The sequence below is a fragment of the Amphibalanus amphitrite genome, unplaced genomic scaffold, assembly GCF_019059575.1.
Source record: "Amphibalanus amphitrite isolate SeventyFive unplaced genomic scaffold, NRLGWU_Aamphi_draft 001529F_arrow, whole genome shotgun sequence".
NCBI classification, from domain to species: domain Eukaryota; kingdom Metazoa; phylum Arthropoda; class Thecostraca; order Balanomorpha; family Balanidae; genus Amphibalanus; species Amphibalanus amphitrite.
In genome coordinates, this window is record NW_024883022.1 from 50,204 (window position 1) to 121,212 (window position 71,009).

Sequence of the window (71,009 nt, forward strand, 5' to 3'; positions counted from 1 at the left end):
ATCATGCTGAAGACCCAACTTTCAATCCGTATGATTCGGACAGCATGTCGCTTCCTGAAGCGGTAAAATCAACGTCCTTTGTGGACGACTGGTCGGATTCCGACTGCGACATGCAAGATCAACCTCCGGTCGGAGCCCGAGTCGCAACGCGACGCATGATGCAGGAGGGGCTACCGGGCCGTAGCACGGACGTGTGGGTGGAAGTGGGTACTGCCGCCGCTTCCCGCGCGCCCGCCGCCTCCACCTCAGGCGCGCCCACCGCCGCCGCCGCCTCAGGTGCGCCCGCCGCCGCGTTCGCGCCCGCCGCCGCCGCCGCCTCCGCATTCGCGCCCGCCGCCGCCGCCGCCGCCTCCGCATTCGCGCCCGCCGCCGCCGCCGCCGCCGCCTCACTCGCGCCCGCTGCCGCCACCTCACACGCGCCCGCCGCCGCCACCTCACGCGCGCCCGCCGCCGCCGCCTCACGTGCGCCTGCAGTGGACAGCTTCCGGCCTGCAGACGGCTGGACCAAGGCAGTGGCACTGTGGTGCCCTGTCGTCGCCCGGGTAGTTCAGCGCGACCACCGCGCCGGCGGAAACATGTCGCCCAGTGCCCTGGCGGCCAGGACTGCCCACTGGCCGGGGAGATGAGGACTATCAAGGACATCGAAGTGTGGTCCGCGCCGACCTCCAACACGGAACGGACGTGTTCCTGCGGAGAAGTGATTGGAAGCGGAGGATACGGGCTGAGAAAGTGCCTGAGCCGGCACCTCAAACGCAACAAGGTTCATGCAGGGGATGACCAGGGAGAAGTGCTCATCAAGGTACTCAACACTGGGCACCGACTGGTGGCCAGGACGTGGGCCTGCGCCCAGGCCACTGGCCTCCCTCTGCTAAACGGCCCAGAAGTTCCGAAGCCCCCTGGCCCAACTCAAGACGGTGAGACTGCCGGTTCGTCTGAAGCAGCTCCAACACGCTATGTGACACAGCGGGAAGATCTGCATCGCTTGTCTGTGGAGCGGGTGGGGCCCTTCAGACCCGAATGGAGCGTCATGAACATTCCGTTCAAGAACGTGCACACCAAAAGGCAGTACACGCAGCACCTGACGCGCCTGCTACGTGGATCGAACATCCTGGATCACGACAAGCCTCTGGAGAGCCTCGACCTTCGGGTCTTGATGGCGGACACATCCTCACAAGAAGCGTTGCGCAACGCCCTGTCGGATTTCTTGAGAGAAAAGTATCCGACCGGGTATATGATGTGTATGTCGCTCAAGTGGGTGACCAAGATGATCGCGGGCCGGATCGTCGTGGTTCCCGATGACCTGGAGCTGCGCTGGCAGGGGTACCTCGAGGCGTTCAACAAGCTCGTTGATTATGAGCTTACGATGGCGGCCCTCCGCGGAGATGAGCAGCCCGTTTGCGGCGGGTGCGCCGTGCCTCTCACCGTCGCCCACGTGCTTTTATCTTGTCGACGCTTGGAACCGGACCGGACTCGCTACCTGGGCCGCATCGCTCCGGATATCACCGTCCGCCACTTGCTGGGTGACGAGTCACCCTGGGTTTTATCTGGCAACATCTTTTCCTTTATCCGTTCAATCAAATTCCAAGTAATCTACTCGATCTGATACCAAACCAACTAGTCCATACGTCTATTCTAATCTAGTCCTTACGCCTAGTCAGCTGTCTTTTACGATACGCTTGGAGTATTTTACCCTTCTTTGCTCTTTTTAACCAGCTTTTAGGCTTTTTTAAGCCTTTTATTACGTCGGTTTTCTTGTGACACACTTGCTTTACTTGTATATAGTTATGGGCGCAAAATGACTTGTAGTCGGCGCGCCCTTAAGCCCCAATAAACAAACAAACAAACAAACAAAAGACTCCAGAAAAGAAGCGCAGCGCGCCCGACGGGACCGGAAGGTGCAATCCTACCAGAGCGACCCCGGCAAGGAGGGTCGCGCCAAGGTCCGAGAGCGGGGTCTACACTGGCTCCGAGAGACACAAGAAAACTGGTTCACGGCGAGCCAAGAAGATCTGGAGCCAGTGGCGCGACTTTTCGCCCAGGTGCTCTACATACTATCCAACTTGTTCCAAGGCCAACGGACACAGGTGTTCTCGGAAGTAACAGTGGACGAGTTCCACCGAGGCGAAGACACGGAGCTAGGACGCTTCGTGGAGCACATGGGCGGGAAGACGAAGGACCAACACGGAAGCGCGGTTGCGTTCTTCCTAAAGGCGGAAGCAGATCTGACGGCGTTCTACCTCAAGTATATGAGGAAGCACCTCCGAGACGCACCAAAACCGCAAGTCTTCCCCATCCAACGGTACCCCGCCCATACGGCAGTCTCCCAACTCAGCTGTCGCAGCTGTCTCCCGCCCCCTTTGCCCGATCTGTTAAAGCCGCGATAGTGGACGGGGCATCAACTGATCGTCGCTGACCAACAGTGAGTTGTACCTGTGGTACACTCGGGGGCAGATTGGTGTTCCACCACTCCGTACCCATCGGGCGATCCCATGGCTCAGCACTGGCTGCTGCCAGTGTTGCCTGCCCTCAGCACTGCTCAGCACTGCCTGCCAGTGCCAGTGCTGCCAGTGCTGCCACTGGCAGCAGCCAGTGCTGAACCATGGGAGCCCGATGGGTGGGGAGTGGTGGAACATAAATCTGCCCCCGAGTGTAGGGGAAGCCGGGGGAAGCCCGGGCGCGGGGGAAGCCCGGCCACCCCGTTTCCGGCTAAATTGTTCACATTAAAATGCTCAACTGTTTTTCCTTTTAGCGTGGCAGCTAAGGTAACGCCAGCAAAAAAGTTAAGGCTAACAAAAATTGTATATTGTTAAAGTTATAGAGCAAAAATGATATTTTAAGGGTTTTTAGCTAAAAAGTGAGATATGTTGCACTGTTAATGTTATACCATACAGTACTAATATTTATACGAATGTTATGTACAGGGTGTAACGAAATTATCCGGACATCTATTTTTTCGCGATATCTGCTCGCACAGTTTATTTTTTAATGTTAGAAGCTTGGAAATTGGATGAATGCATACCTCTGGTATCTGCACTCAACTCAGCAGTGACCTGACCTTGCGAAATGACTCTTGCTCTGAGTAAGAGTCGAGTCGCCAACGGGTTCATTTGATAGTTTCCGTTTAAGGCAGTGGAGAGAAAGGGAGTACAGTCTTTCGTTTCTTAGTAAGGCTGCGTGTTGGTGGCATGGTGGCATGAGCCAGAAGCTGGTCTGTCAGCAGCTGGACATCAGCAGCAGCCAGTAGCACATCTGCCTGAGGCGTAATAAGCTTGGGCTTGGTGGCAGACTCAGCCCGGCCTCGATCGCAAAGGGCGCCCTTTGCCAAGTGGTGAGGAGAGTTGTCAGGATAGCGACAAGGAAACGGCACCAATTAATCCGCAAACTGACTCGAATTCTTACCAAGGCAGATAATAAGAGGTCCCACATCATGATTCACCATTACCCGCCCTTTAGCTTGGCTTTACTGCTCTTCAAACTGAAAAAGGCAATGAAATTGACGGGAAAACAACCAGTCCACCACCTTTGGCCTCACTCCAAAGCACGTCCACTGGTCGAAGGAAGACATGAATGAGGTGGCATGGTCGGATGGGAAGCTGTTCGAGCTGCGATGCCCGTTGAACCGTCAAATCGACCATGTGTGGGCTGCCAGCAGCTCGAACATGTCGGCCGTCGCCGGCGTCAAACATCCGGCCAAAATCCAGACCTGGAGCATGTTCAGCTGCTGTGCAATATTCAAGCTGTTCATGACGCCACAGAAAACCACTATCAGTGACGAGTATTACCGGCGCAACATCTTGGCTAACGATTGGTTGGAGCCACTCGACCAGACGGCACAGGAGGGCTCGGTTTCTGAACGCGTACTGATGCCTGATTCAAGCCGCGCAGTCTTCATGCGGGGCGGCGCACCACCTTCAAGTCCCTAGCAGAATGAGAAGTGATGCCGAGAAGACCTATTGTTCTTCTGGGCTAACGGGCTATGGCTTGGAAATAGTTCCCATCCCAATTCCATCGATATCTTATGGACTATTGTCCAGCAGGAGATGAATGAAGGGACACCCGCCACTGCGCCGCCCAACTGCGGGCACAGGTTAGTAAGGCGCTGCTCTACATGAAACCCACTGTGCTGGAAAACCCAGTGGCTGGAATGCTCCAGAAATTTGTACCTGCGCTCTTATGAAAGGTGGCTATATAATAATTCAAAAGAGAAAATATCAGATTGTCTTGCTTCTTAATTACAGCGCGAAGAAAGATGTCCGGATAATTTCGTTACACCCTGTAAGGATCGTTTAAGTGTTTGTAGTGAGGGGTGACGAGGCAGGCTGGCTTAAGTATGACATTTTTTTTCGAACATCGCTGTTCTAAAATAAAAATTAGCACATTGGGGTAACCCCGGGCGAGTGGCCAAGCTTACCCCCAACCGAGAGCAATGCCACTAAACCACTGTTTTCCATGAGATAATAGTTACTGAGCAGGTTTGGTTTACACCTAGATCAAAGATAAATTTCGAAAATAAACATGTTATCATAGACAAAGCCAGTCATGTCACTTAAGGTCAACTAGGGTCAAACTACGTTTTTGCAGATAACGCGACAGACAATGAAGCTAGAGCTTCAAAAATGGTGTCGTTGTGTTCTTCTTCATCAGCCGAGTCGAATGATATGCAATATGATGCATTAAGGTAAAAAGAAAAATAAATTTTAAGGAATTTTGAAATACACATTTTTTGTCAATTTTGCATCACGATTTTCATCGACCTGTACTGTATATGTGGTAGACGCTAGCTAAAATACCAGTAGTGACATAAACTCTAAGACGTCCAGAGCTAATCCGTAACTTAATATTTCACTTTCCGTTAATATTTGGAAGACACATAATGGTTTCATCAACTCGTTGTAAAGCGCTGGGGAGGTGGCCGGCGTTACCCCTATGCCGGGCTTACCCCAGAAAAATCAACACTTTTTTAAAACTCGATTTTCTCAACCTTATACTTATTCCACGAAACCGAATTTTTGGGAAGACACGGCCAATGAACTTAGCTAGCTAACAGGATATCAACATTTTATACAGCACGTATGGTATGTAATAAAAATGAAAAAGAGCTTACTATGCCGGGCTTCCCCCGGCTTCCCCTACTACGAAAGTGTCTCTGTCCGTGCTTTGACGTGAGTGAATGTGTGAATGCTGTGAATGTTTAGATTAGTAACCGCGGATACGGATTCTGAGCAGTAATCGCCACGCACTTTCAGAATGTGGATCGCTCATGATTGTTCAATACAATACAATACAATACAACTGGGCCATATTAATGACACAGCCTACAGCTACAGCATACGGCATACTAGAGCTAGAGTATGTGCATTGTGCATTGCTTATTACATGCTGTGCCTACCCTAGGTACCCAAGTACCTATATATGATCTCACCTCTTGCGCTACGGACGACGTTGTTGACAAACTTCCTCCTGAACCCTGTCCCCGTTGGTGTACCCCGATAACCTCGCCTCTCTGAGGACCTCCAGCCAGGCCGCCTTGCGCTGCTGCCGCTGATGGAGTCTTCAGTCTTCCTTTAAGAAGCCTGAAAATGGAGTTCGATGGCCGCCGCTGATTGCGGCACATCGGCCTTCAGCCCTCCAAACACTTTCTCTCCCACAATCCAATTCAGATTCGCCATGTTTTGGGGGTTTTGAGGTTGAAAATCCAGAAGGCGGCCTGCCACAGCAGGAAGGCTTTGTCTGGTGGCGCCGCCACCACCTCCTGGGTCTCGACGAACACGGCGTCCTCCCCGCCCGGCGCTCCTTTTACGATGGTGGGATGGATTTGCGGGCCGCCTTCCTCCGTTTCTTGGGGGATGCGCTGGAGGTTCTCCAGCTCCTCCCCTGCAAAATGTTCATTGAAGAAAGAAGCGAGGAAAGATGGAAGGAAGAAGAAATGAGGGAGGAGAGTTAAGGAGTACATTTTTGTCTCGGTGCACGCATTTGTTATCAATGGACAATGATTATTAAATAAACCCTTTTTTAAAATAAAAATCATAAACGCTGACTAAAAATTATACCAGATAGTATCTGGGTAGCATAATAGGACCTAATTAACTCGTGGGGCACGGGGGGTGAAGCCGTGAAGGGCTGTCGCGGGCTCTTAGTCCTTGGTGGCGAATCCTGCTAATCGCTTGGACGAGTCCCGCACAAACTCTACGATCCGTCCAAGCTCGTGGAGAGCATCCCACAGCTCTCGCACCTCGGTCAGAGAGAGAGTCCTGGACGACCAGATTCAGACGATGGCCAGCGCAATGGACAATGACTTTCGGCTGCTGCTGCTGCTTGATCAGGGCCTGTACACCTTTAAACGTACCGGACATATTTGCTGCTCCGTCGAATCACTGAGCGCGCAGCTTACCCATGTCGAGCCGGCAGTGTGTCAGCACGTCACTGATGACAGAGTACAAGGTGGCTCCAGTGCAGGGGGATAGTCAGGATTTCCTCCAGGAGGGGGCCAAACTTACAGGGGTCCAACTCCAAGGTTAACCCCCTCAAAATCCAAAAAGTAATGCGATTTCATTTACAACGTTTTTAGGAGGTCCAAGTAAATTGAAAATATTTACTTAAGAAATGAAAAGTCGATAGAGGACCTCCTCAGGTAGGGAAAAAAACCGCTCCAGTTGATAGAGACGAGCAAAGGGCTCCTCAGGCCGACGAAAGGCCTTCTCGGTCCAAAATGGGCCCCTTACGCAAATAGTGGTCCCTTTAGACTGACAGAGGGTCCTTTAGATCTTCTACAATAAAATATGCATATTATCTGCACCTTGAGTTTGTGTACACACCGCTGGACCCATCCCATTCGGCACCTGGGCCCCCTGGTTTCAATAGGGCCCCAAGGCTCTAAAATTGGGACTCCCTTGGCCAAATTATGGCTACGCATCTGCGTCAATGAATCTGTCGCATAGGTCTTTGGTCGCCAAGGGCCCACTGTCAGTCTGGGGCCCCTAAGGAATAGGGACCCCTGGCCTGGCGCGATGGGGCCCTTTTTGGGCTCCAGGTGGTCATAGCCCCTTTGCCCCCCCCCCCCGGCTACGCCCCTGCTCCAGTGGTGTCGGGCAGCTCATATAGACCCATGAATAACTCGTGGACAATGACATCCATGCTCTCTGATACATAGAGGAAACATAAAGATGCCTGCTCCCGCTGGGAGATGTCAGCTGCCTCGTCCATGATTGTGGCGAGGAAGTCGGCTACTTTAACCTCCTCCAGTATGCTGGTTTTCAGTTGGGAGGCAAAGAGACGCAGAATATCTGTCTTTATGTGGTAAGAAGTGTAGTTTTGACTCTGTGAGTGAAGTCAAGTTTTTAACTCGTGCACACGGTTCTCCATGAGTCTCAGAAGCTGACGGAGGCTGCCTGTCTCTTCTTCGCGCCTCCTGAAGGCTATGCCCTGTGCTTTGACGCATCCCACCGCTTCTGTGATGCATGTCAGTGCGGTGCGCGCGACTTGCATCGGCTTCCGAGCGGCCTCACTCAGCAGCCTCAGAGGCTCTGGTTCCTTCTGACGGTCAGCTGGGCTCTGGCGGCTGCAGTGGCATTGGTTGCAGAGCTTTCATGGGCCCGGAAGTGCTGTGGTGTATTCTTCTATTGTAAAAAAATCGCGTTTCCACAAATCAGGGTTCCTTCCGACGCTCGAACACGAACAGATAACGTTCTGCTGTATTTAGGGCCTTGCTGCTGCCTTTCTGAATATCTGACAAAACACGAGGTTACGAACACTGTCGTATTCTATCCATTGCTACAACTTCTACCACTCTTCTTAAAAAAAAAATCGACTAGCACCAGAACTGTACGGACACCAGATTTCTGCGGCCGTGACCTGTCACCGGTCACGGCCGCAGCTCCGGAGGTGGACGGGCCACATTCACAGCCATAGCTCATAACGCAGATGCCAAAATAGAAGGACCCCAACTTCGGCAGTGCGGTAGCGCGCTAAGTCTTCCCCCTCCACAGACACCTTCCCGTCAGCAATGCCGATGTCTTGTCTAGCTCAAAGCCAGCACCTGTCGGTGGCTGCGCCATGTTACGTTAATGTATGTTAAATGATGACGATATTTGGTTCGCCCCCTGCAGCACGCACCGCACACGACCGCGTCTCCGTCTCGACTGTATTTGCCTCGTCAGCACACGGGGATTCCAACTGAAGGGAAACTTTCACGTTGAAGGGAAACCCTTACGACACAGTGGTCGGGTGACCCCAAGCTGTTTAGTGTTTAAGGCATCCCCAGGTAGTCTCGAATCGCTGACAATATCTCCTCCCCTGGGTAGTCTCGGATCGCTGACAATGTCTCCTCTCCGGAGACAAGAGTGGTGTCGTGAACTTGAACCCGCCATCGATAAAACGACCACCCAGGTAGCGTTCCTTAAATGATGAACTTGAAATGATTAGCTTGCACAGACCAGGAAAGGTCACCACAACTAACAAAATATCCAGCTCTTATCTGATCCATCCTCGGGGAACTACTGATTTTTAATATCGTCATCCACGTGTGCCGTATATTCGACTGGCCGAAAACGGGCTTTAAGTAATTCAACTAGCCAGCAAAGTGCATGGATTTAAGCTGGAAAATGTCCACTCGGGCTTTTGAGTCGAAGTCCGTACGGTATCTGTGGCTCCGACTCTCGACTACGAGTTTTTTGGAGTGGTATTTTGCACCGTTAACGAGCTAACGGCCAATTAACATTTTAACGAGAAACGGCGGGGTCTTTCGATTATATAGGGCCTCCTCGATGCGCTGATTCCGAAAATGTACCTCTTTGAGTACGACCACGACTCCGAATCCCGTCTTCGACCTCGGCAGTCATTAACCCTCGCCCGCACATGGGGGGGTGGTTGCCCCCGCAGGGGGCTGACCGTGGTCAGAGCTGCTGCTTAACCGGGGTCATCTGGCCCCGGCTTTGCGGCGGCTGTGACTTCGGCCAGTAAGGGGAGTAGCGCCCCCTCGGCCCCAGCTTGACGCGCGTTTGACCTGGACTTGCCTTGCTTACTGGATGGATTGTCTGCAGGATTGGCCCCGCAGGGGGTTGGCAGCGGCCTGGGTTGCTGTTGGACTGGGTTCCTTGGGCCCTTGCCCCGCGGCGGCCCTGGCCTCGGCCAGCAAGGGGAGTAGCGCCCCCTCGGCCCCAGCTTGACCCATGCTTGCTTGCGACTTGCTTTGATTGCTGGATGGACAGATGGTACGGTCCGACTTTTCTTGGTTTCCGTGGTTTTGTTTCTCTTGAGCACCTTTTGTTTGCTTTTGCTTTGCTTCTCACCGGATGTCCGCGTTTCGTTCGATCACAGCTTTCTGATTTCTTTCCCCCTTTTTCGTTGTTTTTTGCACCCGCAGGAACACAGCCGAGTTGGGCTAGTGTAAGGGGAGTGGCGTCCCCTCGGGTACCAGCCGGTTTTACTAGGCTAGGCGAGCCGACCCGTACCCCAGGACAACGGGATCCTGGAGGTTGAGCCCCCCACCGTGCGGAGCCAGTCGCGGTGGCTGGGCAACACGCCTCTTTGGCCCTGAGTTCTGTAAGGGCGGGACACTCAGTGGGGCGCCGCACTTGAGGAGCCATTCCCAGTCGTGACGCCGCCGGGGGTGGTGTCGGAGAGGTGTCGCCGGCGGGGTTCGGGCACTTGTGCTCGTCCTCCGTCGGTGGGACTGATCTGTCGCTGCCCCTGGCGGTGACTCGGCTAGGCGTCAAGGGAGGAGGCGGTATCCGACCGTGGGGGGTGGTGAGTCTCTCTCTCCCCCGCGGAAGGTGCCGCCAAGTCCCGTACAGTCAGCTCGGCCGTCCTAGGCCTTGTAGCGGCGCCGTTGCGGAGCGTCGGCGGCCGAGCTGGCGGAGACCAACTCTTTCACATGGATAACTTGACCGATCCCCCTTCCCCCCAGTCCAATCCCTCGGCCTCGGCCGATCCTCGCCCGTTGGCCTCGGCCGACAGGCGAACGGTGCTCGACAAAGGTCCACGATCTCCTAAGATCCTTATCTTCCGGAGCGCAGACAGGGAGCTGAGCTCTCTGTCGCCCTTCCAGCGGAAGGATGGCTGCGACCGGTTTGGTTCAATCGTTCGTTGTGACCGGATGCGTGATGGCGCGCTGGAGGTCGAGTTCAGGAAAAGCGAGGAGGCGGCGAAAGCGTTGGACGCTACTCGCTTCGTGTTCTCCGAGGGACGGGCATCCGGCCGGAGGCTCGTCTCCATCCCGCTTACAGTGGAACCTCACCGATCTAAGAACTCCTCACGAGGGGTCATTAACTGTTTCGATCTGAGGGGAGTGAGCGACGAGGACATTGCGGACGGGCTCGCCGATTTCGGCGTGACAGCGGCTCGCCGCATCATGACGAAGAGAGGCACGGTCTCGACCAACAACATCATTCTGACGTTTGACTCGACTGACTTGCCGAGTGAGATTCGTGTGGGCTACGTGAAGGTTCGCGTGCGGCCTTTCGTCCCAGCGCCCATGCGCTGCTTCCGCTGCCAACGTTTCGGCCACACAAAGGACAACTGCCGAGGAAGACCCACGTGCTCCAAGTGTGCTTCGCAGGACCACACTGACGAAACCTGTGACTCGGAGACCCCCCGATGCGTCAACTGCGGAGAGGGGCAGACGCCGCACTCCGCGTATGATAGGTCTTGCCCTGCATACGTCAAGGAGAAAGAGATCATGACCATCAAGGCTACCAGAAATTTGTCTTTCAAAGAGGCCCGGGAGGTGTACAACCAGAGTCACCCGAAGACCTCGTATGCCCAGAAGGTGAGAGTCACAAACTCTACCGATGCCTCCCAGATGAGTGTAGCACAGCTCGTGCAGCTTCTCAAACGATTCGGCCTCACCGTCGTAGCCACTGGTGACTCAGCGGACACCACGGCGCCTCGTGCGCCGCCGAGCAACACAGAGCAGGCTGCTCTAGAGTCAGTGTGGGGTCCACCCAGTCCCGCTCCAGCCGCGAACGGTGATGGAGACGGCTGGGCCGTCGTCCAGCGCCGACAGGGTGGTCGGCGCCCCCCGGCGCAGGGTAAGGCGCCACCCACCCCGCCCCGCCCCCGACCGCCCACGGCGGTGCATGAGGCGCTGCGGCGGGGGGAGGAGGAGAGGAAGGCACGCGAGGCGAGGAGGGCTCGCCTCGTCCAGAAGGCCCTCGAGGCTAAGGAAGCCTCGTCTGCCGACTCCGCCTCCGGGAGTGCCAAAGCGGCTGTTGCCGCTGACACCCCGGAGACACCCGAGGCGGGGACTCGGCCCATCATGGGTCCCCCGCCGCCTCCTCCACCTCCGCAGCGGCGGCCACCACCGCCGCTGCCAGAGACGCCTGTGTCGAGGACACAGGCCGCCGCCTCGACATCCCCGTCGGGGCGGCAACAGACCTCCGCGGCTCCAGGGCGCCTCGCCAAGCGGCAGACGCCCCCGAGCTGGTCACCCTCGGAGGGTGACGCCCCCCGGGCGAAAAAGCCCCAGCAGGGCTCGAGCCACGCCCGATCTGCCTCTGCTGAAGGGAGGCTACACCGAGAGGGCTCGGGGCATCCCCGTATCCGTTACGGGGGGAGCGCCTCCTCGGAGTTAGAGGACCTAGTCTAGTCTTTCAGTCTAGTCATTTCCTCTTTTATCCTTTTATCTTTTTCGCGCTATTGCGCTTTTTTATCAGGTGCATTTCTCTCGGTGCTTTTTACCTTTTTTGTGGTCAGTCAGGTATCTGTGTGCGCCTTTGCCTCATGTTATACGCGCCCTTTTTGCGCCTTTTTAACCACGCCTTTTATTCTACAGTGGAACTGTAGAGGCCTCCGGGCCAACTACCAGGACCTACAGTCTCTTATCCGTTGGCGCACACCCCTTGTTTTAGGTCTCCAGGAGACCAAGCTAGCGCCAAACGTTACCTTTGCCATCAAGGGCTACTCTGTTTTTAGAAGAGACATGGACACCCCTACCATTGCCCATGGAGGTGTGCTTCTGGCGGTTCACCACAGCGTACCTGCTCGCCAGGTGCCGCTGCAGACTCCCCTGCAGGCGGTGGCCGCCAGAGTTGATTTCAACCACCGGGAACTGACAGTGTGCTCTTTATACCTACCACCAGGTATAGCGCTCCCGGTGGTCGAGCTGCATCGACTTGTCGATGAGCTTCCACCTCCGGTCCTGGTAGTCGGCGATTTTAATGCCCATAGCATGGCGTGGGGATGCGACACGACTGGCACTCGTGGTCGACTTTTAGAATCTTTTATCCGCGATGAGGCGCTGTGTATTTTAAATACAGGACAGCGCACTCATTTTACAACACCCTCCGGTCAAACATCGGCTCTGGACCTGAGCTTAGTCAGTCCGCGGCTAGCTCAGCTTTTTACCTGGTCCGTCCATGACGACCCACTCGGGAGCGACCACTTCCCAGTGTGGCTGGAGCACCAGGAGTCCCCAGTGTCAGGCAACCGTCCACCTAGGTGGAATGTTCGGAAAGCCGACTGGGGCGAATTCCAGGCCGCTGTAGAGGCCTCTGTTTTATCCAGAGCCGACCCCTCTGTGATGTCTACAGAGGATTTTACATGTTTACTCATTGACTCCGCAAACGGGTGCATACCCAAGACGTCGAGTCAGCCTCGTCGTCCTCCGGTCCCGTGGTGGACCAAGGAATGCGGAGATGCGATTCGTGCCAGGAAGCGCGCTTTTAGAAAGTTTGACCGGAGTAGTACTACTGAGAACCTCATCGCTTTTAAGAGAGCGCGGGCTTTTGCCCGACGCGTTTTAAAGGAGGCAAAGGCTGTTTCATGGCGCACTTACGTAAGTTCCTTAAACCGTTTTACTCCTACGACCCAGATATGGGCACGCATGAAGCGCATTGAAGGCCGGTTCAGCTCTGTTCCGCTTCCGGTTTTAAGAGTGAACAACACGGACATATCTCACCCTTCAGACGTCGCAGAGACGATAGGCCGTGCACTCTATCAGCGCTGCCGAGGAGAGCCGTCCTCACGACCTGCACCAGCCGCCGTGGACTTCAGCACAGCTGAAAATTTGGTGTACAACGAGCCTTTCTCTATGGCTGAACTCACGTCTGCCATCAGCTCGTTGCGCAGCGTCTCAGAAGGTCCGGATGCAGTCCACAACGACATGCTCCGTCATCTACCCACAGTTGCCCTCGAGGCGCTGCTAGCAACCTTCAATTCGCTTTGGGAGACTGGCACCTTCCCTGAGACCTGGCGGGAAGCCATTATCATTCCTATCTTGAAGGCTGGCAAGTCGGGACATGACCCTCTCCATTATCGGCCCATCTCTCTCACATCATCGCTTTCAAAGCTGATGGAGAAGATGGTCAATGTGCGTTTTAGCTGGTTTCTGGAACATCACGGTGTTTTTACAAACGCCCAGTGCGGTTTTAGAAAGCACCGCAGCCCTGTTGACCACATTTTAGCCCTTGACACCGAGATACGCACCTGTTTTACTGAAAAGAAGCACCTTGGAGCACTGTTCTTTGATATTGAGGCGGCCTATGATACAGTCTTACGACACAGCATACTTTCCAAAGTATATAAGTACGGCATACGCGGCCGGATGGGCCTCTTTATCAAGAATTTTTTATCGGGTCGTCGGTTTAAAGTCCGAGTTGGCAGTGATTTCTCGAGCAGTTTTACCCAGGAGAACGGAGTTCCCCAGGGTGGGGTGCTTAGTGTGGCGTTGTTCGCGGTGGCAATCAATGACATCGTCGACGACCTCCCGGTTTCCATCGGGAGATCGCTTTTTGTCGACGATTTTGCCATCTGGTTTGCTGCTTCAAGCGCTCGACACGCGGCTAGACAGCTGCAGCTCGCCGTAACACGTTTGGAGAGGTGGAGCGGTAAGAATGGTCTTCGTTTTTCCACAGCGAAGACCGTGGCAATGCACTTTTGCCGCCGACGTTGTGACGACCTAGCTTTGGGAATCAAGCTCTACGGACAGGTGATTCCCACTCGGCCGGTGGCGAAGTTTCTTGGGATTTATTTTGACAGTCGCTTGACGTATAAGGAACATTTTAGAACGCTTCGGGAACGGTGTTTTAAATCCCTGAACGTTTTAAAATGTGTTGCTCGCACATCTTATGGGGCGGACCGCAGGACCCTTCTTCTCCTGTACCGATCGATAGTTCGGTCGAAGCTGGATTACGCTTCTTTTGTGTACGATTCAGCGAGCCAATCCAGCAAAAAGGTCCTCGACGCAGTCCATCATGCTGCAATCCGTGTCGCCACCGGAGCATTCCGCACCTCGCCCAGCAGCAGCCTTCTTGCTGAGGCGCACGAGCCGCCTCTATCCCTACGCCGCCAGATGCTTGGGGTGCGCTATGCGCTGAAACTGCGTCAGTTCCCGACGCATCCGACGTATCCGTACGTCTTCTCCACCTACTACACTCGACTTGACAGAGCGCGACAATCGCTCTGCTTTGGAGCGCGCATGAGAGGTCTCTTCTCCGCAGCCAACATAGGTTTACGTGTCGTACGACGTAGCTGGGGTACGTCCTCTCCGCCTTGGAAACACGCAAAACCTCAAGTAGATCTCTCACTCTCCGAAGTTAAGAAGGATGACTTGCTGCCTTGTGAGGCGCGAGTCAGGGCCTTGCAACACATCGTCTCGTACGATGGTTTCAACACCGTTTTTACAGACGGATCAAAAACACCTGAGGGAGTGGGATGTGCTTTTATCGCAGGTCGCGATACCCGCTCATTCTCTCTACCTTCTTTTGCCTCGGTGTTTTCATCTGAGCTAGTCGCCATCGAGAAGGCTCTGTGTTTTATCGAGGTGTCGGACGGCCTTTCTTACTTGATTTTATCGGACTCCCTAAGTAGCCTTTTGGCGTTACGGAGTTTTAATCCAGTTGACCCGATCGTTCAAGACATTTTAGCTCGACTTCAGTCAGTGGAACAATCGGGAAAATTTGTTCAGTTCTGCTGGATTCCCAGCCACGTCGGCATACACGGCAACGAGCTGGCAGATGCGGCCGCGAGGCGCGCGGCCGCAGCCTCCTGCACTCGACGTCTGCCATTGCCGGCGCGTGACCTTTATTCGGCTGTGCGATCTTTCATTCTCTCTGAGTGGCAGGCAGAGTGGAGCCTACGTGGAGGCGGAAAGCTCCGTGAGGTGAAGCCGACTTTGGAGCCATGGAGATCTTGCTTGCAAGACAACCGGTCCAACGAGGTGATCTTGTGCAGGCTCCGAATCGGCCATACATATGCCACGCATGGCCACCTCCTCCGCGGAGACGAGCAGGCCATTTGCAACGGTTGTTCCGCGCCTCTTACCGTCGCTCACGTGCTCTTATCTTGTCCACTTCTAGAACCAGACCGGACGCGCTACCTCGGCCGCATCGCTCCGGCTACCACTGTCCGCCACCTGCTGGGTGACGAGTCACCCTGGGTCTTATCTGGCAACATCTTTTCCTTTATCCGCGCAGTCAAATTCAAAGCGATTTACTCGACCTGACCCAAATCCTCTCTAGTCTCCTTGTCTAGTCAGTTGTCTATTACGACGCTCTTGCGTTGTTTTATTTTACCCTGTCTTTTTTTATAAAGTCTTTTACTTTCTAGTCTTGATATCTAGAAAGTTTCTTCTTTTGAAACACTTGATTTACTAGCGCGACGTTATGGGCGCAAAATGACCTTTGCAGTCGACGCGCCCTAAAGCCCCAATCAACAACAACAAGGGGGTGGTTGCCACCCCCCCAGGCAGTCTTTCTGCTCTGCACTCAACATTTTTAGAGCTAGAAGGCTGATTTTTCGTATAGCTGCTCGTCTATCCTTTCTTGATGTCCACTGAAAATTTCAAGTTTCTGTAATTTTTGGTTTCGGAGATATGACCTTGTTTTTCAGGTCATGTCATGACCCAAATGGCCAATTCTCAACATCTTGCGTTTGCCATGGGCCTTGTGAGCTTTTGACACCCTGATTTCGGCCTTTTTTGCCAGTCTTACCTCCCACCTATCATGGAACATGTTGTTCGACGATGTACAGTCCTCAGCAGACTGCGTGGTAGGTATTCTTTTTCCGATAAAACCGATAATAACTCAAAGGCTATGTTATCAGTCGGTCGGAACTCACTGCAAATAGATGCGCCATGCTCCACTCCTTCGATTAGGTCTATCACTAATCGAAGTATACGCCTTGTGTGGCAACAAAATCCAAAAGTTTGTTTTGGGGGCAAAGCTAAACTTTTGGGTTTTGTTGCCAAACTGGGTGGAAAAGGTATACGATGATAATGCCAATCTAGGGTGGGGAGTCTCGCGCATCTTGCTGCTACGATTTCCGAGTGACCGATAGCATAGTATTCGCGTTATTCTCGGTTTTGTCGAAAAAAGAATACCTACCACGCAGTTTGCAGAGGGCTGTACAGGGGTCAAGGTCAGGGTCAAGGTCAACCTAGGTCATCTAAGATAATTGCGTTTTAGGCAAGCTGAATTTACTTTTTGTGAAGTTTTTTGACTGCATTTTTGGTAAAAGCTTCTCAGATCATGATTTCATGTGATATGGACCCAAAAACAATCGGTGCACACATCAGTATACACACAGACACACACAGACATACAAACACATATAATTGACCTTGACCTAACTTGACCTGAAATGACCTCAGCAGCAAAATTCTGGTCGGATAGTGTGACAAAGAGGTTCTAGCTGGCTTGGCACCAGAAAACAGCATCGTCATCGGTATTTGATAAGCAGTGCACTTGATATCCAACGGTGACCCAAAACAGCAACATTTTTTAGTTTGACCTGACCTGGAAGGTCAATGACTGACCTGAGAAGGTAAAACTGGGTATCATTGGATTTGTCTCTTCCCAAAGAATCTTTTTGGTCTTTACTGCTAAGCTCTATCTCCAACAGGAACGAAATGGCGCGGGGGGGGTGGCAACCCCCCCCCCATGTGCGTTCTAGGATGGGAAAATGGCATGTGCGGGCGAGGGTTAAGGCACACTACACAAGGTTTGAAACTTCTAGGAAATAAACTGTATCGTTGACAGGGCCACGCATGTTTTTAGAGACAGGGCTACTTGATTCGGTGACTTGACTTTAGGTGTGGAGGCATCAAACTTCAAACTTGTAACAGTTTTCATCAGGGATGCGGAGCCGTGGAAATTTCAGACGGCTCCGGCTCCGGCTCCGGCTCCGGAGAAAAAAGAATCGGCTCCGGCTCCGGCTCCGGGTGAAATGTCATGGTGGCTCCGGCTCCGGCTCCGAGTAAAATGATCCGGCTCCGGCGGCTCCGGCTCCGGCTTCTACGCAGTACATCCCCTATGCGATCAATTAAATACGGGTGGAAGAAAAAAGGCGATGGGATTGGTAGGGTAGCCTGGGGCAAGACGCCCCAGATAATTTATTTTGCTACATAACTTTTGTCCCACATCACCTGGAAGGCCAAATTTGTGCTCAATGCGTTCTTTGGACAAATTCCACCCCTCAAATTCATTCACTTATGATCGGACTCCCAGCTAGGAAGTGATTTGTGAAGCAACTGCAAATAGGGCGTTTTGCCCCAACCCCAGGGCAAAACGCCCCACGGCCTGGGCAAGAAGCCCCATACTCTAGATTAAAGATTAAACATGCTAGTTGACTAAATCTTATATGAGAGGTCCGTTAGACCTTGGGAGGCACGGCACTGAAGTTAGCACCTTCCATCCTATCAGGTGTTCAGCTACGACACTATTGTGTGAGCAGTTTTTTCACCTGCCTCAGAAGGCCAAATAATAAGTTATTGCAATGCAAATGTTAACAAAATACTTCCTTTGCCATCCAGTTGCTGAGAAAAGTACATATAAATGCATAGAAACATGCCGTTCGCCAGCTACCGAGCATTAGGAAGTGGGTAGTCCGAACAACACAAGAGGTAAAACGCCCCATGGGGCTTTTTGCCCCGCGACCTACTGGGGCATTTTACCCCATCACGTAGTACGGTCAGAGAACAACGCCTTGCACTCCAGGAAGACATAATTTAACCCTATTAGTGGCAGGGGGGGGTTGTTTTTATCCACCCCTCAGGTTTTTCGGGAATATCTCCGAAACCGCTGAAGCTACGATGCTGAAATTTTCTGACTTTTCCTAAAACTAAATTGGGCACATTCCCTGAAAATTTCAAGTTCATAACTTTACCAGGGGCGGCTCCAGAGCACTGGGAATTGGGGGTCCTATTCGTGAAGCGAGTCATTTGGGCGAAGATCACGATGCTGCACCAGTTTTACGAACAGTGAATGAAAGGTATCATGTGATAACATATACAGAGTTATTGTGCATCCTCTTTTGACACTTTTTTGCTATAATAGGCGGATCCAGGCGTCCAAAAAGGGGGGTTATTTTTTACCTCCCAACATAGGTGCTCTGACACCGCCTATGCATGACCAATACAATTTTAGTCGTTCTCTCATAAGAAAATTGTAACATAACAAGACCATTGCCACCCTTTTTAGAAACGGTACCAACAAAAACCTTATTTACTATACTTTTTGTGTACCCCCAATCTCAATGATCTGTATCCGCCTATGATTTTTGAAAATGCATATTTTTAGGATCCATGTGAATTCCTGGTTCATTCTCTATCGATCGGCAAAAGTTGCGTTAAGATTGGTTCAGAAACCTGGCCGTGATAAACAGTCTAAAATGTATCTGTAATTTGCCCGTTTTTACCCCCCTCTACCCCCCTATTGACATTTTTTAATTTTACTTTTTTTAGAAATGTAGATCTCGTTGAGCCAAATCGAATGCCGTTTGAATTTTGAAAATCGGCCGGTTAGATCTCGAGATATCAAGGGGGGGTCGTAAACAGCCCCCCCCCCTGCCACTAATATGGGGTAGCCAGGAGCCTGCCACTAATAGGGTTAACACGAACCAACCCGGCATTATAAGCGTTAGACAATAGTCGTTCAAAATACATAAAAGTCGTTAACCTGATGTGGACGATAAAAGAACGCCATGATGCATAATCTGACATCAAAACATAAAAATCACTCCAAAAACACATTTTTGGCTATATCTCCCTAAAGCGTCATCACAATTTCTTTCCAGTCTGCTCATATAATGATCGTATAGTGAACGTTTTATAGAAGAGAGGATGTTTCCCCAGAACCTTGCCAGTTCCGAGAAACATCGGTGAGGCGTTTTACCTCGGCGGGGCGACTTGCCCCGGTCTACCCTACACGTTGCTTCTGTAGGGGAGAGTGGGGTAATTTGGCCGCTTTTTTTAGAAAACGATGTAACTTGAAACTGACGACACATTTCTGCATTTTCTCAACGCTGACAGGTGTCGCATTCATTTTACTTTACTGGACAGTGACCTTGAAATGATAGAGTAATTACTTATATTGAAATTGTGACGTATTACAAAGGTCTGCAAGGCGGCCAAATTGCCCCACTAGCAGGGTTATTTGGCCGGGGGTGTGGGGCAATTTGGCCGGTGTTAGTTTGCGGTCGGGATTTTCTGTTATATTGCGAGTCAGCTTCAGATTCAGCAATGACGTGTGTCCTATGACGCATTTACCACATTTTGGAGGTTGACTCATGGGGTCACAGGGGTCAAAATAGCCAAATTAGCGGCTCTAGATGCGAAGACAGTTTTTTTTACAATAACTTTTGAAATAATCAAGCTAGGCCAAAACTTCGAGTACCATCGTAATGCTCGCGTCATTCCGCATCGAAACATATATGTGTTGACCTCGAGAAGTCAAGCTCAAAGGTTGACCTCAGGTCACGTTACCTCAGGTCGCTTGACCTCAAGGTCACGTGATTTCAAGGTCATCATGCATATCATTCGATGCGCCTTGGCGAGCTGAACAGAATGAGACCATTTGTGCGGCTGTACCATTTTTATGTAAGGATTTATTAGCAAAAAACGTTTGGTAACCTTTGATGACGTCACATGCTCTTACAGTTGACCAATCGGAAGTAAGGCATCAAAGTAGTCAAAGTTGGTCATGAATCATGTCATTTATGGTACAATTGACCATGAAAACTCGGCCGTCCCAGCATAGTGACCATGAGCGCACCGGCCAAGTTGCCCCGCTAGTCCCGGCCAAATTACCCCATATTGCCATTCTAAAAATTTTTGTGTATAAAGTCATCACGGCTGTACGGAATTAGATGAAATTGCTCTTGGAACCGCGGAACACTCCCAAGAGTGGCGCTATAATGTCTGAATTCGTTTTGAGCCCAAATACTACATGTTATACAACTTTGTAAACAGAAGTAAAATTTACCATTTTCTAATGAAGTTAACGTTTTATTAATTTTGAATAAAACTACGAGGGGTAAAGTTTTGACATTTGTCCTCCAGTTATTTCTACCCATGACAAATGAATTGAGACTAGAGTTATTTAACTCACTTTTATTAGACATCGTACAGGTGGGGGCGGCCAATTTACACCACCGGCCAAATTACCCCACTCTCCCCTATTTGTATAACAAGGCTAGTTTGAATACCACATTGTTTTACGCCTTGTACTGTCAAACCGAACTAGGTAAATAATTGTTTCCTCTTAATTGAAATAATTGAAAAGGAGCCGGAGTCTCCCCCTTTTTTGACGGCTCCGGCTCCGGCTCCGGGCTATATTGTTTCACGGCTCCGGCTCCGGCCAAAATATGCCGGCTCCGGCGGCTCCGGCTCCGGCACCGGCTCCGGCTCCGCATCCCTGGTTTTCATGAGTTTATGGAACTGTTTTGCAAAGTGTTTTTGCCAATTTTGCGGCGCTGCGCGCTGCCGATTCATAACCCAATAAAAGTAGGCATTGTTATTAATAACGTTCCTTCCCCACGCGGGCAGAAACATGTATGTATATTGTATAGTATATTGCATAATGTATATGCATTATCTTATTTGTGGCATTCTTCAATAATTATGCCTTGATAGATCAGAGGCTTTGGCTTTGACCGTCTCAAAATAAATTGGACTTCAAATTGTTGTGTCTGTAGGTAAGTACATAGTCCATTGCCATTGTAGAGGTAATCGGCTATAAGAAGTACGATAACAATACCTACTTTTGGAGATTTTGATCGGCTAATCCGTCCCCCGGTCAAAAATATGTGGCGACGCCCCTGATGTTGACTATCCTTTTTGCTTAGCAGATGAGGTGGAGGAAGCTCGTACGAGGTGAGATTCACGTCGCACGCGTGCGAAGATGGACAGATCAACTTGCAGATGAATCCACGGGTATCTAACTGTTCCCTGATGATAGCAGTGGAACATGCAAAGGCTCCGCTGAAATTCACGCAATCGTCATGCTCCCGGTGTGGTGTGTGAGACAGCTATAGGGTGTGAGATGTCGAATGTTTTGTGGATCTTTGGACGTTGCCGTGAGATGTCAAATTTATAATAATCGCATGTTTTTCGTGTTTTTGCAGATAGGCGTTTCGCGAGCGGTGTTAATTACAAAAGCTATTTTGCAGGTGGTCGGTCAAGGTGAATATTGCCCTCATTGGAGTCTGGAGACCCTAAATACTATAGAGGATGTTACTTATACACACCTGATCAAAGAACATGTCCCCAGATCCTGGCGAGACTGGAGCCAGAGGATAACCGAGTGCTGGCGCGTCTGATCGCGGTCTGGTCAGTGCCGACAATCCCGGGCTCTCCAACTCGACGACTGGCTGCCTGACCAGTGACCAGAGCTCAGCGCGGCGCCCAGCGAGGATCCGGCCAGCGGTGGTGGGCGGTCAGCTAGACCCGGCGAGCGGCGCTCCGAACGGCCGGCACCTGTAAAAGGCTGACGACGTTGACCAAACATAATTCTACATAATCGGCGTGAGGGTACATCGTGACCAAATAAGGTGTCACAATACTACATAAAGTCGCTACAGGCGTGTCGCGCCTATCGTATGTTTCAATCATCACTCGTAGAAGCTTGTTAACCTGCTTGGGTGTAAAAGTAGAAGACGGGCTCGTCTTACTGATCTTACTGGTCTTACTGATTGTCCAAGCGTAAAGCAACTTGACGCCTTCGTGCATTGGATAGCTGGTACTCAAGATTACTGTTGAATTTTTAGATATCATGAATCATCTGGAACTATGTTGAAAATATATGCACGTTATTTATTATCTACATCTTTTAGAGAATATGACGGGTAGATGGGATTAGGGAGAGTGTAAGAAACGACACTTTCGCTAGCTCGCTGTCGTGCGACGTTAAACGTGATATGAACCATCACGTTTCCAAGTCGAGTCTTTAGACTCGTGAGAGGCTCGTGTGCAAACTTTTGAACAAGTTAGGCCTACGTTGTACTTTGAGAAGCCGGATTTAGATCTTGAAAAACGCTGTGAAGCTGTTGAGGGGGGATGTCATGGGGTCATCATCGAGGTCAGTGCAGGCACCGTGTCGACATGGCAACCTCAGAGCCAGCATGAGGTCTCATATCTGCATCGGACGCACAGATGTCATGCGTGTTGGACCCGTGAAAGCCAAGGTTGAGGTAGGGTATCCCACTCCCAGCATGGGCCCCGAGATCGGTATAAATACTCTCTTGAGCTGCCAATAGCCTTGCTTGCATCCGGGGGCCAATTGGAGCTCTCCGACTCCGAGAACTTTGGGGTGGGGCGCATGTATACCAGCTTGAAGCATGGAAAGTCTTATTACGCCGTTTGAAGGGTTTGGGGCTCGGTCACCAGGGAAAGATCAGTTTGAACCTGGGGCGGACCTTTTAGAGGATTCACTATTTTTGAAATGTTGGGGCCTGGTCTGCCGCTAGAGAGACTTTAGAGGGTGCTCACTGGTACCCCGTATAAGAGGTGCTCTCCATGCCGTTCTTTATATACCGTGGTGCTCCCCTTGAACGCAAAGTAATCTTGCTTGAACGACTGAGGACCCTCTGAAAACGTCACCGCCTTTCGGCCAATTAGCATCATGCTGCCGCGAGCGCCGATTGGTCGATTTTTTGTTCAATTAGATCGATTGGGTTGTCGGTACTGCTCATGAACAGGCGATTTGAACACATATTGCCGACAGTCATCCATAATTGTCTCAATTAATTGGTGTGGATCGTGCGTTGCGTGCACTGTTGCGTGTGTTGGATTGTTTTGGTATGGGATGGTTTGGGAGGTATTTAAACTTCTACTTATTTCGTCAGATATTATACCTAATGAGAATTTTGCGCTCATTTATCTCAACATTTGTAGATTATTCAGTATTCACATATTTGTTATCTCTGCTCATACGTTCAGGGCCACACAATGTTTTGTTTCTTTTTTTATTCAAGGCAAGGGTAAAATGAAATTATCAAATGTTTTTTATGAGTAGAACATGCTGTGTCTTGTTAATGGTTTATTTCTAGAATCAAACAGCAGCGTCATCATTGCTTCAAATCAGAGGTCTGAGGCTCGTTTGATGTGAGATCAAGGTGTGATTCTAATTGTAATGTTCTTTTGGTGAAAGCTATTAGGCCTAGGCACTGTTCCATGGCAGCGCCCTATGTGTAGCGGTGTGTTGGTATTCCATGGAAACATTGGTAAAAGTATACATTGAGTCCGAGTGACTGTTAAAAGATAGTTTTCATATTCTTACATTATTTGACATCCTGAATCCAAAAATGATACTTATATGTCTTGGAAATAAAAGAAAAAACATAATCAAACCTGGGCGGTGTTTCACGGGCTGCTGCTACCATGCTGCTATCAAATTGCGCGAGCTGACGTCACACTTTTTTTTTCTAAATAGTCCGTCACCCATGAACAGATGACCAGGAGTGCCCCCACCGCAGTCCCAGCGACTCACAGAACCTTACGTTAACACCAGACAAAACATAAGAGTATGTACTAGTCGCGGCACTCCCTGCTAAGAAGGTGAAATAAACAAAAGGCAAAATTACTATCTAGCATGCAAAAGAGAGAAGTAGTCACGCCAAATCCAGCAAATGACTGTCCGCTATACCGATACTACAAGTACCCCATAGTATGATAAAGCACCATGCAGAACAGAATCGGATGCAGGAAGAAGGCAGGGAGAGGAGCATGCAGTTTAACATGCAAACATACAAGACCATACTCAGTTCATGCAAACAAACACGCAACACCCACACCCACACCCACTCACAGACACTCACACACTCATGCTGGGCAGAGGCAAGGGCTGGTCAGGTTCGTGCATAGTCAGTCTGCCGTCATCCGGTGCTCATCCACTAAGCAGAGCTTGTTGTGGAATGGGCACCAGAAGACGGCATGTTGCGGGTGAGATTGGTAACATCACGGTACATAGAGAACTGTAACATACAATCTAGGTTAAGTACAGGTCTAAGGCAGTGATAATAAGATCTTGATCGAACGTTGTAGGATAGTAAACTTTTATATGTAGAGACAAATAATATCAATGACAGTTATAGGGGTGTATGCAGGAAGTAATGCTTTGTAAACTTTTTCAAATTGTCTTTGGACAATTCACAGGCAGAATCAAGAGTAAAATCAGGAGCAATTATAGCATTCCAGATTCTTGGCCCAATCCACTTACTTACACGAGTCCGGTAAAGTTTTTCAGAGAAAGGTTCAAAAAAGTGATTTCTGCTTCTGGTTGTTATGCTGGGCGAATTTATAAAGATGAAGAGATCTTCAAATTTCTCAGGTAAATTACACAAGAGTTTCTTATGCATGAACACAAGCAGCTGTTGTTTCGCTATGGCGTCTACCTTTAAAATTTTTAGGTTTTTAAAGAGATGTTCTGTGTGAGCCAACCGATGTTGTTGTGCAACGATGCGCACAGCTCTTTTTTGCAGGAGTTCGATCTTCCTCAAGTAGGTAGGAAAAGTGAATTCCCATACGAGGCAACAGTAATTGAGATAGGGCAGGATGAGTGTATTGTATAGAAGTTTCAGTGAATTAGTGTCAAGGAAAAATTTGGACCTATTTAGCATGCCAATGTTACGACTGATGATGGAACTCAAGTGATTTATATGATAACTCCAATTTAGGTGAGGGTCAATAATCACACCAAGATATTTTACTTTTTCTTCAGCAGGAATATCATCATTGTTCAAAGTAACATTTATTTTGGCATTGGTATGTGATTTGCTATAAAGTTGATAAACGGTTTTCTTTGTATTTAATGAGAGTTTGTTTGCTTTCAACCACTCACATAAGGTGGGAAGTTGTGCGTCAAGGTCATTTTGTAGGTTTGCAGTATTTGTATTATCAAATATCACAACCGTGTCATCAGCAAACAGAAGAAATTTGGCGTTATTACAGACATTTGGCAAATCATTAATATAAAGTAAAAACAAAAGCGGTCCAAGTACCGAGCCTTGAGGAACTCCCATTTCGATTGGCATAAATTCTGAACTTACTCCATCGTACTCTACTTGTTGCTGTCGACCAGTGAGATAAGAATGTATAAGTTTTAAAGCAACATCTTGAATACCATACAGTTTTAATTTAGCTATTAGTATGTCGGGATCAACAGTATCAAACGCTTTTTTGAAGTCTAAATAGATGGCTATTGCAATTTTCCCTTGTTCAAATACATTGGTTATGTGCTCTTGTAAAAGCAACAAAGGCATATAAGTGGCCAGCCCTTTTTGAAACCCAAACTGACTGCTGTTGAGGATTTTGTTTTGTGTAAGAAAGTGCATAATCCTTTTGTGTAAGATTTTTTCCAGTATTTTTGAAATATATGGTAATATACTAATGGGTCTATAATTGTTCATATGACATTTCTTCCCACCTTTGTGAATAGGTTTAATAATTGCACATTTCATATTGTACGGAAATATTCCTTTAGTCAAACACAGGTTAACAAGGTGTACTAAGTGATTTAGTATTGGTAAATAGCTTTTCTTGAAGATGCTAGCATTTATATTGTCCAAGCCAGCTCCAACATTTTTTGTTTCTTTTATTATTTGATTCAGCTCATCCGTGTTAGTAAGAGGTTCCCAAGACTTCATGGTTCTGGTTACATTAGCTTTAACATTACCACATGGATTCACATTATTTTTTGGAATAGCATTTTGCAAATCCCTTCCAATAGATGTAAAGAACTGATTAAATGTTTCTACAATGTCTTTTTTGTCATGCAAAATGTTACCACTTTCATCTACAAACTGTTTTTGAATGTTAGTTTTATGTAATCTGCCTTTGGTTAGTTCATGGAGAAGGTTCCAAGTTTTCTTCGAGTCATCTTTGTTTAATCTTAGTTGCTCTTGTACATATTTCTTTTTGGCTATTCTAATAAGAAGATTTAAGTAGTTCCTGTGCCTGGAATATGCAGTCCTATTTTGTTGTGTTGGGTTCCTCAGTTTAGCTCTAAATAGGGCATTGCGAGTATTTATTGATGTTAGTATTGCTGCAGAGATCCATGGCTTTATCGATCTTGTCTTTCTTGTACATTGTATGTTTTTGCTATATTTTTCAATGCCAGATTTGAAAGCATTAATTAAAGTGTTCGAGGCCTGAGTCGCATCATCTATGTAGAAAAAATCATGAAGCTGATCTTGGAGATATTCTTTAAATTCATCTATTTTTTGGTAGTCAAATATTTTCCTCATCCCATGTGAGCAGTCATTGTTGAGCTGCAGTGAGCAGGAAACAAATACTGGGAAGTGATCTGAGAGGTCATGTAGTATTAGACCTGTATTTGAAATAATGTTCAGATTGTTGCAGAAGATGTTATCAAGTAGAGACATTTTTTGTTCTGACATTCTAGTAGGTTTACAGATTGTTGGCCAAAATCCATATGATGCAAAGGTATTGAAAAAGTCCAAAGTTGCATTGTCATTGTCAATTCCAAAAAGATCAAAGTTGAAATCTCCTGTTATGAATGTAGATTTATTCATGCTATTTACTTTATCAAGAAAACTGCCAAGTTCATCAATGAAAACTTGGCTATCAAGATCCGGCGGTCTGTAAATTAGACCCACCACACATTCAATAGAGTTAGATATTTCACAATCAATTAGTAGTGATTGGGTACATTTCATTTTTATGTCACATTCAGATGATTTTTTACTCGTTTCTCATTTACATAAATCGCAACACCGCCACCTATATTGGTATTTCTATTCTGGAAGAATGCAGTATACCCAAGAATCTCTCGCCTCTCAGGCAGGTTGTCAGAAAGCCAGGTTTCAGATACACATACTATATGCCAGGCACAGTTACTATGAGTAAGGAAAAGCTGAAATTCTTCAAAGCGCTCATTTGATCGAATAGACCTTGCATTTACATGAAGAATGTTTAGATTAGTACTCCAATCTGAGGTCAAATTTTGATCCAATTTAGCACGTGGCATGGTAAAATACCTGCAAGAGTCCCTGATTTCTTCAAATCTTTCATGGAGAGTTGAAGACTGTTGTGCTGCAATGTTTATAAATGGGTCGAATTTTCTGTCCATGAGCTGCTTTGGTGCATTATCAGTTTCAATAAGGTTCATAGAGAAAAAAAAGAGAAGAAATGAGACAAATAAGAGGTAGAAAACTTAAAGTAAGATGGATTTCACACACTGTCCACACTAGGCCCTAAGCAATGCCGATAGTGGGATCAACAGTAAGCACACTTGGCTGGGGAATCTAAAGAGAAGAAAAAAAACTTTTATTTACGTATTATACATACTAGATACATAGACAAGTACCATGTATCAGAGATGACTATTTAATTATTTTTTTCAATATGACACAAGAAACATCATGGCTTTTGTGAGACAGACATTTAACTGATAGGTAAGGAAAGATAATGGTTTACGTCACATCAGCAACATAAACCAGATACCACAGACATAGACATTTTGATTTGTAAGGTAAGGATCATTTGTTAGGTATTTGCAAGATATTTGTAGGTTGTATGTAACTATGTTCACATGTTTGAGATTGTGTTTGCATAGTGTATTACATATCATGCATTTAAATGTAGTTTTATTAGATACTTATTATACTTGTATTATGATGCTGATATTTGTATTGTATTGAGACAACTTGTAGCAACTAGTTGGAAACTTTTGGTGAGTTGTGCCCCCCCCCCCATGGGTATCACAAAGGGGGGGGGGGGTAATGGCACAGTTGCATACATGTGTATACCTACATACATATTAATTGCTGCATTTGAGTTTTATTTGTAGATTAACTTTGGTGAAACCCAATGATTTAAGGGTGATGTTGAGGGTTGAAATTATTGCCTGAAAGGCCAGGCAGTGATTTAAATTTCAAAAAATTGTTACTGATCTAATGATTGTAATTCAAAAGACTACTCAGATGCTGTCAGTCAATAGACTAATCCCCCATTTTCCTATGTCCCAATCCTGAGTCCAAGCTGTAGTATTGTTTATATTAGCAAAGGTATAAGAATATGTGATATGGAGTTAACAGGCAGCACCATGTACAGCTGGGACGATGCAGTATGCACTGATATTCACATATTCCAAACCATTGCAATGCAATGGTGCTTGTCTGTGTTTTACACCACAAGCCATCAGGATACACCCAGCAAACACCACATCAACATGCATGACACAAGCGTGTTTTGTTAACTGATCTAGAAGGAAAGAGCACCTCCAGTCTCCAGGGTTAAGACATTTAAAACAGCCTTTCTGCCAGGCAATTGCTTGTTCAGCATACATTCATTCATCCACACACACATTCATTCCACATGGATCCACGTAGCTCCAATAGCGCATTGGCAGAGCTAGCAGATGCATGCCTGGAGGGCAAATAATGTTGACATATTGTCATTAAAGCATTAAGTATAGCATGTTGATATGGGCTCTCATATGGGCTGATACGGGCTCTCATAAAGGATAGGTGTCACTCAGGTTTGTGTGCACATCACACATCAGATTCAAAGATGTGCATTTAGTGTTGTGTTTGCTCATCAGCATGACTATGTGCTTCTCAAGCACGCAATGCACATTGCACATAACAGTTCATCAAAACTGACACGGCTGCACATCCAACTCCACATCACACATGTAGTAGGTATTATGTTGAAAAAAAAAAATTGTTAGGTACTAAGTTGGCAGGTGGCAGACAAGAAGCCGGGAGACAATCTATTTTCTCAAGCATCCAGAGTACCAGATTATTTTACTTTCCATCACTCTTTTTCGACTGCCTGGTCTGACGGACAACCACAAACTCCTCAAGATCTGCTGTCCTGCGAGACACTGAGCCATGTGGGATGTTCTGAAGTGTTTGTGATTGCATGAGTCTGTTGCTTTGAGCCTGACGTAGGGGTGCGCTGCGTGTGGTGGTCATGATTTCATCTGGAGTATACCAGGGCTGGATAAGGCTGTATCTTTTGTCAGTGCTGTCCCGAGCCATGATATTTCCATTTTTGGTATAGTAGTTTGCTATCTCTTTCTTTTTTCTCATTTCCTCCAGGAGTGTAACCATCCTAGCCCTTTTTTCCGTTAGATTTTCATGCACAGTCACCTTGTCCTTCCATTCACCAGTTTGCTCAAACTTTGCCTGATACACTGCCTCTCTGTCATCTAGGTCCTGGAATTTGACGATGACGCGCTTTTTGTTTTTCAGCCTGTGACACGCAGTGATCCCACCCTTAAGTTCTACTTTCAGCTTTTCCTTGATCACAGACAAGGCGGTATATGTCAAGTTTAGGTCCTAACTACAATTGTGACGCTGTTGATACGAATATGAAACAGCAAAAATTTTAGGTTTTAGGTTAGGTTAGGTTGTAGGTTTGTAGGTTTTAGGTTGTAGGTAGGTAGGTTTGTAGGTTAGGTTAGGTTAGGGTAGGTTTGTAGGTTGTAGGTTGGTAGGTTATAGGTAAGTAGGTAAGGTTAGGTCAGGTTTGATTATGTTTTTTTCTTTTATTTGCGAGACATATGAGTATCATTTTGGATTCAGGATGTCAAATAATGTATAAATATGTAAAATTAATCAATGAAATCTTCTTAGGACTTAAACTTGACATTTACCGACAAGGCTGCCTCTCTCGTCTCACTGGTGGTCTCCCCCTCCTTGAACTCAGGGAATGAGCCCTCCAGAATAAGAGAGGTCTTTCTATTATATTGCTCAGCCTGATCCAAGTTTCTGTCCACTTGGGTCAGATCCTCACGCAGCTTTTTATTTTCTTTTTTTAAGTTTTCAATCACCTCTCCCATCTTTTTTTGTTCATTTTTCACAAGTTTTATCTCCTCACGTAAAGCGGCAGTCTCCCGCCCCACCATCTCAGTCACAAGTTTTTTAACGTCAGCAATCTCCATCCTTAGACTCCCCAGATTAACCAGAAAACTATAAACTAATGAAAAAGAAAACACAAAAACACAAATTAAATGACTTTGATTACAAATAAATCAAAATCCCAATCGAAATTAAAGTTACTCCCTGAGAACTATGTGCGCAGCTTTCGTAGCGAGCAATCCAGCGTCCACACTCGGGCACGACCAACGGACGAATGTGACACTACCACACTTGTGGTAGTGTTGGAGCAATGGGCCTGTTGATGTCTCCATGGAAACCCAATTTGACAAGTCGTAAAATCGGCGTGCTGCTATCACCGGTGAAACAGGGCCCTGACCTAACCTTACCTATTTACCTAAAAACCTACAACCTACAAACCTACAACCTAACCTAACAACCTAAAACCTACAAACCTACCAACCTAAAACCTACAAACCTACAACCTAACCTTACCTGAAACCTTATTTTTTTGCTGTTACATATTTGTATCAACAGCGTCACAATTGTCCACTCGGACCTAATATATACTAATACCGAAACATCAACAAAATAAACTGAAACTGATACCATGCTGCAATGCTGAAGCATCTCATTGAATTTGTCGCTGGCGCTGCACCAAATCTGCAGCGCACTGTGGCGGTGTGCCCAAGAAACAGGGCCCTACTGATATGTACTGCTAGTAAAAGTCATGTATGTATGTATGTGTTAATTCTATCTATTATATTGATCAACAATCAAAATATTGAAATAAAATGATTGACGCTATATGAAGTGAATATTTTGATTAATACTAGGACAAGATGTTATCTGACGAGCTATTTTTATTGTTATTTGCGTTCTAAGAAAACTCTTGATTTTACAGGCATGCCCAACGGTTTGGTCTTGTTTTTGTACAAAAATAATCATGCCTATAGGCCTGGGAAAACCATTATTTATAAAATTTGATGGCCAATAGTTGCAAACCAAAATGATAATTAAAGTCTAAATCTGTTTGTTTTTTATTCTAAATCATCTAAATCAACAGGATTTTTTATCATTTTGGTTTGCATCTTTTGGCCATCAGATTCTATAAATATGTCTAACAATACAAAAAAGCCATTAGTATTGAGAAAAGTTCATTGACAGTGTGTCAATAGACGCGTTTACATAGGGTTTGTTGCAAGCTTATATTTCCATCCGTGATGTTGCAAAAGATGCCAATGGTGCTTAACAAGTTACAAAATGATCCCCTCTAAATATTTGAAGACCACTGCAACGAAATTATCGCCAAATTAACGAGCTGGAGCCTCGTCAAATATGCTATGTAAACCGGGTTAACGAGTAGGTCAGTGAGCTAGCACACGGTCACACCAGGGCCCTGTTTCACCGGTGATAGCAGCACGCTGCTATTACACGTGTCAAATTGGGTTTCCATGGAGACATCAATAAACCATAACGTTGTCAATCTGTGTGATGTCATCTAATATTGCTGCTAACATCTTCACAGCCGTGCAATCAAACAAATGTATCAAATGCATTCAATGAGACAGCAACTTTGTTCCAAACGTAGCTGTGAAAAAGCTCACGGATTACACGAAACGTCATTAGTGTGGCAGCGTGCTGCTATCACCGGTGAAACAGGGCCCAGATGTCATCAGACAAGCAGGAGTAGGGGAAGTTGGGGCAATGCCGGAGTTGGGGCAAAGCCGAAATTCGAGATATTTCGAAAACCGTAAGACATGGATGCCACCTGTCAGTGATGCTCTGAAGCTTAAGTGACTACAATTATCGCATGTTTGTTACGAGTCGTCATTCGGAATACTTCGGCTGTGAGGGCGCCAAGAGCGTTTTCAAGGTACGCGTTCCTTGTACTACATGCGCCTTTGAAGCTGCATTTCTTACTCATTATGCTACCGTTTGTCTGGCCAATTCGGTCAAGTAATCTTCAGCATGTCTTTGCATAAGTATGCTGCCTATTTGAAATTTATACGGCACGTTGAAAAGTTATGGGCCTGCAAATGAAAGTATGGCTGGCTGGGGTAATGCCGAAAATGTGCAATTACGCACGTTAAAGCACGCTAACGTGGACTTTACTGCTGTAGAATAGCAACGCGAATTTTTAGTCACACAAATTACACTTTCAACCGACACAACGGCCTGTTACCTATAAGGAATTATTTACCTGGCATTTTCTTATTAGATCACACAATTATAACTTCCACTGTGCGCCAAGCGTCCTCAAGCTCTTAAAACGCGTGTCAGCTTTGATAAATTCTGGATAAAGTTTGAGATAAAGTGGCAAAACATCAATGTCGGCATTCCCCGTAGATCATTTCTCCCATTTTCGGCTTTCCCCGCAGTCCGGGGCAACGCCGAAAAAGTCACTTCTTTGATATTTTTAGTTTGTGCGCTTAACGGTATGCGAATTCATCAAATGCGCCTGGTATGTTTGAAAGGCAAAAGACTGGCCTCTCGAATGACGCCAACAAGAATAGCTTATGTTGTCTACCTTGCGTGCTACGGGCGTCAGAAAAAAAGTATTCGGCGTTCCCCCAACTTCCCCTATATAGTTTAAGGTTGCAAACGGCGCACTGACATCTTAGCATTTACAATTAATTATGAGCTTAGCAGGAGCAGTATGCTTCACTCAACTGCTTTCTGATGAGAACAACAGATGATTTGAGTTTCTTACTTATCTGCCAGCAGAGTACTATCAAATACCAGTGAATGAGACTGTTTTGTTGTGTTGAATGAGAGTTTTAAATACATACACTTTGACATTTTCCCAGGGTTTAAGAAAAAAGCAATATCTATCAGCTACAGCCTGAGCTGATGTACCTGGATATGACCCAGTGTGTATTCTGTGTGTTGTCTTTCATACATTGCCACATGCAGTGTTGACCATTGGGCTGTGGCATAGCCCATAGGTACCACTAACCATTTGCAAGTTGCAATGGTTGTTGTTGGTCAACTCATTTCAGAGCTGAAAAAAGAAAACAAGCAGCTCTGCTTGTTTTCTTTTGTTTGCTTTTGCATGACTGCTCAGTTCCTAACCACCTTGCCTTTCAGAGATTACCTTAGTCAAGTGATAAAAGAGTCAACACATCATGGCAACTGTTTTGTCCCAGTACAGCACTACTGGATTCTGTGAGTTTTCTGCCTTTGTGTGCAACATGTAGGTACTGAAATGCAGGTGACATTGCTTATTTTGTTGACTGGCACACTTACCTTGAGGACAAAAATAGAATCAAATAGGTATGCATCAAAATGTAGACATTATTAAACAACTTTGTATCATATATGGGCCTATCTGATTGCCATTAATTATGGATCAATGAGCAAGTCAAAATGTATTCTTATCTTAAATCGTCTCTATTCCATCGATCAAAACGATTTCTTATTCATGGTATTTTAAACTCTTTGACAGTGTTTTGCTGTCCCAGCAGAGGACCCAAATATGACCAGACCATACATCCTCAGCTGGGACTGACTGCCACTGGCCTCTCCTGAGCCTTGCCTGCATGCTTCTATCGGCAGACAAGGCGCCGGTGAGCAAGGGTCTGATGGGCGGCCTGTTCCTCACGTGCACGGCCATCAACGTGCCGTTGCTGGCGCACCTGCGCCACCAGCTCGAGTGTCGCCTGCCGGACATGCTCGGCTCCCCACTGTTCTATCGGCTGGTCACATCGCGGCTGGCGTTTGTCGACACCAAGGACCTGGTCTGCAGCGCGCTGCTCATCTACTACTTCCGGTGGGTGCCCGAGCTCGACGGCAGGAGGCCACTAGCCCACTGCCCGCTCAAAGATGCTGATTATTGGGTAGGATCAATGCTTGATCATTGTTAATTGCTGAGGCATTCATGACGCCCTGAAAAACTATCATTCATTAGCACAAAGTGTGTAGTACCAATTTAAACCATACCTACGTACATTTGAATTTTGAATACAATGTACAATGAAATCCCGTTTTTCGGTACTTTTAAATGGCCGAATGAAAAAGAAAAAGACGATCGTTTTATTTTAGACATGCGAAATTGGCTGAAGTTAAAACCCGAATCCGAAAGAAAATATGATGAGCTGTTTTTTCTCGATTTGACAACCAAATGTCAGCACAGCGAGTTTATTTCATTTTCTTGTTTCAGAATATTTGAGCGTCGATACGGGTCGCGGAAGTTTGCCAGTCACCTTCTGGTGACGTGGACGCTCTCAACTGTGCTGGAGGTGCTCTGTGTGCTGGCGACACAGCGGCTCGGCCTGGACCTGTACCCCGGCAGACTGCTGCCGCCCGGACCGTGAGTAGACTATAGCTCGGACTTGCGACGGCTGCGGGGGGGGGGGGTGACTGTGACGGTGACAATGCGGTATCTGACTGCGAGGCGACGAAGTAGCGACTATTCGGATCGATAGCCCTCGAATGTTTGGATGTATGGATTATGGAAGTCTTCTCTACTGGAATACGAAACTGCCTGAAGTCCGTACAGCTTTTAGCCTGCTGTCAGGATGGTGTAGACTGTTTTTTTTTTTTCTTCGAACCATTAGGAGCCTTTTAAGCTGTCTTGTCGATGGGTGGTCAACAAATTGTTCTGAATTGAGAACAGTGAACTCAGCCCCGGTCGATAACATGACAACACGATTCTGTGCGCACACAGGTACGGTCTGGTGTTTCCGCTGTTCGTGCCGTACCTGTTTGACGTGCCGCGGGTAACCACCACGCATATCCTGGGCGCGCCCGTCACCGGCAAGACGCTCACCTACCTGATCGGGCTGCAGATCTGCTCGACGTCGGCGGCGGCCGGCCTCAGCGCCGCCTGTGGCATCGTGAGTCCACCGGCGGGAAGGGTGGGTGGAGGGGCAGTGCGTTGGGCTGGGACGGAGCAGCGCGCTGTGGGGCAGAAAACAGTGTGCTGTGGGACGGAGAACATTGCGTTGTGCGGCCAGGATGGTGTTTTTGTTGTCGCAGCGTAATTGGTTGCTGATGTCGAGGACGGTGCAAGTGACGGCTGATGGGCAGTGCTGCCGGGCTGACCGATTCTGAGCTGCCCATGACTGTGTGTCTACCCTCGTGTCCGTGCCTGACTGTGTGCTCGCCGCCCGCCAGGCGGCCGGGCTGCTGTACCGGTGCAGCCCGCTGCGGCTGGGTCGTCTGCGGCTGCCGGCGGCGCTCTGCTGGCTGGCTGACAGCACGCTGGGCAGACTGCTCTCCTCGTCGCCGCCCACCGACGGCCCGATGGCGGCGACCCTGGAGGCGCAGCGACAACAGCAGATCGACATGCTCGAGCAACAGATGCTGCTGGATAGATATCGAGAGATGCGACAGCGCAACGCGGTACGTACCGGTGACCTAGCGACATCACAGTCAGGGAGACGTCCGGCCAACCGATCGTGTCGATGTTGTCAAACACTATGAGCGTGTGATGGCTCTCTTCAAACGCTAAAAGCAAAAAAAAAAATCAAATGCTCAGTTGAGTATCGCTTGAAGCTGGAGGATTGATTTCGTTTTATCATCTTTGGCAGGGAAGGCTACGCTATAAGTACAAATATTCCGAGTATGTGGGCACCTTACGCCTCCGTCATCAAATAGATGGCTTTTACTCCATTTGTGATGGGAGTCCTAAATTCTGTAAACGATGTTTTTTAACATAATTGGTGTGTGAGTTTATGCAAGATAAACTGGTAAGCGTTGTTTCAAATGTGCACTGTCTGTCCATGCCCTGAGCTGCTATGCGGTCCGGTCTGAGTGTGGTATGTCCGGCAGGGCGCGGGCCGCGGCGGCGCACAGGCGCGGCACCAGCAGGGCCAGGGGTACGCCGAACAGCTGGTGGGTCACGGCGACCAGCCGCTCAACGGTCTGTTCTTCGGCCGGCAGCGGGCCGCAGCTGCAGCAGCCGCCGCCGATCACCAGCCGCAGCAAGGTAGGTCCCACCGCGGCAGGGTGGGTGTCACCGCGGCAGGGTAGGTGCCACCACCGCGGCAGGGTAGGTGCCACCGCGGCAGGGTAGGTGCCACCGCCGCGGCAGGGTACGTGTCACCGCGGCAGGGTAGGTGCCACCGCGGCAGGGCGGGTCACGGCCACGCCGCCGGTACACGGTCCTCCCCCGCGCTCCTCAAACTCAGTGCGAGAGCGGCTGTCTTTGCGGCAGTCGTTCTTGCACCCGAAGCGGGCTCATAGCTCTTCGCCTTGTGCTAACGCGAGAGCGACTTTTGTACCTGTCACTCGCTCCTGCAGCCGAAGCTGAGCACAATCTTGTCAGAAAGTTTAATCATGTGATTGAATACGTGATGGTCGTTTCGTTGACCTTAGATTTGAATGAATGGCTAACGGATGCGCTTCATTTTTACGGGCCTATGCAGTTATAAATGTATTGAATCAGACTTCACTGATGTATTCACTCATCTTCCATGTTTCCTTTGCACTGTTTTGTCAGTAATCAAATCGATAGGTACTGATCATTGTCCTGTATCAGTTAGAGAGTCGTTTTGAAACGCATCTGTTCGCCATGTCGTATCGCGCGGTGCAGTGTGTGACGCCGTCGCTGTCCGACTCCCGCAGAGGCGGAGCCGGCGGCGCCCTCGGAGGCCTGCGTGCGTCACCTGGTGGAGATGGGCTTCCAGCGCGACCAGGTGGAGGACGCCCTCCGCACCTCCAACAACGACATCAACGTGGCCACCACGCTGCTACTACAGCAGAGCTAGCGGCCGGCCGTCAGCGGCTCAGCCGCCGGACTGGTGACGGCGCCGCCGGACCAGTGACGTGTCAGCCGGCCGACCACTGACGTCACGCCACGACTGACTAGTCAGCTGGAGAGCAGGGATCAGTGATAGTCGGCCGCCCGGTGACGCCATGCCAGCGGACCCGCAGACCTCATCGCTCGCGGCTGAGGAAGTGGTTCGCTCAGGCGGTTCGTGCAGCGCAGGTCTGAGGTCAGCCGCACAGGGCGCCTTGGCTCGGTCAGGTCAGGTCAGGTCAGGTGGCTGTCCATCCGTACACTACGTACGGGCCGCGCAGTGCGGCGGCCACTCAGTGCAGAGTATTTACTGTCCAGTGACGTTTTTGTTATGTGCCGTGTTTTAAAGTTTTATTATGCGCACAGTCTGTCGGTGGTTGTGGACCCCCTGGCGAGGGGCGGTGGGGCTCGGTTGGCCCTGAGTGGGGGTCGTGTGGCAGAATTCGAACCCCAAGGAAGCGAGCGACCTGCGTCCGATCCCGTTTTACTTGGATGGCTAGTGAATTTGGCATCCTACCGTACCGTACAGAGTACCGAGCGCATGCAGCTTGACTGGCTTAGGTACCCGAGTACTGTACCGTATACGTTCACCTGGCGTATGCAGGGCTAAGGTGTACCGGCACCGTGGGCAGACTGCTTGCCCGTCCCAGGTGAATATTGATCGTCTTATACCTGATGAGTATAACCTCTGTGTTGACCGCAGACGTGTGTGGTGACTGTTGTCAGAAATAGGCGCCGCAGCGTGTAAAATATCGTATACAGGCGACTCCGGCAAGGGCCTCCAAGTACCGCCAGTACCCACGGCATGTGCAGAGTGGTTGGTATATTTATCGGCTGTATGGGGCGCCTGTGTAGTGTGCGGAGCGTGTGTGGTCGCGGGTGCGGTGTGAGTGTCTGTGTGTTCTTAGCACAGAGTGGGACAGCGCCGCGCTGACCCCGGTCGGCGCTGTCGCCGCACTGCACGCTGTACTGCCGCGTACCGGGTACAGCGTGCGTACGCCGTCCTCCAGTGAGTGGTGTGTGGGGACACCGCGCCCCAGCGCAGCGGCTCAGACGGGAGACGGCAATAAATCACAGAGTCGATGTGCGTGTGTCGCGGTGGGGGATATTACGTCAGGCGCACCCCGGGCACCATTGGGGAAATGATGCTGCCAGTTGGCAGTCGCACAAATGCAGACGGATTGCAATACCGTGCGTGGCCCCAGTTATACGCGTGTGTGGTGGTGGACATTGTGCGGTCAGTCGTATAGTCGACTGCAGAATGATGTTCCACCCCTCAGAAGCTATCAGTTGACCGGAGCGCTAAGTTGTGCCGTTTATTACGCAATTATGCGTGTCGATTGTGAACATTGGGACAAAGCTATAATTTGTGAACCCAGCCCGTGTGATGCGGCACAGCCTATCACTCCAGGCAAATAATTGCCTGTGAAAAGTGGAACATAACTCTGTAGTCGACTAACAGTGGGACTGACCGCACAATATCCGCCCAGAGTAACTCCGGGCGCCATTTAGAGAAATGATGCTGGTAATTGGTAGTCGCAATTGCAGTAATGCGGCCCCAGTACGAGGGATAACTACTGTCTAGTCAGGACCGCCTCGAGCTGCCGTACTCTGGCCGGGGCGGTGGCTCCGTGGCCGTCCAGTGCCGGCCGGACGCCGACCCACCCGCCGGGAGACGAACCGGTCCGCCAGAGCCGGTGGGACGACTCCCCAGCCCGGTGCTCGGCTGCCAGCGGGGGCACCGCCGACGCGAGAGGACAGACAGAATTGAGCCGGTGTCTGCCGGTAAAGTATGGGGCTCGCCGGCGCACACTAACGCTTATTGGTCGAGCCATGTGGGCAGTGTTGGATTGCTATGTTCTGGTTGGTGCACATAAAACTGCCCGGGAACAGGAATATGTACCTATAAATAAAAAGGGTCAATAGCCCGCCTGAATGTTAGACAAGAATAACCAGCAATGGCATAACGAGTATTATAAAGAAACTGGTCACAAGATTTTTACAGTTAAATTTCATTAGCTAATGGCAAAATGAACAGGAAGAAATAAGTCATCAAAGTTGAGCTGAGCAGCCAGACTAAGTACAAAAACTGAGCATAATCAGATGTTCTAATGCTGGTAATGGGGGGGGGGGGGGGGCACGCTGTCGTATGGACCTCAGCCGCTGCCGCACTCAGAATCATCGCAGAATGCGTACAAAATTGCACAAAGCAGGCCCATTCCATCTCCATCTATTATGTATATCATCAACATGAGCTGCACACTTGTCAACGCGATGAGAGCACAAAAGAAAATTTCCTAGGAAACGAGAGAACAAATGTTGACATGTATTCATATCACCTCGTCAACAAACGTCAGTTGTGAGACATGTCATCAGCAGAGAAAATCCATCTATGAAAACTAAAGAACAAATTCCATCGGATTCATGATGACAAAAATAGCGCGAGGCACGATTGAAATGGACATCAACAATCGCACACCGCTGACACAATAGCATGTCCGTCGGCTGGCAACCCGCTCAATACCCCCCCCCCCCCCCGTCAGCGCCTCGGCCGCGCGCGCTCAGAGCGTCCGAGGCCCGGGTACGGGCGGTATCCTCCAGAGCCGCCCGGTTAGAACGGCTACCCACCCAGCAGGGCCGCACGCCCGCTCTGAGCGAGGGCGTGGCCGGCTGCCTGCCCACCGCACTCGGGGGCGTGCAATCCACCCGGCAGACAGCGTTTCCCGTCCCCCCCCCCCCGACCGGCAGGTAGGCGGGCCGTTTGGCCGTCACCAGTCACCCGGCTGGCTTTTGGCCATAGCCCACGAGTAAGCACACTGGTTCTAAGGTCATATCCACTATCCAGCGTATGTCCAAAGGCCCTCGCCAGATCTACCGCGACGCGATGGCTTTTGCCGCATCTCACACAAACTGCAAGACCTGAGCTGGTGATCGTCCGCAGTGTCAACAGACCCCGCTGGAGACTTCTACCCCACACCGGCCTAACCAGCTACCCACGAGAGCGAGGGCTGCACGGCCATCCGCGCCACAAAGATCACCTAGTCAGTCCCCCAGTCCCCCCAGAATAGCCTGCCCCCCCCCCCCCCCCGAACCACCCGCTCTACGCGACGGAGACGCCTCACATCTTGTTGACATCAATGAGTCCCTTGACCTTGAGTTTTTCGGCGGTTTTCAGCAGGTCGGGCAGCTGGTCCTGGCCGACGTTCACCTCGCCGGCGTACATGAACTCGAGGATGGCCTGCAGGTGGCTGAATGGCACGTCCTTCAGAATGATGATCGGGTGCTTGGACGGGTTCTCCTGCGGGGCGGCAGAGCGTCAGACCAGCGGACCGCACCGCGCGCGTCGGCCACTCAGTCGCGGAGCTCAGCGAACCGCACCACGGCTCGCCAACAACCCGAGATGGCGGACGTCAACGGAGACCAAACATTTTAAACGGGGGAGTTGCAATGTGTCGCACCACACTAGAGGCTATTGCACAATGCACAATATCCGAAACCGAAATGAAAACAATCTTAATAAACTTCGCACGTAGTGTTTTCTGCCGAGACCAAGGCTATATAAACCGCTGAGACTAACCAGAATGCTTTTTTTTCTCACGCAAATGTCATCGACTACCTGATTCACCCAGCAATAACACATTTCAATTTTAAAAAGTTACACCATTTTGAAGCATCGTTATTTGCAATATTTAGCCCTTTTCTCAGCACGTGCTTTGTGCAATATAACGGCATTAATAATAAGTCACGGGAGTTCGGAATAAGCTGTTACGCGGGTTTTACTAAAGCCATTGGATTGTGTAGATATTTGTTTTTATAAGGCCCAATGAAGGCCGAGCTCCTGCCTCAAATAACATAAAAGGTGCAGGAACAGCTGGTATTGTTAACATCACCCCTGACACTGGTGGACAGAAGTTATAATGTGATGTGAGATGTGAGACCTGCAAAAAGCATTGCATTGCTTCATTACAAATGTAATTAGCACGTATCTACGCACATTAAAAAGCGCCATGTCATCCAATGCATTTATTTTCTTGCATCTACCGCACTGTATTATGGCCTGAGAGCTAAACTATGAAATACAGACAACACAGAGCTGAATGCTATCGCCGTCATCGGTGTCTCTGAGAGCCTACCCCTCCCCCTCCCCCCACACACTTTCAAAAGCGTTCCTACGCCTATAAATGATGCTTTATGGCATGCTCACCAATGTCAACGGTTGCGCGAAAATGAGCAGGGTGGTGAATCTTACCTCTAGAAGCGTTTTGAAGTAGGGTGAGCAGGCAGAGAGGACCATTTTGTGTGCCTTGCATGTCTGACCCTCGCAGGCGAGCGTCACATCCAGGAAGTTCTTCTCGCTGCGCAGATGTTTGAAAGAAGAGACCATGTTGGATTGGAAGTCGTTCCATCTTAGACAGTACTGTTGGCCTGCCATTGTCAGCAGCAGTCAGCACCTGGTGACCAGAACAAGTGTCATTGACAGCACAAGTGCCATCGCACATCACATCCTCGCTGGGCTAGGCCCAAAGTATGCTCTCCAGCTGCATTGTCGCCCCCATCCCTTAGCAATGAAGCTAAAAAAGCAAAAAGGCTTCAATTAAAGGGCCTCAGAGAAATGATTCTATAAAAAAATACCTTCAGTCAATCCAAAAGGCCAAGTGTAAGTCAAAAACATTTTGCAGTGACTCAAAATGTGTGTTCCAGAGGAAGCAGAACAGAGCAGGATGAATGCCCCTGGTCTGAGCAGGATGTATCATAGTTGGAGACCCTGTAAGATGGAGATGTTTCCGACCATAATCAGTTTACTGAGCAGGTAGGTAATGTATCTAAAGATTTTGAGCCCTCTCAGGCCATTCTGACAAGCCTTGGGCCTTCAAAGATAGTCATGAATCATTTGATAATGTTAATGGCCTTGGCACATTGATCCAAGGTTGAATCCTCGCTTATGATCAAATTTGAAAAGAACTTTTTTCATAAGATCTCATGGATACTTTTGTATAATATTTTGGCTCCATCCATTCATTAATGGCAAAAGTGGCAAAGTCAGGGAAAATAGGACATGATGACCATTGACCTAATTATCTGACCTTTACTTTACCTGACTTTACTTTACTTTACCTTATTTTACCTGACAGCAAATAATTTTCCAATTGAGTACCTATTTTCCCAATAGAGCCACTACAAAACAAACATTGGTAAGATTAGGCACCCAGCAACATCTAGTAAGTCTCGTTCAGTATTGCTATTTTAATTAATATTCAAATGAAGAATTCATTTCTGAGCAATGGGAATTTACCTACCTACTTGAAGTGTAACATATCAGCATGACTTTTTTACAATATGTCAGTAGGCGGAACTATGGTCAAGCGTACCCATTTTCGGGAACGCATTTTCGTTCCCATGTTTGGGAACGATAAACCCAAATATGGGAACGCCATGTAGGCATTATTTAAAACAAGAAAAAGAACCGTTAAATGACGTCCAAAAAATATAAAACGATCGTGAACCGCCTGATATTTGTCTCAATATTGTTGGGAAAGAGTTTGATATTGTAAGGCCCATCGTAGTTTCAAATCGTTCCCCTATTTCTAAAGCAGTCCATCATCCGGGCCGCGAGCCCAAATTTGGGAACGCTCTCGTACACTGGCGCTGCAAGCGTTCCTTATTATGGGAACGGCGTACCCAAAATTGGGAACGATTTCACCGACGCCTTTCAGGGGCTCTTTTCATTAACAAGCATCACGTCCAACGCCGCAAATTATTGTTAACGCAACAATCATCAGATGACCTTTCCGGCAAGACCGTCGCATGTTTCGCCCGGTCTTCTGCGCTTTTATTCCCGTCGATCTCGCAGCGGGCACGCCCCCCTCTGCAGGATTTCGTAATTCACAACGCTCAGCGATGTTCAACAAGGTCTTCCATACCTATATCCACCGTCCGCGCTGAGGGTGGAGACATGTCAAGCACCTGTCTGTTTATCACCGATAGTTGACGAGTACAAGGAAGTATCTAAAAATGGGAACGCTGAATATGTTACACCCTCAAAACACCTAGTCCCAATGAAAATCTAGTTTTTTCCTTTCTTGATGAGTGTAAGTGGCAAAAGGCCTGGTAGGATGAGCACGAGGAATTATCGAAATCAGCATAAAAATTATAAATAAGCCACACAGAGCGAGCTATATAAGAGAAATTCCCCCAAAACGATCACGCTTAGAAACACGGAAGACAAAACCACGCTCATGACGCTCCTTATAAAACAACTCTAAACAGCTAGCATCCAAATAAAATATGTCTTTCCGGGATGATAAAATACAGCTGGATAATTTTCAACCGCTTAAACTGAGTTTACAACAGTAGCTCGGTAAATTCACTCACGTTCCACGCGGTCGTCCGCCCCGACACAAAAGTCAACAATATTACCTCGGGACCGTCCGCGTCTTCGCTTGCATTTGTCAGCATCTGGTGTCGATAGTATGAAAGTTCATAACCATTATTATACTTTACCTCAAACTAAAAAATGCTTCATTTTCCTTAAAATTGCATGTTAAATGTCGTATAACCCATATTTCCACCATTCTGTCATTTTCAAAAAATCATTAAAAATATCATTCCACGGTCAATTTCCTTGTTCCACGGTCAGATTAAAGATAACTTTATGGAGATTTAGTAGACACTTAAATCAGCGTGCACTTTTTTGAGACGTGATGCACTTTTGAGTTTTAGTGGGAGAACGGCCGAAAAATTGCCTTCCGTTCTCATAAATGGGAACGCCCGTTCCCATATTTGGGAACTCCGTTCCCAAAAATGGGAACGTTCCTATATTTGGGTACTCATGACCATAGTTCCGCCTACTGATGTATTGCACAGCACATATTCTTATAATTTCTTATTACGAGAGAGCGAGCGCACCAAAGTCTTTTCAATATAACGGAAAAATCTCAGTCTGAGCAGCCCGGCCAGGCACGGCCTGTAACGCTTTTGAGAGGCTTATATCTTTGCTGTTTTTATATCAGTGTGCTGTCGGTTTTCCCCACATAAGAAAGTTATTGCTGGCGCGGCTTGGCCTCTCATTGGTCTAACGAATAGACCACTTAAATTTGACCAATGAGGAGCCAAGAAGCAGCAGCATGGTTGCAGCCTGCTGATAAATAAACAGGGTGCGAACAGAGCTCAGGCATAACATTTTACCAGGTTGAGGTGCAAAACAGGGCCCTGAAACATATACTTAGGTGTTATTTCTTATTCACAAATTGAAATAAATTCAAGCTGAGTTTGAGGTTTGACTTCATACCTGATAACTCAACCTAGCTAGGTAGGTAAGCACCTATCTACCTATCTAGGTACCTACTCACCAAGTGGAAGACTTTTAAATAAACAGAAAACAAGCGATCCCAACAACAAAATCTGCCTTACAGCACCAAGGCCGTATAGAGTTACAGCACCTCGGTGCCGTTCTGGTTCTTAAAGCTGAATTTGAAAAGACCGGAATAACAAAAAAGACACCACGAATTATGTTTTTTATTTCTTAGGATCATGGACCATCACAGACCGGCTGATGCCAAGCTTGTCAAGGCTTATCTTTTTCACCGTACATGGTTAAAATGTTGAAATGTATTGTGACGTCATAAATCCTAGCAAAGGTTGCTGGCAAGGGGTTGCTGGTCTGTATCCAAGGTACCTATGTTGCAAGATACCTATGTCTATGTTCCAGGTTTAGTTGATTGCGAGAGCACCTCCTAGGCTTTTCACTGACTGTAGTCTGTAAATGTGATTTATCAGAAAAACGACAGGCCCGCCCAAACATGAATTAATCCCAGCAATTATGTCCGTATATGTCCAATATAGGCGATATAGAAAAAAAATCCATCTCCGAACAAACCCATCCGCGTATAAGCCGGCTCTCAGTACGCTTCCTGTTCCCCGGACTGCCCAAGGGAAAGTCGGTAGCCAACAGAGTCGAGGTTTCCTTTCCAACCTAGGGCTCTTACCCCACGCCGCCCCTCCTTGGTTTTCTGGTTTTCTCGGCGAGCCCGTAAACCTTTCCATTTTTTAACAACCCTTATCCGCAGACCGCAATCCTCATTGATGCAGTCTAGTGACATGCACGATGAATTCGCCAGCAGCGCACTGCGCAAGTTTGTTAGTTTGCTTTCACGCAATTTCTAGTAGGCAACTACTGACTAAAATCGGCAAAAAGGCAAGCTGAAGATTATTAACTTATAAACATACTAATAAACATTTCATTCAGAAAAGTAGCAGAGCGTGGTTTCGATCCACGGACCTCTGGGTTATGGGCCCAGCACGCTTCCACTGCGCCACTCTGCTTCGTGAGATTTGGCGTGTAAAAATAATTATATAAATTGAGAACATTGAAAATTCGAATTAAATCACGTTCTTTTGTATGCCACAATTTCTAAAAGAAAGAAACACAAAGGTCACATATCGGTGTCAATTAACCTAAAAATATACCACAATATATATCGATAATATCTATGGTCCTTGAGGTTTGACGCATCGAATCCATCGAATATAGTGCTCCTTACCAAACCGAATTTGTAAAAATTGTATTACTTCTGAAGCATATTACAGACAAATCACATTGTTTCTTAACGTTTTAAAAGTTTATTTTCTTTTCAAATAGAAATAATTGTAGTTCACCTCAATTTGAACATCTATTAATATGCGAATATTCTTTATTCGTTATTCGAATATTCACTCTGGTCCTCTTTGTCCACCTCTAAGCGAGCCGTGTCTTGCGCCATGTGGTAGACAGTCGTTCCGTGTGAAAGTTTGGTATATAGGGCCTTGAGTTTGTCGGCATTTTGTCATTTTACGGGTTTTTATTATCTGAAGGAGGAAGAGAGCAGTGAATTTCCACTTTGTCTGGGTGGCGCCTTTCGCCATCTAGCATTTGAGTCAACAAAAGCCTAAGAAAATGGCGTCTAACGAGGACACATCTGCTGATCGTAACGTTGAAATATGGAAGATCAAGAAGCTTATCAAAAGCTTGGAGCAGGCAAGGGGAAACGGGACGAGCATGATCTCCCTGATTATACCTCCCAGAGATCAGATTTCGCGTGTTGCGAAAATGCTGGCTGATGAGTTTGGTACGGCCTCAAACATCAAGTCAAGAGTGAACAGATTGTCCGTGTTGGGTGCCATCACATCCGTGCAGCACAGGTTGAAATTGTACACAAAGGTTCCAGCAAAAGGACTGGTGATCTACTGTGGCACTATCGTCACAGAAGAAGGTAAGGAAAAGAAAGTCAACATCGATTTTGAACCATTCAAAGCCATCAATACATCCCTCTACCTCTGTGACAACAAGTTCCACACTGAGGCCCTCTCGGCGTTGCTCGCTGATGACAACAAGTTTGGTTTCATCATCATGGATGGTAATGGTGCTTTGTTTGGAACTCTGCAAGGCAACACCAGGGATGTCCTCCACAAATTCACTGTGGACCTGCCCAAAAAGCATGGTCGTGGAGGTCAGTCAGCGCTCCGATTTGCCCGTCTCAGGATGGAAAAGAGGCATAACTATGTGAGAAAAGTGGCTGAAACTGCAGTGACCTTTTTCATCACCAATGACCGGCCCAACATTGCTGGGATGATCCTTGCAGGAAGTGCAGACTTCAAGACAGAGCTGAGCCAGTCAGACATGTTTGATCCTCGCCTCCAGGCAACAATCATCAAGCTGGTGGATGTATCATATGGTGGAGAGAATGGTTTCAACCAAGCCATTGAGCTGTCAGCTGAGTGCCTGGCAAATGTCAAGTTCATCCAGGAGAAGAAGCTGATTGGGCGCTACTTTGATGAGATCAGCCAGGACACTGGGAAGTACTGCTTTGGAGTCAAAGACACCCTGGCTGCTCTGGAGCTTGGAGCAGTGGAAACCCTGATCTGTTGGGAAAACTTGGACATCCAGAGGATTGTCCTCAAGAACCACGCAAGTGGGGAGGAGAAGATTCTGCACTTGACACCTGAGGAAGAAAAGGACAGATCCCACTTCACTGACAGTGATTCAGGTGTTGAGATGGAGCTGGTGGATTCCATGCCTTTGCTGGAGTGGCTGGCCAACAACTACAAGTCCTTCGGAGCATCGCTCGAGATCATCACTGACAGGTCACAAGAGGGCTCACAGTTTGTCCGAGGGTTCGGTGGAGTGGGAGGGATGCTGAGGTACACTGTCAACTTCCAGAGCATTGAGGTCAATGAGGAGGACTATGACTATGATTCAGACTACTAAATTTAGGTCATTGTGAAGAGGCACAGCTGGTTATCTGCGGGAAGTATATTGACTTGGTCTTTGATACCGTTATGGAGTGCTGAAATTTATTACAAGGACATTGCAGTACATGCTGTGATCCTCCATCTGCGCTCATGGGGCTGGTGGTTGTAAGATCTTTCTGGTGAGATCCAAGGCTGGCTCAGAGAGACCATTGAGAATGATTCTCGCCAGCTGCATTGTTCACACTTCATTTAGCTAATACATGTTTGTGGAAAGGCTGTTCTATTTTAGCAGGCTGATGGCTGATGGTTAAAGCTTACTCATATTTTAGTTAAGCTTGGTTTAACTAGGGCCTTGGGGTGAAATATTTGAAACACAGTCTAACCCGCGCCCTGCCGGGTGGGGGGTTGTTTGAACACGCACACACACCTGTAGTTTTTCGCGTTTTTGACACCTCATCATACATATTTTCCGCACGTGAAAATTACAGACCAAGGTCACTCAAGGTCAGGTCACCAGGTCAGATCAAGTAACCTAACCTTTCAAAACGTTTCAATGTTTTTCAAAGCGATCGGTCACCGAGTGACCGATCGCTTTGAAACTTTCAGCAATGGATAAGAGCAACGATATGATCAAATGTTTTTCTCGGAACTTTGACATCGGTGACCTAAGGGCTAGGTCATTTTTGCGACCTGTGATGTGCATGAGTTGGGGCACCCCACTTGTGCGTGCCTGGGCTCGCCTCTCCGCGCACCTCCCGCCGTGACTAGACATAGGTATCCATTGTATCCATTGTAATCACAGACCTATCCATTGTACCTAAGTCAATGGGAGAATGTTGAAAGACGCCTTTTTTGGACGAAAGTCATTATAAACTTTTCAAACACCGAATTACAAGTTTATGTGACACACAACCGGAAAATGGCACCCTTGGCCCATTGTTATGTCCCTATGGTCATTTAACCCTCGCCGGACCTATTGGTTTTCTACATACGCGCCGGCCGAGGGGAGGGGGTACGACCCCCCTCGCCGTTTCGTCCCTGGTGGAGCTAGCGCGTCGCGGAAAAGACGAACGTGTGCGCCGTTACGAGACGCAGAGATTGGTACCCTATTTTAAGGTCCTAGGTCAACCGGTGACCTCTGAGGTCAGGTCAAGTGCCCCAAGGTACGGTTCAGTTTTTGGTGAATAACTTCGCAAAAAACGGCCGCAGAGCCGCGATTTTGGCAGCATCGTGTTCGCCTCGCTCAGGCGCGTCAAATGATATACTTTTTGTTTGGGTCAGGTCAACTTAGGGTGTTGACCTCAGGTAACGGTCAGGCCACCCCCAGGTCACGAAGTTGGTCGAAAAAGGTCATGTCGCATACCATTCGATTCGGCAGGTCTTCCCGAGTCCATTGGTGGCTTCCCCGGCTCGCTAGCTCAATTTGATCGGGAGTTATTGACGAAAAACTAATATGACCTTGATGACGTTATAAATGACGTCACATAAGGTCATCATTGCGAAAGTGACGCATCTTACCTTGCAAGGAGTGCATCAAATCACGATTCTGTGTGCTTGAGATAGTTGGAGGTCGTTCCCGGCGCCAGAATAACAGTTTTCATTTTTCCCCATTGACTTATAATGGTGAGGTCATGAAAATGACCTGACCTCATATGACCTTAAGGAAAAATCCGAGACATACAAGTTGTGAGACTCGTAATGGATACCTGCAAGTTTCATTTCCCTATGAAAGCTCCTCTGGCAGTGAGTGCGTTGCGAAGTTGCGATATCTGAAGACCGTGCAGAGGTTTAATTATGACGTCATTGGTCAGTGACCTGACCTGACCTGAAAATGCGGTTGGTGTCAAAAGATCCGGCTTGATTCAAAGATCAGGTATGCCAAGTCTCAGCTCTCCATCGCCAGCGTGTTCGGAGCTATCGCGAAAAACCCTATGTGGGGGGGCACCCGCCCCCCCCCCCTCCCCCTCGGCCGGCGAGGGTTAGGGGAAGTTGGGGGAACGCCGAATACTTTTTTTCTGACGCCCGTAGCACGCAAGGTAGACAACATAAGCTATTCTTGTTGGCGTCATTCGAGAGGCCAGTCTTTTGCCTTTCAAACATACCAGGCGCATTTGATGAATTCGCATACCGTTAAGCGCACAAACTAAAAATATCAAAGAAGTGACTTTTTCGGCGTTGCCCCGGACTGCGGGGAAAGCCGAAAATGAGAGAAATGATCTACGGGGAATGCCGACATTGATGTTTGGCACTTTATCTCAAACTTTATCCAAAATTTATCAAAGCTGACACGCGTTTTAAGAGCTTGAGGACGCTTGGTGCACACTGGAAGTTATAATTGTGTGATATAATAAGAAAATGCCAGGTAAATAATTCCTTACAGGTAACAGGCCGTTGTGTCGGTTGAAAGTGTAATTTGTGTGACTAAAAATTCGCGTTGCTATTCTACAGCAGTAAAGTCCACGTAGCGTGCTTTAACGTGCGTAATTGCACGTTTTCGGCATTACCCCAGCCAGCCATACTTTCATTTGCAGGCCCATAACTTTTCAACGTGCCGTATAAATTTCAAATAGGCAGCACACTTATGCAAAGACATGCTGAAGATTACTTGACCGAATTGGCCAGACAAACGGTAGCATAATGAGTAAGAAATGCAGCTTCAAAGGCGCATGTAGTACAAGGAACGCGTACCGTGAAAACGCTCTTGGCGCCCTCACAGCCGAAGTATTCCGAATGACGACTCGTAACAAACATGCGATAATTGTAGTCACTTAAGCTTCAGAGCATCACTGACAAGTGGCATCCATGTCTTACGGTTTTCGAAATATCTCGAATTTCGGCTTTGCCCCAACTCCGGCATTGCCCCAACTTCCCCTAAGCCACGAAAGGTATCTATCAGTTCTCGCTCCTGATAGAAGCATACGAGAGCGATGAAAACGTCTTAGATGTGTTCGGCTCGACGGAATGGACCGACTGATATGCAACATGACCTTTTCCGGTTAGACCGTGACCTTGACCTTAGGTGAATCTTATGGGTTAAAAATGGCATTTTAAGGCCAAGTAACAGTTCATCCTACGCGTCTCGGGAGGAACAGGGTCACGACGCCGGTAAAATTAATGTGTAATTTGTAAGTTCAATGTTTTGCAGAAAATATTTTAGGCAAAAAGGTCAGTTTTACCAGCTTTGCCTTTTAGAGGCTAAGCCGTTGTCCTTGAATCAAGTATAAGAAGTGATTCAGAAACGGCTTAAAAAGAGCCACCCAAAGCGCTTTTCCGCGACGCTGCATCTATTTGTTTCTGAGGTGTGCGCCGCTTTGTCGAAATTAGACCTGTTATGAACTCTGGTTACCTGACCTTTGACCTGACCTATTGTCAGAAATACTTCGTCGAGATTATTAACCCGCGCCCCAGTGGCGGTCTCAGCCAACTTCGCCATTCTGTGGGGAGGGGGGCATATGTTACCACCCACTTCTAACTCAAAAACTAAGAGGGCTAAAGAGACGCGGTAAAAAGCAGTCGATAGCTCTCAATGCGTACGTTTGAAAGTATTTCGGTCATTTTTCATCTTAGAGCAATATTGGGGTCATCAAAGGTCAAAATTTGCCAAATGTCAATTGTCAATATTTTTCAGAAAACATGCCGTTATCTCAGGAATTATGATAGCTGGAAAAACGCATGGAAAAGCAATTGATAGTTTTTAACTCTTCTTTTGATAAGGTCATCATCAAACTTGACCTCAGGTCAACGGCTAAGCCTACATAGGTCAAATATTGTGAAAATAGCTGTTTTTGGATAAAACTTTTTTTCACGAATAGGAAAAAAAGTTTTGAACCAGCTAAGATGAAGAATTGGCAATGGCACTGTCGTGTTTCTCTCGTTCAGTCGCTTCGAAAACTATATTTTTTACCTGGAAAGGTCAAGATCAAATTTTGACCTCAGGTCAAGGTCACGCGGTGACCCAAATAGGTCATGTAGGACACATAGGACCTAAACATGTTGCATACCTATCATTTGATGCGTCTCGATAAAACAAACACAATGAAGCCATCCCCAGTGTTCTATCTCTTTCCAATCGAGAGTTATTGACAAAAATCTGTTTGTAGCCTCAAATGACCTCGGATGACCTGTTTAGAGGCTATCAGCAAAAAAGACACCTTGGTCGTCACGGGCGGTCCAAATCGTTGTGATTCTGAAATATTTGGACTGCTTCTATGCGTGCACACGGTTACGGATCTAGAGGCATTTTCATTTTTCTCCATTGGCTTATAATGGAAAGGCCACGCCACTGTCCTGACCTTAGGTCACGGATAGAAAAAGTCCGAGATATACAAATTATAGGTGCTCACATCATGCAATCCACCAAGTTTAAAAGCTCTCTGACAAACGCTGCAGGCTAGACATGATTGCAAACTTTTTTAGGCTTTTTTAGTTAACTTGACCTGGTGACCTGACCTGACATGACCTGGGGTAAAAAAAAACACACATTGTCCAAAATTGATGAACAGCAAGATACTCCAAGCTTCGCGCGCCGCGGTTTTTTATTCACACGCAAAAAACGCGACAGGGTGGTAACATATGCCCCCGCGCCTGGCCGAGGGGGGTTTTTGAACCCCCCTGCGTTTTTTTGCGGATGTCTAAAAAACGACGGCGCGAAGCGGCGCCGTTTTTGGCACACCTGTTCCTGTATCTTTTCCGCACATGTTGTGAAATTGTTAGACCTGGGTCGCTCAAGGTCAGGTCACCAGATCACTGAGTGACCTCACCTCCTAAAAAGTTTCAGTGTCTGTCATAGCTACACCAGGTGGCTGACTGCTTTGAAACTTTCATCGATCGATCAGGTCAACAGTCTGTACAAAATGTTTTCTCGGAATTTCGATATCGGTGACCTAAGGTCAGGTCAATTTTGCCACCTCCCCATTATAAGTCAATGGGAGAAAATTAAAATGCGTCTCTTCTGGACGGACGCCATTCTGAACACTTTCAAACACCTCATAACAAGTCAACATGACACACTGAACTGGAAAATGGGACCTGTGACCCCTCTTTATATCTCTGAGGTCATCTTAGGTCACAAATGGGGGTCATCAGTTTTTCGCTAAAAAAAAAAACTTCTGATAGGCGCATGCCAGAGCGATGAAAACACCTCAGATATGTTCAGGTCGACTAGACGGATTAACTGATCTGCAACATGACCTTTTCCCGGTCAGGTCATGACCTTGACCTGAGGTCGAAATTTCAAAATGACCTTTTTCAAGGTCAACTTATAGGTAATTCAACGCGTCTCGACGAGAGGAACGCAATGCTGCCAAAATCAGTGTCGTAGCTCTCTTTAGTCAAAGGTACAGAAAAAAACATTGCTTTCGTAAAAACGGCTATCATTTTAGTTTTTGCCCTCTGGAGGCTAAACCGTTGACCTGAGGTCAAATCTGAGGTAAAACTCAGCAAGGCCTATGAAATCACGGGCGTAGGAACGTCATGAAAAGTGGGTGGGCCACCCTGTCAAGGGGCCTCCTTTTCCAGGGGGCCTCCTATTTTCAGGGGCCTCCAACTTTTGTTCTCATCCTGCTGGCTGCTTTCAAGTATGACCTCCAAATCTAGCTTCTGAGATCGGGCAGATGTACCCAGGGGCGTAACCGCTAAAGCGAACAGTGCGGAAAGTCCGCACCATTTTTAAAACTTATTCCCCCTCCGATTTTTTTTTTTAGAATCTATTTGCCGCAAACGGCGCATGACCCCTGAAAACCCTTACACAAATGTCTTCCTCGTTTCCCAGGTGCCCCCATTAGCTTCATAGGCGCCCTCTTTGGCATATAAGCGCCCTATGTATATTGTATAGTCGTCAGAGACATCCCTATATGTCCCACAGTCGCCCCGTTGTCGCATACAATGTGCGCTTGTCATAGGCGTCTCTCTTTTATGGACACTTGAAGGCGCATCTCTTTGCCATGCCGGCGCCCCTGTTTCTTATGAATGCACCCCCATGGCATTGATCAATTGCAATTTGCAGACCTCTATTGCATGTGGACGCCCATGTATGTAGGCCTCAGAGGCGCCCCTCTTTCGCATTGAGGCGCCCCTATGGGCTTCATAGGCGCCCTTCTATTGCACGTAGGTGCCCGACTGTCTCAGAACCGCTCCCCTTTGGCATGCAGACGCCTATCTTTCGTACGGAGGAGCCGCTGTGGTTCTTAGAGACGGCATGGTGCTCCCAGACGCAGATGGGGCTCTCGGAATCGACAGTGTGGGACCTTCAGTCGCTGATGGGTGCCCGCCAGATGTGGACCCTCGGAGACGCCGGTATGGGGCCCTCAGAGATGCCGGTATGTGGCCCTTAGAGACACCGGTGTGGAACCCTCAGATACTTCAGTGTGAAGCCCTTACAATTGCTGGTGTGAAGCTATGAATGCGCTGGCTTAAATCCCTCAGAGGCCGGTACATGGACATTAGAGCTCAGTGAGAGTTTGTGTGGTACCTTCAGTGGCCTTGTGGAGCCGTTAGATTAGACATCAACATGGTGCTCTCAGGAGCCGGTGAGTCCTCAGAGTCACCGGTGTGGGGTCTTCAGAGCTCCGAGATACTGGTGTGGGGCCCTCAGAGGTGTCGGTGTGGGTCCTTCAGATGTACCTATAGAGCCTTGAGATGCACAGGTGTGGTGGCCCACAGAGGCGCCGGTGTGGGGCCCCCAGAGCCACCGATATAGGGCCCTAAGAGACACTAGTATGACCCTCAAAGGCGCCGCTGTGTGGCGCTCATAAACACTGGTGTGGAGCCATCACAGGCGGGTGGAGCCGTTAGAGGCCGGAAAGGGCCCTCAGATGTCTACAAGGAGCCTTCAGAAGCCGACGTGGCACCCTTATGGGGATAAGCGTGTCTACTTAGGAGCCCTTGAGGTGCTCTCATGAGCTCTGTGGGGCCCTACCGAGCCGAAATATGGCCACGGCCAGTTGCCGCCGCATGACTCTTCGGACTTTCATTCTCAGGGGCCTCATCTGCCTAGTTTGAATAGAAGGGCCTCTCAGACCATCAGTCTCATGGGCCTCCTCTGGCTAGTATAAATAGAAGGGCCTGTTAGACCATCAATCCTAGGGGCCTCCTCTGGTTAGTATAAATAGAAGAGCCTCTCAGACCATTAATCTCAGGGGGCTCCTGTGGACAGTATAAATAAAAGGGCCTCTCAGACCATCAGTCCCGGGGGCCTCCCTAGAAAAGTGTAAATGTGGATAGAGGGCCCCCTCAGATTCATTACGAGTGGACCTCTCTGACTATCAGTCTCAGGGGCCTCTTGTGGCCAGTATGCATAATGCATATAAGAGCCTCTCAGACCATCGGTCTCAGGGACTTCTTCTGACTAGTGTGGATAGAGGGCCCTCCCAGACCACCGGTTTCAGGGGCCTCCAGTGGCCAGTTATATGAACAGAAGGGCCTCACAGCCATCAGCCTCGGGGGCCTCTTCTGACTGGTGTGAATATGAGGGCCTCTCATACCATCAGTCTCAGGGGCCTCCTCTGCCTAGTGTGAATATAAGGGCTTCCCAGGCCATCAGTCTCAGGGGACTCCTCTGACTGGTGCCGGATTGAGGGACCTCCCAGACCGAAAGTTTTGGGGGTCTCCTGTGGCCAGTATGAATAGAAGGGCCTCTCAGTCCATCAGTATCATGGGCCTCTTCTGCCTGGTGTGATTATAAGGGCCTCTCAGGTCATCAGTCTCAGGGGCCTCCTCTGACTACAGTGTAGATGGATAGGCCTCCCAGACCATCAGTCTCAGGGGCCTCTTCTGACTATTGAGGATAGAGGGGCCTCCTCTGACTAGTGAGGGTAGGGGGCCTCGGCTAGACCGCCAGTGTCAGGGGCCTATTCTGACTAGTGTGGATGGAGGGGCCTCCCAGACCACCAGTCTCAAACCTCTTACTAGTGTAGATAGAGGGGCCTCCCAGACCGCCAGTGTCAGGGGCCTCCCCAGACCAGTGTGGATATTGAGGCCTCCTCAGATCCACTAGGGCCTCTCAGGCCATCAGTCTCAGGGGCTTCGACTGATAAGTATGAACAGAGAGCCTCCTTGGATCCATCACGGCCCCTTGGAGTCCGTGCGTGGGGATTCGTGTAACTTATTTTTACCGAGTTTGTTTATTCTGGAAGGTGACGACGTCCTCTCAAATCGAGACGAGGGGCCTCGAGTAAAAAGTGGGTGGGCCAAAACACATGGTTGGCCCCCCCACCTCGAAAAGTGGGTGGGCACTTGCCCACCTGGCCCCCCCTGTTCCTACGCTTATGTATGAAATGGCTATCGAGTGTGCCTTTCCGCGACGCTGTAGCTCTATTGGTTCCTGAGTTAGCCGTTGACAGTTTCCAAAATTGTTAAAATGGAGTATATTTGACCTTTGACCTCCGGCGACCTGACCTTTGACCTGGTCTAAAAAATGGTTGAAGTGTTTCCGTCATTATTTTTTTTACGCTCTTTCGAATTCCGCTACCGCGTGCGGGTGGGGGGGGGGGGGGGGGGGGAGTTCTGCAGACACCGGCGTGGAAGTCGCGGAGCACCTTTGTGGCATATATTCGGCACTCATTCGACGCCGCTTACCGCTTGTTACGTAGCTCAGAAGCCGAGTTGGATGGGTGGGGGGAGGGGACTCAAACACTGCCGGCCGCGGCACGACGCGGTTTACGCCAAGCACCGATCCGGCGCGGGTGCACCTGGTAGGTTCTTTTTTGTGGGCCTGGGACCAACGTCGGACTGCCATGGGTTCGGGCTTCAAACATTGAGATGCACACATGCTCCTCGGTTGTATAGGTAGGTATCTCACTGTTGGTCGATGACATAAGCCGGAACTCTTCATGGTCCGGCCGGGCGCGGGGCCGGCTCAACCACGGACATAAGGAGCAAATGCTGAGTTTTGGCGGGAGCGTGCCAGAGGCGCAGGGGTCATATGGGCCGGCCCTGTTCATGACGCTACCTGGAAATAGCGCTCGGTTTCTATGAAAACGGACCATGCAACGAAATGATTATTCTGCTTACTTATTGAATGGAAACTGAGCGCCAATATTTGGGTGCGTCAGGCAGCGGCGTGTCGTGTGACAATCCCGGCGCGGGTCGCCATATTGTATAGGCAACGGTGCTGCCCAAAAGCGAGACCCACTCAACACCACACGCGATGGAAGCAAGCGGGTGCTTTACAGACCTAATGCTGGACCTAATCGATCAGTGAAGGAATATATATCTGGACACCGCATAGGCACTCCCACACATAGGCGTAGGAACAGGGGGGGCCGGGGGGGCCATGGCCCCCCCACTTTCGGAGGTGGGGGGGCCAGCAATGTTAACTGGCCCCCCCACTTTTTGCTGACTTAAGTGTCTGTCTGTACCTACCACCCGGTAACTTGACAACTATTCAGCCTGCCCTTTAACCCTATTCCTGGCGGGGGGGGGGGGGGGCCTCAGGAGCCCCCCCCCCTGAGGTTTTTTGGTTATATCTCCCAAACGCGTTGAGCTAGGAAGCTCAAATTTTCTGACTTTTCCTAAAAGGCTTCTACGCAACATGTCTGAAAATTTTGAGTTGATCTGACCTCAGGTCAGGTCACCAGAGGCGGTTTGGTGACGCTACCTCAGAAAAGTTTGCAATCACGCCAGAGCTAGAGTTTTTGACCGATCAATTTCTTCTCTTCAGGGTTTAGTTAGGGTACCAGTATGTGCAATTTGTATATCTCGGAATTTTGATATCGGTGACCTAAGGTCAGGTCAATTTCGCGACCTCCCCATTATAAGTCAATGGGGGAAAAATCAACTCCCTGTTTTTACCACTAAAACGGGTCGGAATGGCCCCATATACCATACATGACTTCATATACGATCAACCTTCACTACCTTGAGGTCTGTTTTGCTGTTGGGCAGCTGTGAGGTCATGTGACGTCATCAAAGGTCACCAAAGGTTTTTGGCCAATAACTCCGTACAGGAACAAGATACAGACGCGTGGATGGTCTCATTGTGTTCAGCTCGTCAAGACGCATCGAATGATATACATGATGACCTCGAGGTCACGTGACCTGAGGTCAACCTTTGACCTTGACCTTTCGAGGTCAACATATATATCATTCGATGCGGATTGACGAGAGGATCACGATGATGCCCTTAGTTTGTTCCTATCTTGACTAATTCGAAAGTTATTCGAGAAAAACTCTCTCCATATCTAGTGCCGCCATTTTGACTTTTTCGACCCCTGTGACGTCATCTTTGACCTGACCTGAAAATGACCTTAGTAAAAATTGTAGATCTTGGCCGTGCGTATCCAATGCCGTTTACCGCTTGTCGCTATCTTGCTTCGTTCTCGAGATCTCAGGGGGGGCCGAATCGGCCCCCCCCCCCGCCAGTTTCTTGTCCCGGCGGAGCCCGCCAGGAATAGGGTTAATGAGGATTCCTTTTTGTTTCTACAGCGTTATTGGCCGCAATTTCCTTCACTCAATGAAGGAAACCATATCACAGACAAGACTGTGAGTCCTGGTGACAGCATTTTGTTGAATACGAGGCGCGGGACAGCGAGCACTGAAAAGGTATAGGCAATACTGAGACAAAACTAGCACGGTGCAGGAGAATGCGTATACAAACGACCAACGCTTGACCGGATCTGCTTGGGGTCGGCATAGTTCGTCAAAGGCGTACTAGCTGGGGGCCAGGGTGACCGTGCCTCAGCCTCGGTTCAAACAGGCTGGGGGCCAGCAATGTCTGTATCTGCCCCTTCCACTTTCAGTGCAGTGGCGGTCGCAGAGGGGGATCAGGGCCATGCCCTTCCCCCTCCAAAGGCTAATCAGGGGACCATCATATCATTTGCCCCCCCCCCCAAACAACCAATTGGCCCCCATGGGCGTATGGGGCTCTGGCCCTTATTCGATTGTCACGAGACTCAATAATCCCACGCTAGCTATTAACAGCTCCCAAAACAGTCTTTGAGGGTCCTACACTGATCTCGGAGGGCCCTTCAGTGGCGGTCAAGCGCCCACATTGACCGCTGAGAACCCACATTGACCTCATTTGAGGGCCCCTAAACCGGCCTCAAGGGCCCAGCCGGCGTCTGAGGGCCTCACACCGGCCTCTGGTGGCCTCATTTCTGTCTCTGGGGTCCCAAGACTAACCTTTAGGTGCCTTTGAGGGCCCCGCACTGAATTCTGAAGACCCGATGCCGGCCTCTAAAGGTCCGCATCGCCCTCTGAGGGTCCACCTTGGCCTTAGGGGTCCAACGCCGGCCCATGCCGGTCTTTTAGGGCCCCACACTGACCTCTAAGGGCCCATACTGGCCTGTAAGGACCCACATTAGCCTCTGATGGCCCAAGTCGGCATCTAAAGGTCTCATCCTGCCCTTTGCAGGCCCTGTACTGGTCTCTGTCTGAGGGCCTTAACCCTCGCCGGCCGGGGGGGGGGGGGGGGACAGGTGCCGCCCCTCCATAGGTTTTTTTCGCGATAGCTCCGAACACGCTGGCGATAGAGAGCTGAAGCTTGGCATACCTGACCTTTGAATCAAGCGGGATCTTTTGACACCAACCGCATTTTCGGGTCAGATCAGGTCACTGACCCATGTGGTCATAAGTGAACCTCTGCACGGTCTTCAGATGTCGCAACTTCGCAACGCCCTCACTGCCAGAGGAGATTTCACAGGGAAATGAACCTTGGAGGACCTAGTATCCAATAGGAGTCTTTCAACTTGTATAATGTTTATCTCGGATTTTTCCTAAAGTTCATATGAGGTCAGGTCATTTTCGTGACCTCACCATTAGGTATAAGTCAATGGGGATAAACTGAAAACTTTTTCTGGCGCCGGGAACGATCGATCTCCAACTATCTCAAGCACACCGAATCGTGATTTCATGCACTCCTTGCAAGGTTCGATGCGTCACTTTTGCAATGTTGACCTTGCGCGACGTCATTTATGAAGTTGTAAGGGTCTTATTAGTTTTTCGTCAATAACTAGGTACTGATCAAATTGAGCTAGCGAGTCGGGAAAGCCACCTATGGACTCAAGAAGACCTGCCGAATCGAATGATATGCGACATGACCTCCTTCGACCAATTTCGTGACCAGGGGACGCCGACCTGACCGTGACCCGAGGTCAACACCCTAAGTTTACCTCACCCCAACAAAAAGTACATCATTCGACGCGCCTGAGAGAGGCAAACACGATGCTGGCAAAATCGCGGCTCTGCTGCCATTTTTTTGCGAAGTTATTCACCAAAAACGGAACCGTGCCTTGAGCCACTTGACCTGACCTCAGAGGTCACCGGTTGACCTAGGACCATAAAATCGGGTATCGATCTCTGCGTCTCGTAACGGCGCACACGCTCGTTTTACCGCGACGCGCTAGCTCCACCTGGGGCGAAACGGCGAGGGGGGTCGTACCCGCCCCCCGCCCCCTCGGCCAGCGCGTATGTAGAAAACCTATAGGACCGGGCATTGGGGGGTTAAACTGGCCTCTGAAGGCCCAGACCGGCCTCTAAAAGTCCCACACCGGCCTCTGATAAGTGATAGTCAATCAGCCCAGTTGCAGTGGTCGCTGATATAAAACCTCTTAAAAACGTTATAGGCCTGGCTGAGCCTCTTGCTCGTAATGAAAAAGTTGCTGGATGCCTCTGGAATTTGCATGGGTGCCAACGGCTGCGGAGGACAGGGGAACGCGTCCATCAGTTTGAGTTTATGGACGGGAGACTCCCTGAAATTTAAACCAATTTTTTTCTTTTTTTGTCTCGATTTTTTTTTTACCTCTGAACATGTTTGCGAAAACAAAGTGGCCGAAATCCGAGGAGAAATTGGATTTTGGGGGTAGGTTAGGTTTTGGACCTCTGGGACCCTGGCCCCCCCACTTTCGAAAACGTTCCTACGCCTATGCTCCCACACATAACAAAGAACTGAAGGTAACAAGTTGATCATTGGTATGTAGACTAGTATGTACACGGTACGTCGGTACAGGCGGGTACTACCTATATACAAATCAGACCACCGAAAGAGTCAGACATGGTTAGGTATCTACGTAGTGAGTATCGGATTGGATATGTAGGTACAGGTCTCGCGGAATTCAGCGGTAGGTTTTGCCCCTATGAAATTTAGTAAATTTCCGGCTATATCTTCATAGTCTCAAGCTTGAAAATGCGATCGATTTATTCGTACGCATGCCTGCCATGATCCTCTAAAATGGTTTCATTGTATATCGATTAGTTTCTGAGATGCACCCAGAATGTGAGAAGGCAAAACCTACCGCTTAAACCCGCGAGAGCCGTACCTATAACCTATTTGCAATGCAAGGCCTTGCAACGCGCAAAGAATCGCTTCAGGCAAGATAAAAGATCTCCGATATGAAATTTGATTTCATTAGGTAGGTATATGGACTTAATCGGCAATGGCCTGGGTCGAAGCTGGAGTCGTTGTCGTGCGCGATTTTCGAAGCCGGAGTCTGAGTCGGAGTCAACTTAAAGGGACACTCCCACCTTAACATTAGTTTTGAGTTGAGATAGCCAAATTGGTGGCCATGGCCTGCAAATACCGGTTTGGGCACTCACAACATCGACAAATGCTTTAATTCGGAGATATGGAATTTCAAACTTGCAGTTTTCGGATTCTAAGGGGCTAGTGCATTGGTATGCCCCCTTAGAATTTGTGACGTCAGCGGAGATCTAACGATTTTTAAATCTTTTACTAAAACGTTTGGTAGCACGCGGTGGTATATGCTGCTTTGCGCGCAACAAATGCCGCACTTTCAAATAAAGTCGCTAGGAACAGCGGAGATCCCAAAAAGTAAACAAAAGTAAAAGTCTAATATCTTGAAAACCGGTGAATATTTTTCGATGAAATTTGGTAGATATTCGTTTTCGCTCTTTCTGAACCGAGCGACATCACTTTCGTGCCAATTCATTAACTTTTTGAAGGTGGGAGGGTCCCTTTAAAGGAAATAGTTCACTTTCAACATGGGGTTTTGAGCTGGAATAGCAGTTTCGTAGCTTGAGCTGAGACTAGCACAAATCAGGAGCTTTTACGGCTCAACGATCACCCTAGACGAAGATATTCCATTTCTCGTTCCGAAAAGAGTGCCTTGTAGAGGAATGCGTGCCTTGCACAGGAATGCAGCCACGTCATCGTCAGCCAATCAGCGTGCTGCTTACAGCCAATGCAGTATGCGTAGGTTTGAGCTACGCAATATGATTGGTCAATGCGTAATAAGCTTCCGCGTCAAACATTATTTTACATAGAATATAGTTCGTCCTATATTAAAATATAGAAAATAATTGTTTTTACAAAAAGGTTTTATTTTATTTCATGATTATTTTGAGCATAAAAAATCATAAATCAATAGAAAAATGCTGATTTCAGGAAAGTGGACTGTTTCCTTTAACCCGGCCGCCGCTGGGCCTCAGCGCCACCCGCCGGCCGCAGCTGGAGGGGGGGGGCTATAGTTGCCCCCCCTTTACTTCATCGACGATATCGTCGCAACGCAAAGAGATAGAGAAGCGAAACTTTGCACACACGCCTTCCTGAATTACCGCCGAGGTTGTGTCCAAATTTGGTGTTTATCCAATTTTAAATGACGTCACAGTGACGTCAGAAGTCCAATTATAGATTTGCGACTCTCAGTTTCTTCATGATATAACCGGTATATGAGACCGAATATAAGGGACCGATTATAATTGTTCAGAAACTAGTTGATGTTTTAGGATGACAGCAGGTGCTGTCTAGCTTATTTACAGTTCAGTTTCATGTTCAGCGACATCAGAAACGGTCGATGTCGGAAAACGACAAAACTTTATGACGTCACTGTTACGTCATCTCAGGTGCTACAACCACCAAACTTTTTGTTTTGGTGCCTTCGTGACATGTTACGAAGCTGTCAGAGGCGGTTGCCACCTACTACGAATACCCTTACTGGTTGACCTGACCTGACCTGACCCGACCTGGCCTAAATAGATGAAGACATCATCTGTGATCAAAACTAACATGATATTCGTGATCAGCACCCCGAAAAAAAACCCATAGCAGCCACGCTTTACGACTTTCTAACAGGTCCCGATTTTCCCGACTTTTGGGTCATTGACCTGACCTGGAAGGTCAACCGATGACATAGGACCTTAAAATTGGGTATCATCGGCTTCCTCTCATCACGGGCAACACGCTCGTCTTTTCCGCGAAGCTCTAGCTCGATCAGGGGCGAAACGGCAAGGGGGGAGGTCCAACGGACCCCCCGCCCCCTTATACGTTCGCGGCTGGAAAAACACCAATACGGGCGAGGGTTAACCCTCGCATGTGTGCGGCGTTTGCCAGCTTCTAATGTGTAGGGGGGGGGGGGTCGGTTGGACCCCCCCCCCTTGCCGTTTGGCCCCTGATCGAGCTAGAGCTTCGCGGAAAAAACGAGCGTGTTGCCCGTGACGAGAGGAAGCCGATGATACCCAATTTTAAGGTCCTAGGTCATTGGTTGACCTTCCAGGTCAGGTCAATGACCCAAAGTCGGGAAAATCGGGACCTGTTAGAAAGTCGTAAAGTGTGCCTGCTAAGGGGTTTTTCGGGGTGCTGATCACGAATATCGTGTTAGTTTTGATCACAGATGATGTCTTGAAGCATTTAGACCAGGTCGGGTCAGGTCAGGTCAGGTCAAACAGTAGGCGTCGTGACGGGTATTCGTAGTACGTGTCAACCGCCTCTGACAGCTTCGTAACATGTTACGAAGGCACCAAAACTACTTCGTAAATGTTCAAATGGTTGCTAAATTCGAATTCAGCTCCAAAAACTAGCCTAGAAACATGTAAAACTCGAAAAAGTGACCCGAGGTCACCCGAGGTCACCAAAGGTCAATGACCTGACCTGACCTTCAGGTGACCTTGACACACACGGGAGTAACATCAAATCACATGTTTGAACGTTTGAAACCACGAAAAGCTTGCAAACACGCGGCTAGTGCGAGCCGACATACGCGAAATCGCGATTCCGGCCAAACATGGTCTCGGAAAAGAGGTCACAGGTCAAAGGTTATTTGGGTCAGGGTCATGAAATTTTCAGGGTAGGTGTAAAATTGATCAATGCGAGGGTACTGAAGTTTCGTCGCGATCGGCAGCTTTTTACGCGAGTTATTCGCGAAAAACCATGGGGGGGGGTCCATCCGACCCCCCCTACACATGCGAGGGTTAAAGTGCACCGTTCATTGACGCATGTGCAGTTATACCATGAGAGCATATTTTCCAAGATATTTTCTCTCAAGCTTTTCACACGAGTTTCTCCGAACCATAGGGGAAGTTGGGGCAATGCCGGAGTTGGGGCAAAGCCGAAATTCGAGATATTTCTAAAACCGTACGACATGGATGCCACGTCTCAGTGATGCTCTGAAGCTTAAGTGACTACAATTATCGCATGTTTGTTACGAGTCGTCATTTGGAATACTTCGGCTGTGAGGGCGCCAAAAGCGTTTTCAAGGTACGTTTCCCTTGTACTACATGCGCTTTTGAAGCTGCATTTCTTACTCATTATGCTACCGTTTGTCTAGCCAATTCGGTCAAGTAATCTTCAGCATGTCTTTGCATAAGTGTGCTGCCTATTTGAAATTTATACAGCACGTTTAAAAGTTATGGGCCTGCAAATGAAAGTATGGCTGGCTGGGGTAATGCCGAAAACGTGCAATTACGCACGTTAAAGCACGCTACGTGGACTTTACTGCTGTAGAATAGCAACGCGTATTTTTAGTCAAACAAATTACACTTTCAGCCGGCACAACGGCCTGTTACCTATAAGGAATGATTTACCTGGCATTTTCTTATTATATCACACAATTATAACTTCCAGTGTGCACCAAGCGTCCTCAAGCTCTTAAAACGCGTGTCAGCTTTGATGAATTTTGGATAAAGTTTGAGATAAATTGGCAAAACATCAATGTCGGCATTCCTCGTAGATCATTTATCCCATTTTCGGCTTTCCCCGCAGTCCGGGGCAACGCCGAAAAAGTCAGTTCTTTGATATTTTTAGTTTTTGCGCTTAACGGTATGCGAATTCATCAAATGCGCCTGGCATGTTTGAAAGACAAAAGACTGGCCTCTTGAATGACGCCAACAAGAATAGCTTATGTTGTCTACCTTGCGTGCTACGGGCGTCAGAAAAAAAGTATTCGGCGTTCCCCCAACTTCCCCTACTTTCAAGTGATCAGAACACGTGCTAAGTGATTCAAGCGCTTTAACTCCGTTCTTTCTTAGGTTTGCCAGACTATAGATAAGTAAAAGAAATTGACCTGTCCTCGACATTAAAAATGCAAAAAGCCGAATAATGTATTTAAAAAAAAAAACGGTGAACTTTCGGCCACTGGCCTTTATCAAACCAACGTTACAAACAATGTTAGGTATAACCAATATTGCTGTATCGTTGGTTTGATAAAGGCCAGTGGCCGAAAGCTCACCGGTTTTTTTTAAATACATTATTCGGGTTTTTGCATTTTTACTGTCGAGGAAAAGGCTCAGGCCCGGGTGACCTACGCCCGGGTGGCCTACGCCCGGCTGACCTACGCCCGAATTGCCTACTCCATCGAATGTCTACGCCCGGGTGACCTACGCCCGGCTGACCTACGCCCGAATCGCCTACTCCATCAAATGTCTACGCCCGGGTGACCTACGCCCGGCTGACCTACGCCCGAATTGCCTACTCCATCGAATGTCTACGCCCGGGTGACCTACGCCCGGCTGACCTACGCCCGAATCGCCTACTCCATCGAATGTCTACGCCCGGCTGACCTACGCCCGGCTGACCTACGCCCGAATCGCCTACTCCATCGAATGTCTACGCCCGGGTGACCTACGCCCGGCTAACCTACGCCCGAATCGCCTACTCCATCGAATGTCTACGCCCGGCTGACCTACGCCCGGCTGACCTACGCCCGAATCGCCTACTCCATCGAATGTCTACGCCCGGCTGACCTACGCCCGGCTGACCTACGCCCGAATCGCCTACTCCATCGAATGTCTACGCCCGGCTGACCTACGCCCGGCTGACCTACGCCCGAATCGCCTACTCCATCGAATGTCTACGCCCGGCTGACCTACGCCCGAATCGCCTACTCCATCGAATGTCTACTGCTCCCCTCCTGTCCGATTAACGAGTGAAGATTTCGCATACCAAAGTGACCCTTCCGGGGGACCGGCACCCACAGTCAGGTAACAATGGGAAGGGTCGGAGGGACCGACCGCCGCGCCGCATGGTGACAGGTGATTCCCGGGACGTCCGAGCGTCGCCTTTCAGACGCATCGCCTGCCTTCCCTCCCGCCGCGCCGTGCCGCGCCGCACAAAGCAGACGGATCCTGTCGCGGCGCGACCTACCCGACCAGGCTGTCATCATCGGCGTAGAGCCTGAACTGCTTTTTTTAAAGCGTTGAGCTGATCAAGCTTGAGTAGCCATGCTTGCGTATTTCACGCTTCAGCCCTGCTGTGAGCCATGATTTATGATTTCTCATTTCAGATCTTAACAATGATCTTAGGTAGGAAGAACCGTGAGAAACGCCCCTCCCCCTAAGCCCTCGCCGGTATGGGGGGGGTCGAACAGCCCCCTCTCGGTTTTCGCAAATAACTCGCGTAAAAACCCGCTGATCGCGACGAAACTTTCATTATCCTCGCGTTCATTAATTTTACACCTACCCTGACAATTTCATGACCCTGACGCAAATCACCTTTGACCTGTGACCTACTTTTCGAGACCATGTTTGGCCGGAATCGCGATTCGGCGTATGTCGTCTCCTATTAGCCGCGCGTTTGCACTCTTTTCGTGGTTTCAAGCGTTCAAAGATGTGATATGATATTGCTCCTATGCGTTAGGGTGGGTGTCAAGTTCACTTGAAGCTCAGGTCAGGTCACTGACCTTAAATGAGCTCGGTTAACTTTTACATGTTTCTAGGCTAGTTTTTTTAGCTTAATTCGAATTTAGCAACCATATGAGCATTTACGAAGTAGTTTTGGTGCCATCGTAACATGTTATGAAGCTGTCAGAGGCGGTTGACACCTACTACGAATACCCGGCAAAACCACTACTGGTTGACCTGAAGTGACCTGACCCGACCTGGCCTAAAAGCATGAAGACATCATCTGTGATAAAAACTAACATGATATTCGTGATCAGAACCCCGAATAGCCCCGTAGCAGCCACACTTTACGACCTAACTGGTCCCGATTTTCCCGACTTTTGGGCCATTGACCTGGCCTGGAAGGTCAACCAATGACCTAGGACCTTAAAATTGGGTATCATCGGCTTCCTCTTGTCACCGGCAGCACGCTTGCTTTTTTTCGCGAAGCTCTAGCTCGATCAGGGGTGACACGGCAAGGGGGTCCAACGGAATCACCCCGCCCTTATACGTTTGCGGCTGTCAAAACACCAATACTGGCGAGGGGGTGTGTCACCGTTAGACTAGTTATTTGACCATATACTATTAGGTATTTATCTATATTTATTTATTTGCGATCTCAAGCCTCCACGTGGTAGGTTTTAAAGCTTACGTCATTGTACAGTATGTCTTAAAAGTACCGCGCAAAGTAACAGTGGATCCATCAAGCCTGACGGAGGAAGGACTGCTAGTCACCAAAACAATGGATATCCTCGTCCGCAGGGCATTTTTCATAACACGGCCTGGCAGGGGGGGGGGGGGTCGATGCGACCCCCCTCCCAATTGGCTCCTATGGCAACTAGAAACACCAAATTTGGTAGGTAGGTGTGCCCCTGGAGTTCTCACCCCTGTGCAAATTTGGTTGCTCTGGGTCAATATTTTTTTTTTGGGGGGGGGGGGGGGTTGGGGGATATAAATGTAAAAATTTCGCTAAAATAGGTCAAATGTTTTTCGCTTATAACTTTTGATCTAATTAAGATAGAGCAAAAAGAAAAGCACCAGTGAACTCAGCACGTCAAGGCGCGTCGAATGATATACTTTTTAGCTTGCTTAACCCATTAATGCCGCTTGGGTCATATATGACCCAAACGCAACATCTTAACATTTTTACTAAATGGAGGCAAGTGGCACTTTGAGGAACTTGTGCGTGTGTTTAGTTGGATTTGTGGGTTCAGCGACGAGCGTCGGAGCCGCATAAAACTCGTGTGAGCTCGTCCACTGAAGTTTCTGGAGCCAAAGACGACGGGACTGCACAGCCGCCGGTCACTGGCAATGGCGCGCCGTCCCAAAAAGTAATATTATGTTATGTTTGCACTTTACTATCTATTGAATGATCGTCCACCTGGCATCTAAATTTGTCTGAAAAAGACATGATGTATATTTTTGCCCTTCTTGTCGCCATCGGATAACTTTTTTTCCTCGATAAATGTCCTTGGGTCATAAATGACCCAGCCGGCAATAGTGTTGTCAATTTTCTCGTATGTTGAATACAAGGGAAGCAATTGATGATTATACGATTATTTATTTCTGGGGGTTGTGATCAGATCACAGTGGCGGATCCAAAGGAGGGGGGTCATATGGGTCACTCATGACCTCCCCTGGCACCCGGGGGCACCACCGACCTATCAGAGGCACCACAGGCCTAGTGTAGCGATGTTGGGATATCATGAGCGGACCGGTTGTCCGGGGCCGTGACGCGGGGCGGGCCGGCGACTCGGCCGGCCGAGGGGCACCACGGGCCTGTCAGGGGTACCACAGGCTTGTTAGGGGCACCACAGGCCTGCAGGAGCACCATCAGCCTAGCAAGAGCACCACAGGTCTGTCAGGGGGCACCACAGACCTGCCAGGGGCACCATCGACCTCACAGGGGCACCACCAGCCTCGCACGTGCACCTTGGGCTTGTAAAGGGCTCCACGGGCCTGTCGGGAGCACTTCAGGCTTGTCAGGGGCACCACAGTCCAGCCAGGACCCAGGGGCACCAGCGGCCTAGCAGGATCACCACAGGCCCGCCAGGGGCACCACAGGCCTGCCAGGGGCACCACAAACCTAGCAATGACACCACAGACCTGTCAGGGGCTCCACAAGCCTGTCAGGGGCACCTCAGGCTTGTCAGGGCCCAGGGGCACCACAGTCCTTCCAGGGACACCACAGGCCCTTCAGGCCTATGGTGTCCCCTCTGGAGCACCAGAGGCCTAACAGGGGCACCACAGGCCTGCCAGCGGCACCAACGGCCTCGTCAATGAGACGTTGCAAAGCATTGCAATGCAGTGCCTCTTAATATTGTTTGGCTGAAACCGCTCTACAGTATACACAATAAGGTATCTAGCTAAATCGGTTTTCGTGATAACTCCTTATTTGTGACTATGCCAATGCCGGTTGGGTCATTTATGACCCATACTTATAACTTGAGAACCGATGGAACAATTTTTTAAAGCATGCACAGTTCTCTTACTGGGGCCCGTGTGGCTAACATTTGTTAAGGGCAACTAAATAATCAAAAAATAAAAATTCCGGCATTAATGGGTTAACCCGCGCACCGACGGGGGTCTGCGCCAACTTAGTACCGACGGGGGGGGCGGATGACCGCCCCCCCCTGAGATCTCGAGAACGAAGCAAGATAGCGACACGCGGTAAACGGCATCGGATACGCACGGACAAGGTCTACAATTTTTACAAAGGTCATTTTCAGGTCAGGTCAAAGATGACGTCACAGGGGTCGAAAAAGTCAAAATGGCGGCGCTAGATATGGAGAGGGTTTTTCTCGAATAACTTTCGAAGTAGTCAAGATAGGAACAAACTAAGGGCATCATCGTGATTCTCTCGTCAATCCGCATCGAATGATATATATGTTGACCTCGAAAGGTCAAGGTCAAAGGTTGACCTCAGGTCACGTGACGTCGAGGTCATCATGTATATCATTCGATGCGTCTTGACGAGCTGAACACAATGAGACCATCCGCGCGGCTGTATCTTGTTCCTGTAAGGAGTTATTGGCAAAAAACCTTTGGTGACCTTTGATGACGTCACATGACCTTACAGCTGCCCAACAGCAAAACAGACCTCAAGGTAGTGAAGGTTGATCGTATGTGAAGTCATGTATGGTATATGGAGCCATTCCGACCCGTTTTAGTGGTAAAAACAGGGAGTTGATTTTTCCCCCATTGACTTATAATGGGGAGGTCGCGAAATTGACCTGACCTTAGGTCACCGACATCAAAATTCCGAGATATACAAATTGTAGCTACTAATGATCTAATAACATCCTGCGACTTTCAAAGGCCTCCGACATCTACTGTAGCTCTGGCACGGTGACAAAGTTGCAAAAAAGTGACTTGAGGTTGGGTCATTCAAAGTGACCTGGTGACCTGACCTTATAAGTTAGGGGGTTCAAACTTGCACACCATGTGTAAAATTGATGAGAGAATAGTCATACCAAATTTCGCGGCGCTACGCGCCGCGGTTTTCCCGCTATCCGCGAAAAACCTCAGGGGGGGCGGATATCCGCCCCCCCCGTCGGTGCGCGGGTTAAATGTACTTGTTTTACTTAATTATTAAGTAAACTTTAATTAATTAATTAAGTTCAAGTGAAGATATTCGTGATCAGCACCCCGGAAAACCACATAGCAGCCACACTTTACGACTTTATAACAGGTCCCGATTTTCCCGGTTTTCGGGTCATTGACCTGACCTGGAAGGTCACCCGATGACCTAGGACCAAAATTGGGTATCATCGGCTTCGTCTCGTGACGGGCAACACGCTCGTTTTTTCCGCGAAGCTCTAGCTCGATCAGGGGCCAAACGCGAGGGGGTCGTACCAACCCCCCCCCCTTGTGCCGTCGAAGGACGCAAAATGGCCTGTGCCGGCGAGGGTTAACAGCAGCTCACTTGGTGCTTCTTTGTTTGGTGTACTTATCCATGGGTCAGGTCAAATGAGGTCAACTTAGGTCAAATGACGTTTTTTGCCAATAACTTGGGACATAATGATGCTAGAGCTAAAAAATGGTGTCATTGTGTTCCTGGTGATCAGCCGAATCGAATGATATGCGACATGATGCAATTTGGTTCACTCCAGGGCAACCAAACTACTACCAAACCGCTCAGCAAATGGTACGGTGCATAGCAATTTGAAATTTCTCTATTTGAAATCCTGGATCCGCCTATTATAGGAAAAACGTGTAAAAAGAAGATGCACAGTCACCCAATCACTGCGTATACGTATGCTATCACAAGTCATATATAACATGAATCAAGCAGAAGCCCATATTGCACAAGCCCATCCGCGTCGTTAACCCGCGCCCGGCTGGGGGTCCTGGATTTCCACGCCCTGCTGGGGGGGGGGGGTGTTTGAACACCCCCCCCCTTGTAACTCGGCTCCTGGGCCACGTAGCGATACGCGGAAGGCGGCGTTCGAAAGAGCGTCAAAAATAATGACGAAATCACTTCGGTCAATTTTTTGGTCAGGTCAAAGGTCAGGTCACCAGAGGTCATGGAAGGCAAAATTTCGCCGATTTCCAGGTCGAATGTCGAAAATTTCCAAGAAGCCAACGCATAACTCGGGAACCAATAGAGCTACAGCGCCGCGGAAAAGCGCATTCGATAGCCCTATTAACGCCCTTTCTGAATAATTCTCTCAGATTTGACCTAACTTCAACGGTTTTGCCTGCAGGGGGCAAAAACTGCAAAAATAGCCGATTTTTTTCGGAAACAGTTTTTCTGCAATAACTTTTGACCCAAGACCTGTACGAGCTTACTTTTACCGTCATCGTGTTCCTCTCGTCAAGACGCATCGAATGAACTATAACTTGACCTTGAAAGGTCAACTTGAAAATTTGACCTCAGGTCAAGGTCATGACCTGACCGGAAAGGGTCATGTTGCATATCAGTCGATCCGTATCGTCGAGCTGAACACATCTAAGGCGTTTTCATCGCTCTAGCATGCCTCTCTCAAAAGTTATTTGCGAAAAACTGTTAGATACCATTCGTGACCTAAGATGACCTCAGGGCATAAACAGGGGTCACGGACGCCATTTTCATGTTCAGTGTGTCTAAACCACTTGTAATTCGGTGTTTGGGAGTGTTTATAATGTCTTTCGTCCAAAAGAGGCGCATTTCAATTTT

The 71,009-nt window shown here is 48.6% G+C and overlaps 3 protein-coding genes and 1 non-coding gene across 11 annotated transcripts; 2 read left to right on the forward strand and 2 right to left on the reverse strand.

The window, feature by feature from the left end:
• The first annotated feature begins 20,543 nt into the window (after window positions 1-20,543).
• On the forward strand, window positions 20,544-37,882 carry LOC122373650 (ubiquitin-associated domain-containing protein 2-like). 5 transcript variants are annotated; one of them, XM_043351932.1, is made up of 9 exons: window positions 20,544-21,145; window positions 21,483-21,736; window positions 33,145-33,222; window positions 33,613-33,826; window positions 34,217-34,366; window positions 34,724-34,892; window positions 35,173-35,400; window positions 35,830-35,986; window positions 36,625-37,882. In XM_043351932.1, exons 3-9 carry the CDS (start codon window positions 33,183-33,185, stop codon window positions 36,765-36,767), a joined length of 1,101 nt encoding a protein of 366 aa, XP_043207867.1. In that variant the 5' UTR covers window positions 20,544-21,145; window positions 21,483-21,736; window positions 33,145-33,182; the 3' UTR covers window positions 36,768-37,882. The 5 variants fall into 5 exon arrangements, with proteins under 5 accessions (XP_043207867.1, XP_043207870.1, XP_043207869.1 ...); XM_043351935.1 differs by lacking the exons at window positions 20,544-21,145; window positions 21,483-21,736 and adding an exon at window positions 22,947-23,027; XM_043351934.1 differs by lacking the exons at window positions 20,544-21,145; window positions 21,483-21,736 and adding an exon at window positions 22,956-23,008.
• Window positions 37,883-39,014: 1,132 nt separating this feature from the next.
• LOC122373651 (longitudinals lacking protein-like) lies at window positions 39,015-45,290 on the reverse strand. Of its 4 annotated transcripts, none has more exons than XM_043351938.1 (3): window positions 45,266-45,290; window positions 41,049-41,250; window positions 39,015-40,097 (listed from the first exon to the last, which is right to left on the reverse strand). In XM_043351938.1, the coding sequence occupies exons 2-3, from the start codon at window positions 41,229-41,231 to the stop codon at window positions 39,918-39,920; spliced, it is 363 nt and encodes a 120-aa protein (XP_043207873.1). In that variant the 5' UTR covers window positions 41,232-41,250; window positions 45,266-45,290; the 3' UTR covers window positions 39,015-39,917. The 4 variants fall into 4 exon arrangements, with proteins under 4 accessions (XP_043207873.1, XP_043207874.1, XP_043207875.1 ...); XM_043351939.1 differs by lacking the exon at window positions 45,266-45,290 and adding an exon at window positions 44,149-44,381; XM_043351940.1 differs by lacking the exon at window positions 45,266-45,290 and adding an exon at window positions 44,346-44,368.
• On the reverse strand, window positions 45,050-45,121 carry Trnam-cau. Its single transcript has one exon. It is a non-coding gene; the product is annotated as a tRNA-Met (tRNA).
• A 250-nt stretch (window positions 45,291-45,540) lies between the features above and the next one.
• On the forward strand, window positions 45,541-47,302 carry LOC122373653 (eukaryotic peptide chain release factor subunit 1). Its single transcript, XM_043351941.1, has one exon. It carries the CDS (start codon window positions 45,732-45,734, stop codon window positions 47,040-47,042), a length of 1,311 nt encoding a protein of 436 aa, XP_043207876.1. The 5' UTR covers window positions 45,541-45,731; the 3' UTR covers window positions 47,043-47,302.
• Window positions 47,303-71,009: the final 23,707 nt, after the last annotated feature.

What these genes read in the sequence shown, in the direction of transcription:
- LOC122373650 (XM_043351932.1), top strand. Translation starts at nt 33,183, where the DNA reads ATGGCAACTGTTTTGTCCCAGTACAGCACTACTGGATTCT. An exon ending in GTACAGCACTACTGGATTCT is followed by an intron (nt 33,223 to 33,612) that starts GTGAGTTTTCTG and finishes TTCTATCGGCAG; the next exon opens with ACAAGGCGCCGGTGAGCAAG. An exon ending in CTGCTCATCTACTACTTCCG is followed by an intron (nt 33,827 to 34,216) that starts GTGGGTGCCCGA and finishes TTCTTGTTTCAG; the next exon opens with AATATTTGAGCGTCGATACG.
- LOC122373651 (XM_043351938.1), bottom strand. Translation starts at nt 41,231, where the DNA reads ATGGCAGGCCAACAGTACTGTCTAAGATGGAACGACTTCCAATCCAAC. An exon ending in ACTTCAAAACGCTTCTAGAG is followed by an intron (nt 40,098 to 41,048) that starts GTAAGATTCACC and finishes GCCGCCCCGCAG; the next exon opens with GAGAACCCGTCCAAGCACCC.
- LOC122373653 (XM_043351941.1), top strand. Translation starts at nt 45,732, where the DNA reads ATGGCGTCTAACGAGGACACATCTGCTGATCGTAACGTTGAAATATGG.